This window comes from Balaenoptera physalus (assembly GCF_965194825.1).
Source record: "Balaenoptera physalus genome assembly, chromosome: 10".
NCBI lineage: Eukaryota > Metazoa > Chordata > Mammalia > Artiodactyla > Balaenopteridae > Balaenoptera > Balaenoptera physalus.
In genome coordinates, this window is record NC_138889.1 from 112,533,684 (window position 1) to 112,603,071 (window position 69,388).

A 69,388-nucleotide genomic window follows, 5' to 3' on the forward strand; every position below is an offset into this window, starting at 1 on the left:
GCTGTCAGCCCCCGGTTTGCCAGATGGGGCGACGTCACCACTGGCCTCTTCAGGAATTCTGACATCAGGTTTAAAAACATAGTTACAGTTTCTTTTTCTCTTTTTTAAATTTACCATCTTAACCATTTTAAAAAATTAATTAATTAATCTGGCTGTGTCAGGTCTTAGTTGCAGCACGCGGGCTCTTCGGTTTGGCGTGCGGGCTTCTCTCCAGTCGCGGTGCGCGGGCTCCAGAGCACATGGGCTCAGTAGCTGCAGCGCACGGGCTTCGCTGCCCCACGGCACGTGGGATCTTAGTTCCCCACCCAGGGATCGAACCCGCGTCCCCTGGATTGGAAGGCGGATTCTTAACCACTGGACCACCAGGGAAATCCTCCACTTGGAATCTCTTGCCTAGGAATCATCCCTGCTTCTGGCACTTGTAGTTGCAGATTTGGCCCTGTGACCACTGCAGCAATTAGGGGAAAAAAATTGAGGTGACGTGGGGAAGAAAGAAAAAAGTGCGCCCCCCACTGGCCCTGCAGGAACTGCACAGTCGTACCAGCGTCCTCCTCCAGCCCCGCTGCCCCAGCTCCACCAGAAAAACAGCAGCAACCGTCCGGTGGCATCACCCCCCCAGCCCACCCACGCGGAGAGCGCGCCCTCATGCTTTCATTTCCCTGTGCTTCAACGCCCGGCTGGTCCCCCTCCGCCCTCCAACCTGTGCTCTGAGGAGGGGAGCTCTGCCCGTGCTGGACATTCTGGGCCCTAGAGTGAGTTCCTCGTTCTGATGAAATGGCAGTTGGCCGCCCAGATTGGTGCAACATTTCTGCTCCGGTTTCTTGTGGCTCTGCGCGTCTACAGCTCAGATCAGATGGAGTCAGCCAGGCCCCATCCCGAGTGAGCGTCTGTTCCTGTCGGGACCCCTTTGCAGACCCAGGAGCCCAGCTGTGATCAGGGCCTTGCCCCCGGGAACGCCCACATGGTCACTGGCCGCCTCTGTCTCTTGTTGGTGGCAGAGCAGCTCTCCTTGGCATGTTGTGCATACCTGAACGCACCCCCCAGATTCCCATGGAGATTTCCATGGGACCACGTCTCGCGTGGGCATCCCTGTGATAGGCCAGTTCTCCTCGGTCCTCCTGCCTGACCATATGGCCGGGTCGTTGGCTGCTGCCCATGTGTCAGTAAAAACCCGAACGTGGGGACTTTTCCCACCATTCGGTCCTTCCCCCGCTGCTAGGCCAGCACGCGCAAGCCTGCAGGACGCCAGGCTGAGCTATCTGCACCCTCCTCGGCCTGCACCCTCCTCGGCCAGGCTGGAGGCCTTCCGCACTGGCTGCTGCTGCTGTCCGCACACCGAGCAGCTCTGGGTCGGTCAGTCGAGAGCTGTTTGCAGGGCGCTGTCCCAGTGACAGCCGAATCCAGCAGCTCCTTACTCGGTCCGTCCTGGGGGAGCCAGTCCTGGGCCAGCAGAGGGTCCCCGCCCGGGAGGGTCTCCCCTCACATTTCCCAGGCTGCACGACCCGGTATAAAGTGTTTCCATGTCATCATAGGGCTCTTCTAGGCAGCATCGCCCCCGTGAGAGCATTTCTCCCACATCATCCTGGACTTTATGGGTATTTCAGGATTCGTGATCATTTTACATCCTTCGACTACTGGGGTAGCTCCAGTGGGCGTCTGATAACAAGGTAATAAGTCCACCCAGATGGAAGTTCTCTCGTCCCAAGTGCCTGCGGTCATTACTGGGCGGTGCCCGCAGGCTTCTGCCCTGAGCCCCCATCTCGGCCTCACGCAGGACCATCGCACAAGGACCTGCCTGCCTAGCGCCCCAGCTTCTACTCCCCTCTGCGTGGCTCAGGTCGTCTTACTGGTTCCCATTTAGCATGTCTGGTGAACGCAGCTTGAAGGGTGGAGTCACATGCCTGTTTTACTGGCTCAGGCAGGAGAAACGCCCCCAGTCGGGCACCATGTCCATCCCCCCAGTGCCATCAGGTGGAAGAGGTGCAGTCGCATCCCATAAAGCCTCTTCAAACATTCCAATGCTCCTCCAAAGTCTGACCTTGCTTCCATCGACCCTGACATTCTTCGCGGTGGCCTGCACTGGGATTTCATCTACAGGATTTGGTTTCACAATACTAGGTGGGGGACACGTCCCCCACTATAACATAATATCCATGTCATAAAGCATTAGGTAAGGGAGGCACAACTTCTTTACCGAAAGCCTGTTCAAACGTCCCAGCTGCCATCATCCTACCATCTCTGGCGCCCCTGTACTCTCCCCATCCCATCGTTCCGATTGTTGGCTGCACCAGCTGGTTTTGGTACCACCACGCGCGGGGCTCCGGCATCAAGGAGTCCTGGACCATGTCTCTCCACCCCTGACCCTGGGGCCCACTCTGTGCACAAGGCTCTGGGTCCCCAGCAGGGGGTTGAGCCAAGGGACCCTTTTGTCAACTTTTATCTTTTTTTTTTTTTTTAATTGGAGTGCAGTCGATTTACAATGTTCTATTAGTTTCTGCTGTACAGTAAAGTGAATCAGTTATACATATACATATATCCACTCTTTTTTAGATTCTTTTCCCATATAGGACATTACAGAGTAGTGAGTAGAGTTCCCTGTGCTATACAGTAGGTCCTTGTTAGTTATCTATTTTATATATAGTAGTGTGTATGTGTCAATCCCAATCTCCCAGTTTATCCCTCCCTGCCTTTCCTCCCTGGTAACTATAAGTTTGTTTTCTGTATCTGTGACTCTATTTCTGTTTTGTAAATAAGTTCATTTTTACCATTTTTTTTTTAGATTCCACATATAAGTGATATCGTATGGTATTTGTCTTTCTCTTTCTGACTTACTTCACTTCGTATGATGATCCCATCCATGTTGCTGCAGATGGCATTATTTCATTCCTTTTTATAGCTGAGTAGTATTCCATTGTGTGTGTGTGTGTGTTTATACCACATCTTCTTTATCCATTCCTCTGTTGATGGACTTTTAGGTTGCTTCCATATCCTGGCTATTGTAAATAGTAGTGTCAACTTTTATCTTGATTAAGCTGCCCTATCATTGTCCCCGGGAGATTCCAGGTCTGCTTTCTCATTGTCACCTCTGCCTTCCTGCTTCTTGCACTCCTCCAAATTGGGGGAAACAGACCAGACTTGTTGGGAGCCCTTTAATGTTAGGGGTTCAGTAGGGGGTCCCTTTGTCCCACCCACCCTTGAGAGGGCTGTATGAAGACCTTTGTTTTGCTCCTATCAATGTCCCTTTTATTAATCCAGGTTTTAATAACGACCTAAAGATTTCCACCCTGCTAGGAGGAGTTCCTTGACTCTGCATGTCCCTTTCCCCATTTTTTTGTTAGTTACTTATGTTTTGAGTAGTGTCTGTAAGACAGGTTCAGGAAAGCTGAGACAGCAGATTCTCCCATCAGGCTTCCTGGAGGAGGGGTGAAGGGTGCATGGGAGCTCCCTGCACACTTCTTTGCAACTTCCTGTAAGCCTATAATTATTCCAAAATAGAGTGTCACAAAAAAGTTGTAGGCCATGAAATATGAAAACTTCAATGAAATGAAAACATTGATAGAAAATTATGAATGGACCAAGCTGACTCAAGAAGAAATAAAAGTAAGAATCTCCCAAGTTCTCAAGTAAGTCTCAGTTGATGAAGGAAAGTGTGTCTTTCCAAAGAAGAGCCATCTAAGGGACACAGAAGGAATGGCAAAATCAGCACATTAGCTATCTATGGCTGAGTAGCCGGTTAGCCCCAAGTGTAGTAGTTTAAAATAATAAACACTTATGGGAATTCCGTGGCGGTCCAGTGGTTACAACTCCACGCTTTCACTGCTGAGGGCCCAGGTTCAATCCCTGGATCAGGAAATAAGATCCCATGAGCCATGTGGCATGGCCAAAATAATAATAATAAAATAAAATAAAATAAAATAACAAACACTTATTATCTCAGTTTCTGTGGGTGGGGAGCCCAAGCATGGCTTAGTGCTGAGTCTTCTGGCCCAGGGTCTCTCACAGGATAAGTCTCAGGACGCACTGCATAGTGTCTCACAAGGTGGCCCTCAGTGGCTGGGCTGCAGTCTCATCTGAAGGCACAACTGGGCAGTGTCCCCGTCCAAACTCACTCACTGGTTGTGGGCAGGATTCATCCTTGCTGGCTGTTGGTTGGAGGCTGCCCTCCTTTATAGGACAGCCCTCAATACAGCTGCTACTCCCCGTAGAGCGAGCAAGAGAGGGTAAGAGGACGGAAGCTGGGTCTGGTCTCGGAAGACACCCCATCACTTTTACCTCATTCAGGTGTTGGAAGTAAGTCACTCACTAGATCAGCCCACACTCTAGACAAGGGGGTTGCACAGGGGGGCATGACTGTAGCAGGAGGAAGGGCTCTCTGGGGCTAATGTGTGTGTGTGTGTGTGTATTAAAAAATTAAACTTTAATAAGTGTTCATTAAGTCAAATGCAAGCTCTTATTTAATAGGAGAGAATGAATTTATCTTAAGCTCTAACTATTGAATTTTACTGGTCAGTAGTAAGTAATGAAGTTTTACACTAAAACATTATACTATGACGTTTGTATCTTATGTGAAAACAGTGCTGTAAGCCAGTGGTCAGCAAACTGGGACCCGCAAGTCAAATATAAATAAAGCTTTACTGAAACACACCCACAGCTACTCCTCTGTGTTATGATAGATGGCTCCTTTTGCAAACAGTCGCAGATTTGAGTAGTCAGACAGATACCGCAGAGTCTCGGGCTAATTTCAATGCCGACTCCCACAGTCAGCAACTTGCCGCCTTGCCACACCTGGTGAAATAATCGATTCAGACAAGGACGACCCACAGGTGCTACAACCAGGAGGAGGATGCTTGCTGGGGAACTGGTTACCACCAGGACGTCCAGAGCTACAACTTTACAGTGGAACTATCTGGTGTCCCCAGTGATCAAACTTAGCCTCACTCACGTGGGACAAGCAGGCACCATGCTCCCCGGGCATGGGCAGCAAGGAGCACCACGCCTCACCTGTGCAGGGTTCCTGCCAAAGTGGTGCAGCTGCCATACAACCAAGCCTTTAATGCTGACCTCCAGCTGCAGGAAGAACAGGGGAGAGAGGAACACATAAAATGGCACCGCGAGGATGTCACCTCCAGAACCTGGGACCTTCGGGCACCTGACCTGGGCTCCTGAAATGAGTTAGTGGCGTGGGGAAAAATACTGGGGGTGGGAGGAAACTGCTGTAAATTAGAAAAGACTGGAGACATATCCAAAGCAGGGGGTTTGACCGAATCTTGGAGTAAACAAACCAGCAATAAAAGCTAATGGGGGGCATGGTGGAAATGGAATATGGATTAGGTTTTGCAATGCTATTATGGAATTATTGTTAACTTAGCTCCATGATAATGGGATTGTGGGTCTGCTGGGGAATGTCTTCCATTTTTGGAGATGAATGCTGAACTGCTTATCTAGTCTATTTCTGGTTGAAGTGTCATGATGTATGGAATTGACTTTAAGAAACTTACATATATCAATACATACATCTTAAAGTAAATATATGTGTGTGTATATGTGTGCATGTCTATATATAAAGAGAGAGACAGAGACAGAGAGAGACAGACAGACAGAGGGAAAGAGAGAGAAAATGAGATATTTATTCTAAGGAATTGGTCCATGCAGTTGGGACGGGGGCACATCTGAACTCCATGGGCAGGTGGGCGGGCAGGAACCCAGGCAGGCTCTGTATGTTGCAGTCTTGAGGTTGAAATCCTGCTTTTCTAGGAAACCTCAGTCTTTGCTCTTAAGGCCTTTGACTGATTGGGCGAGGCCCATCCACTCGATGGCAGGTGACCTGCTTTACTCCAAGTCTTCTGATTTAAATGTTAATTTCATCTAAAAATACCTTTAGGGTAACAGTCAGCTGTTGGTTGGACCAAACAGCTGGACACCAAGGCCCTGCCGAGTTGACACATAAAATGAGCTGTCCCAGTGGATATATGTGCGTTCACTGCATTACCCTTTCTACTTCTTTTCTGTATTAAAGCTTTCATTAAAAGGTAAAAAACAAAGAAAGAACATTTGTTCACAGAAGTCACTATAAAGAAAGTGAAAGTCAAGTCACAAATATGAGACAGTATTCACAATACGTATAAGTAACACATGATTTCTACCCAGTAATACATAAAAACTTCCCCATGCATCAGAAGAAAGAGACATAGGATCCAATTTAAAAAGTGGGCAAAAGACATGAACAGACATTTGGCAGAATACGAAACAGAAATGGCCAATAATCATGAAAACAGGAAACAGGAACAGGAGATTAGAGCCATAATGTGATACCACTTAACACCTACTAGAAGGACAGAAGTTTTAAGTTTGTGGGCAAGAACACGTGTGCGGTGCTGCGAGCCCTGAGATTGGAGCGAGCAGTCAGAGGACCGCTGGGTGATGTCCCTGGGGGTGGGCCCGCGCACGCGCAGTGATTCAGCGTCCCCGCCTCTGGACGGAACCCTGGATCAAGTCGTCAGATTGTGAGCTGTGCCCCATTGGGGGCGGGGGCGGGGGCGGGGGGGCTCTTGAAATCAGGTGGTGACATAAGCGCAGCCGCAGCTTCAGGTGTTCTTAATCGGCGCAAATCGATGCACGGGGCCGCCCCCTGGCATGCGGCTCCTCGGCCAGTGAATCCCTGGTTTTGTTTTTGCATTTTTAGGTTTGTCCAGAGATGCAGAAAACCAGAGGCCGTTTGCTTTCACCTGGAAGCGCGGGAGTGCGGTCTTGCCTCGGGGCCACACGGACACTCGGGGTCTCAGCCACAGCTGAATCCACAAGGACCTTGACCACGTGTCCCCCGCACCCCCCGAGATCCTGTGCTGATGAGATCTGGAGGAGACATGTCTGGTCACTTCGGTGAAAACTGCACCTGGCAGAGTGAGAGTAAACCCTGTGAAAACACAAGTCCTCGCTGGGTCCAGTGGACACAAGCGTGTCCCCTCTGCAGCCTTGGTCACCTGTGCACAGGTGGAGGAAACCACGTTTGGGCGTCGGCTTTGCTTTCACCGGCATCCAGGCGGCGTGTTGGGCTGCTGGCTTTGAGCGAGGTGCAGAGCAGCGGAGGTGCCCTGGTGGCCACACAGCTTGGTCCTTGTGACCCGGGGACCCCGTGGCCCCAGCGGCTGCTGTGGAAGCTGAGATAGGGAATCTCAGCACCAGTCCCACACGGGCACACAACCACACTCTTTGCAAGGACCTCGCCTCCCTTTGCGACTCAGCATTTGGCTTCCCTCTGGGCCAGGGAAGAAGTTGACTCCTGTCCGTGGGACAACAGGGTGACCTGAACCACCCATCCTGAAGTGGGTGTCATCTGTCCACTGGGTCACGTAGCTGGGCAGGCCCAGCTGCTCCGCATCGCTCAGTGAGGTTGGGTGTCTGGACTCTTGTAAGGTTCTTGGAACCCCGTGGCGGGCAGGCAGCCTCTTCTCCAACCACCCCCGCGCTGCCCGGTGGCCTCGTGAAAAGCAGACAGAGGGTAGGAGTGGGAGCCGCCCGTGGTCCAGCCGCCGAGCCTCACCTGGACACCCCTACAGCCGGATGCTCAGCTTGTTACAGTAGCGTCCAGCTCTGGACTGCAATGCAGTATCTTCATGGGAGACCAGCCTGCCATCTGTAGCAGGTTCACTGATTTTGGACCCTGTATCGGTCAGGATTCTCCAGAGAAACTGCACCAGTGGGATATCTGTCTCTATATCCATCCATCCATCCACCCATCCACCCACCATCATCCATCTATTTACCTACCTACCTCTCTATAAAAAGAGATGATTATGAGGAATTGGCTCAGGTGGTCATGGGGGCTGGGAACGACCTGCCGTCTGCACACTGGCAGCCCAGGAAGGCCAGTTTGGTTTGGTCTCAGGTCTGGAGGCCTGAGACCCAGGGGAGAGGATGGTGTAAACCCCAGTCTGAGGGCAGGAGGAGGTGACAGGAGCTGTCCCAGCTCAAGGGGTGGGGCCAGAAAAGGGCACGTTCTCCCTCCCTTGCCTTGTGTTCTGTTCAGGCCTCGGGGACCAGATGGTGCCCTCCCACCTGCTCTCCTGCGTCCGCGATTCAATGCTGATCTCACCTGGAAACACCCCCCGAGACTCCCCCAGAAGTAATGTCCCACCTGGGCGCCCGTCACGTTGACACAACCGTAGACATCATGGGCCCCTCCCTTGTGGGGGAGGGTAGCGACTGTTCCCCCTGGACTTGGGCCTCGTTCTGGATTTGGATTTTCTCCCCTGCATGCACCGGCACTTTCCTTATTTACTTACTTAAAGCCTTATTTGCTGTCCCGGTTCCTCACGTATCATTGTTTCTGGCCATGGACCTGACTTTACAGTCAAAGAAACAAGGCAATGGGAGGTGCCCATGGGCTTCCCAAGGGCCACCATGTACCCTGCTCCTCAAAGGAGGCGACCCTGAGGGATGGCGGCCTAGTCTTGGGCATGGTTTAGGACCACGGCCGGGGGACAGTGCGGTGACACTGACGCTGTGTCCTGCAGGACACGCTAGTCAGCAGTGCCTTTTCCCCTGAATCAGGATGCATGTGGGGGGGGGTAGGTAGGGGTGGGGGGCGGCACCCTTCCTGTGATTAGAACGACTGAGCCACTCACAAACGTTTGCCTCTCGGCCCTGTTGGTCCCTGCTCTCCTGGTTTGGGCATTTTAGTAACCAACAGAGGAATGCTTTGAACAAAACAATAGTGTCCTTGAGTTGGAAGCTGGGTGGGGGGTTCCACCTGGCCCACTCGGGGCTCCTCTGCCACTGGGTTAAGAGGCCACGGGGATGGCTGGGTGATCGTATCAAGAGGAAACAAGGTGCTGCTACTGAGTGTGGGTGGGCTGAGGGGTTCTCCGCGTCTCTCCTCATCCTGCGCATCTGGTGATGAGAGTCGGTGGCAGAGGTGACCACAGGATGGAGACCTTCCTTCCCAGCTCCATCCCCGACGAAGAGTGGCCTCACCCAGCAGGAGAAGCGCTCGGACCCATGGGAGGATGTGGACGGGGTGGTGGAGTGGGGAAGCCCGAAGGTCGGTCACAGCCTCGCGGCCACTGCGGAAAGGAGCACCGTTTACAGCTCCCGGCAAAGCCCTTTGTCCTGCGGTGTCATGTACGTTTCTACAGAATTTAACTGCATTCCCTTTTCTTTCCACCACTGCTGTACACAGGAATTTAGCTGGTGCTTCTTTACAGTTTATTTTGTCTGATGAGAAGAACGGGACCAGGAGAGGCGCGCACATCCCCGGATGCCCTGGACAGTTACCAAATGCAGAACCATTGGACTTCCGGCACATTCCTTGGGGGCAAGGCCTGTGTGCCTTCAGCTGTAGGAGAGCTATTTGCTTTATCCTGGCTGAGCACCGTTTTGGTTTTGGAGGTGTAAGTGTGGGAAGAGAGTGTGTGTGTGTGTGTGTGTGTGTGTGTGTGTGTGTGTGATTGGAAACACAAGGGCTGGACTGCAGCGGGCATTGGTCACTTTGTCCCTTTTTGGTTGCCCATCACAGAGGGCTGCTTCTTACAGAGGAGGCACCCAACTTTGTTGGTTTTGGGGGGGGCAGGGCTGAGCTCCCTCTATGGAAGTTAAAAGGGCCCCACAGTCCCTTCTTCCTTGTCAGTTATGCTGGGGCCTCTGCCTAGGCTGGGCCAGTCTGGCGTCCCACCCAGGACTTTGGTTTTGAGCCAAGAATGCAAATCGTCAGGGACGGTTCGTTAGAGAGAAATCACCAGCGGGGTAGTTGGATGGCCACGGGGAGAGGTCGTGGCAGGTGGGATTTCTCAAATGTATTCCCCGGAACCCGTGAACACAGTATCACTACAAATGTGATTTCTCTGTATGGCAGGAAGTTTACCCGGGTGGCCCTCATCTACACACGTGAGCCTTTGAAAGCAGACTGTCCTCCAGCCTTGGGGACGGTCAGAGGAATTCCCAGCAGGAGAAGAAGCCCACCTGCCGTGCTGACTTGAGGATGGAGGGGAAGGGGTCTCGGGGAGCACAGCGGCCCCGCAGACAGCGGGCAAGGAAGGGACGTCAGTCCTACAGCCGCACAGAACCGAACTCTGGCAACAGCCTGACCCAGCCTGGAGCGGGTCCTCCCCAGAGCCTGCGGGCGGAGCCAAGCCCAGCCCAGCCCACCCCTGGGTTTGACCCTGTGAGACTCAAAGCAGAGCCCAGCCAAGTTACCCTCTGCTTCCTCTGTCCTGACTCACCTCCCAGCCTGTTCCCAGAGTCTGCAAATGACCCCTGGTCCCCCGTCTGCTTACATGGAGGCAGCTTGTCTGGTGGGGTCCCCTCCCTCCCCATCCCACCACCATGTGGAGGAAAATAGCTCATCCCGTCCTGGTAAGGAACGCGTGCGGGCCGAGGCCGGAGCGTCTCTGTTGCTCCTGTGTGTAGGCGGGTGGGTGTCCTGGAGCAGCGGGTGGGTGTCCTGGAGCAGCGGAGGGTGACCCGAGCGACTGCTTGGACCCCGACGGCCCCTGAGAGCATCTGCTTCAGACGGGTGGTGAGGGGCGGGCCCCTCCTGGCAGCGTCTGTAGAAGCAGGGCTCCTGGGGCTGGCAGCCACGGGCCCTGAGGGGCAGAGGGACCGTGAGGCCGTTGGAGGATGCAGAGGGGCCAGGCGGGATGCCTGGGCAGGGAGGGCGCCCGGGTGGCCAGGGAGGAGCGGCTGGGTCAGGGAGTGGAGGAGGTGGCGGACAGGGACGCTGTGAGCGCTGAGGGGTGGTGGGTGCTGCTCGGCTGCTGGGACCGGGTCCTCCCTGCTCCTTGCTCATGGGAGGTCCTGGCCGGGGGCCCCAGAAGCACCGTCTCTCGATGTCGGTGGAGTTGGCAGCTGTGAGGCCAGGTCTCGGCCAGGATGGGGGCCGCAGGGTGGGTTGCATGCTGCCCCTCCGTCAGTGGGCCCAGCCTCCCCCAAAGCATCTCCTCTGGAGAACTGGCCTGGCCCGTGGTCCAGGGGTCCCACTCGCTGGGCAGAGGCTGAGATCTTGGGAGTGGGGCGGGGGGGGCGCGTGCTCTCTGCCTGCCCGCCTCCAGCTACAGGGCTGTAGGACCCCTCTGGGGAGGTGGGGAGGGCCGGGCGGGCCTACCGTGGGCTCAGGGTGTATTTGCGCAAGCGAATGGCAGGGCTGTAGGACCCCTCTGGGGAGGTGGGGGGGGCGGGCGGGCCTACCGTGGGCTCAGGGTGTATTTGCCCGAGCGGATGGCAGACCAGAGGAAGGCACTGAGCAGCATCGCATACACCTGGGGGGAGGTGGAGGCACCTGCACCAGCAGCCCCAGGGGAGGGGGCTCATCGCCCCCCGAGGAGGTCACTGGGCTGTGCAGGGTTCCCAGCCGTCTAGGGAAGGGAATCAGGGAGGCCCTGTCACCCCGCAGGCCTGCTCCTCCCTGCTCCCTGCGCAGGGCAAGCCTTGCTGGTCCCCAAGACCCGCGATCGGACCTGGGGCTGCCCAGCCCTGCCCTTCCGTCTGAGGGGGGGGGAGGCGCACAGGCAGGTGGGGGAGGGGCGGGGGTGGGGGGGAGAGGGTACCGTGGAGGCGAGGCCGAGGCTGATCAGGGCGGAGACAACGTTCCTGTGCAACCTCAGGAAGCTCCTGATCCCCTGCAGGCAGTCCTGCGCAGAGGGCAGCACGCGTGGGCCCCTGAGCGCCCCTCCCAGCCCAGGCCAAGGCGCCTCCGCCAAGGCATGGAGCTGCAGCGCCCGCCTAGGACAAACGCTAGGGAGATGGAAAGTCGGGGTGCGGCACATCCCAGGGAAAACCGCCCCGAGCTCTGGGGACTGGCGTTGAAAACAGGCAAAAACAAGCAGGGTGGAGCCCACCTCTGCGGGGACCGTGGGGCCCCCGGGGTCCAGTGGGTGCCTTCCTCTGGGCGTCCCCTGAGCTGCCTGTGTTGGGGCCCCCCCAAACCCCATCCAGGGTGGGACACAGAGCCTGGGTGAGGAGAGGACACTGGCTAACAGGGTGGGGCGTGGGGGTCCCCGGGCTGTCCTGGCTCCACCCTGAACTTCCACGGCTTCTCCAGGTCGTGGCGTCCGCAGAGGCTCTCTGCCTCCAAGGAAACGGGAGGTGACGGTCTCAACTCCGAACCACTCTGATGGTGGCATTTGGTTTTGGGGAAGGACTTGGCATTTGGGGGCACGCTGGGGAAGGACGTGCAGTGGGACATGCAGGGTTCGGTTGTGAAGGCTGGGATGCCGGGGGGGAAAGGAGGCCGGCTTGGTGTCTGACTGTCCGTGCATCTGTCCATGAATTCCCTTGATCGGGTCTGGTCCCCCAGCGTGCTCCCACTTCCTCTTGGAAGGCAGCCCGGGGTCAGACCACCATCTAGGACAACGTCCCCGCCCTCCCGCCCCCTCCCCCAGGTGTCCCCACCCACAAGGCCTTTACAGTCTCCCCGTGGCCCCCACCACCCCAGAAGGTACAAGAAACCAGACTTTGCTCCCACTTTGCGGACGGGGACCTGAGGCCTCTCCCTGGGTGGCGTGAACAGGCCTCCCGACGCCCCCCTTCCCTGCATGCAGGGCCCTCCTCTGCCCTCGCCCCTCCCAGCGCGAGAGCCCAGGGCGCTGTGCTGGCTCCGTCCCTGGCTGGGCCTCCAGCCATTCGCATCCTCCTGTCCGTTTCTTGGAGGGTGGCCAGGAGCCTCTTGCCAGAGATAGGGGTGTTTGCTTCCCGGACAGCGGGGGAGGGGAGCTGAGGAGGCGGGGTGGGGGGAGGGGGGAGGCCGCCGTCATCCGGAAGAAGAGCGTCCCTGCCTCTGTCTCTCCGTCACTGAAGCCCTCGTGGCCAGACTTTGGCCTAGGCTGACCCTCTGGGAAACGCCCTTCTGGACTTCAGGGGCCCTCGAACACCTGCCCCCAGCCCAACGCAGGCAGAGCTGCCCACCGACCCCCCCGCCCTTCTAGAGGCTTCCGATGGGGGGTGGTCTCAGTGCCTGACACTGTGCCTGGCCACGGGGAGCCCCCAAGCTGGGAACTGTGTGAAGGGGTGAGGGAGTGATTGGGGCCTGGAGAGGACCCGGGCCCGCGTCGGTCATGTCCCCCCAGCCCAGCGCAGCCCCCAGGGTCGAGGCGTGGGAGTGGCCCTGCTCTGGGGCTGAGCCCCCCGGGGTCTCTGCAGGCCCTTCCCCCTCACCTGTCTGGCAGCCTCCTGCCCCCGACACAGGTCAGCCTCCGAGCCCTCCGGGAGGCCGAGGGGGGGGCTCTTACCACAGCACTGAAACTGCAGGGACAGAAGAGGGAGGCGGTTCGCTCTGAGAACCCCAGGATCCCTGTCAGACAGATGGGGAATCTGAGGCACGAAGGGCACCCCCCCTCCCCCCCAGAGGCCAGGACCGGGGCTCAGGGCGAGGTGGCTGGCTCTGCAGGGGGTGCCGGCTTCCGGGCAGCCGGGCCAGCAGTCACCGGGGCCCCACCGAATGCTGTGCCGTCGCCATCCTGCAATTCTTCATCACTTTTGGACAAGGGGTCTTGCATTCTGCTCTGGGCCCCGCAAATTCTGGAAGTAGCTGGCCCTTCCAGGGCAGACGGAGGACGGGAGCTCTCTGTCCCCGCCCCCTCCCCCCAAGGGGCACTGATAACCTGTGTCCTGGGACCTCCTGCTCAGCACCTGGCCCCCAGCCGGCTGGCTCTGGGGGGCTACCTCTGCCCATATTCTAGATCACTTCCACCTGGGGAGGCTGACCAGGCCAGGGCTGCCCAGGGAGGGGGCCTCCCCCACCATGCTCACCATGTCCTGGATGGCCACCAGCTCCTGCCGCCACATTCCCGACGAGCTCTTCACCGCCTGCTCGTACACCTGATCGTAGGCGTCCAACACGGCGTCCTCCACCTGTACCGAGAGCATCACGGGAAGGCCCCTGTGCTGGTGAAGCCCCTCCCCCGACGGAGCCCCCCGAAGGCGGGGCCTGGCCCTCGGGTGCTGAGTGATGTCCAACTGGCCCCCTCCTTCTCCTTCCACCGGGCAGAGCTCCCTGGAAGCGGAGACTGGGTCCCCTGGGTGGCTGGTCACAGGGGCCGGTCATACTTCAGTTGTGGGGACCTCGCCCCAGGAATGGCCGTTAATGCCGCTCCTGCCCCTGGGGGGTCCTGCAGGATAAACCAGAGGCCCGAGCTTGGCCACCCAACCCCAGCTTTTGTCTTACAGTGGGAGGAAGCCCTGGCCGAAGTGTCCACCTGCTTCTGTTGATCTGGAAACAGGCAGTGGGGAGGGAAAGCCAACGGTGGGCCCTGGGGGGAGACGGCCAGGAGTGGCCTCGTGCCAGGAGCTCAGCTCCCCGGTGATGCTCCAGGTCTTTGCCCAGAACCATCGGTAGGTTCTAAAAAGCCCAGGCAGCTACCCAGAGCTGGCCAAGGGCACCCGGGGCAGACGAGGCCCCTTGGGGGCAGACGAAGGAGAAGGAGGGTAGCAACAGAGGCCCGGCCGGCTCTGCCTTCACACCTCACCCAGACTTCATTGCCTCTGCCCAGCCAAGCATCCCCTTCTGTGCCTTTGCTCGTGCTGCCCCCAGACCAAAATGCCCTCCCCTTGCCAAGTGATTTCATCAGAGACAAACTGGAATCTTGCCTCCTCCAGGAAGGCTTCCGTGACTGCACTGGGGTCGCTGGCCTCTGGCATGGGCAAGGTCTCTGAGCTCCCTTGCCCTCTGATGCCTCTTTTCCCACCTCAGAGACCCTGCGCCCTGCCTCCCTTCCCTTCCCATCCCCATGCTGTGCTGACAGCGGGGACAGGCTGACAGGCGCTCAGGGGTGCCCTGCTCTGGCCACTCACCCCCACCCTCCAGAAAGGAAGGGCGGCTTCCCCACTCCCAGCCTGGAGGACTTGGGGGCAGGTGGGCAGGGGACGGTCTCGCCCAGTGCTGTCCAGTAGGAACCAGACCAATTTCCACCCTGAACATCGCTCCAGGGCTCATTAACCCTCCCGGCTGAGACCTTGCCCCCAGAGTCAGCCAGCTGCTTTGTTCCCCACCCAGTGGGAGGTGGGCAGCGTCCTGGGCTGGGGGCCAGGCGCCAGGCCGGCCACCACTGCAGGAGGCCTGGCTAGGGGCCCTCTCTTGGCCTTCGTTTCCTCAAGTGACGTGGGGGTGCAGACCTGCCAGGCTGTACTGTGTCCTTGTGGGAGGGGGTCCTGGTGAGGCCTGGGGGGCTAGCAGAGCGGGCCTGGGGTCGGTGGTGCAGGAGGCCGGGACAAGCAGGCCAGCTCAGACCACCACCCCCAACGCCCACGAGGGCCCAGGGAGGCCCCGTCCCCTCTGGAGGTGTTGTTACTGAAACATGAGCGGGAGGAAGAGACCCGCTGGTGGCTGAGCTGCGTGTCTCTCCCCGTGACCCCCGCGGTGGGGCGCAAGTTTCTCCTTCAGCTGAAGAAGCAGATCTGGCAAAGCCACGCCCCTGCCCAAGACCCCTGGGCCTGGCATCAGGGGGCCAGGCTGACTCTCCCGAGGCCTGGGTGCCTGGGTGGTGCTCTACCGTCTGCCCCCCCGCCCCTGTCACCAGGTCCAGGGACTGTGTTTCTCCAGGAGAAAACCAGGGGTGGGCTGGGAGGTCTCAGCGGCCCTTGGGCCCTGATACCTGGGTGCTCTCTGCCAGGGTGCCCCGATCTTTAAGCCCCATCTTCCAGGGCTCCAGGGGGCACCCCTCAGGACGGGGGTTCCTGGGCTGCTGAATACAAACCAGGTGCCTGGGGCGTCCCCGCCAGCCCAGCTCCCCACCCTGCCATCGACCTCTGCCTCCCCATCGTCTGCTAAACCTGCGGGGGGGCGGGGCGGGGCGGGGGGGGAATAGCTGGGGAGGGGGTGGCCCGTGGGAGCTGCAGGTGGTCTGCAGACCAGGGCCTTGTGCCCCAGGGCTGGTTCTGGTGGCCGCTGGACTATGGGGGAGGGGAGTGGCCTCGAGGGGCGGGGCCCAGACCTGGGAGCCAGAGGACAGACAGCCTTCCTCTGGGGCTCCCGGCACTGCTGTACTTAATCCGGGCATGAATTATTCAGTGGAGCCGGGCAATTCATTGCCCCGCAGCCCGTCTGGGGACACAGCGCTGTGGCAGAGCGGCTCTCAGGCTCCCGCAGGAACGTAATTAACAGCCCTCATGCTCTGTATTCATAGCACGACCACGGAGTCCCTGCATTGCCGGCCCTCCCAGCTTCAGGGCGCCTACCAGGGCCCCCAGGGAGTGAGAGCCCGGGGTGGGGGGAGGGAGTGGCGGGGGAAGCGGGGAGGGTGCCCCCCCCCAGGATCTGCGGCCTGGCTTCTGGGCCACCAGAAGTCGTGGCCGGTCCCCGTCCTCTCCTTGTCCTCAGGTTTCCCATTTGTAGGGTTGCCCTAGATGGGCCATCTTGACCCCGTGTTTCAGGATATCTTAGTGGGTCACTCAGGGGAGGTGCAGGGGGAGAAATGGGGGTGAACAGATCCCCCAGAGCAAACAGCTTGGCCCTTTGTGCTTCTCTGCTCCCTGGGCCTCCAGGAGGACCTCGTGGAAGGAAGGAGCGGGGCTGGGATCTGTCTGGTCCAGGTTGGCCCTGATGCCAAGGCACCTGCCCAGGTTCCCGGGGTTGGGGGGCACAGGACGGGTGGCTCGTCCTGCCCCTGCTGTTTGGGGCCCGTGCCCTGGCCAGCGCCCGGCTCTGCACTGGCCCCAGTGATGGAGGACAGACCCGGGCTCAGGGGGTGCAGGTGGGTCCCACTGGTTCATTCCCACCACTCAGCAGCCCCTCATCGGGGTTCCCATGCTCCTTTCACAGATGAGGAAACCGAGGCCCAGGAAGGCTAGCTGATCCCCAGGGCACCGGGTAAGAGGCTGACCCCAGGCTTTGAAGCCAGAGCTGCCCCACCCAGGCCTCCTCTGGGCCCACGTGGGCCCGGACACAGAGGAAGCCCCAACCCCGACTGGGGTCAGGCAGGACCCCGAGAGCTGGACCCTGAAGGCCAGCTGGAGCGCGGACCAGACAGGAAGATTTCTGTCGGGGATGGCGGCAGGGGTTGGGACAGGGAAGAGGCCCAGCTGGGAGCCATCCGCTTTTGCCCCCTCCCCTTCCCGGAGCGGGGACCCCAGCCAGATGATGGCCTGTGGCCCCTGCACGGCCCCTCCCCTGCAGAAGTGCAAATCCTGGGCTCAGAGCTGTAAACACACAGTGTCAGAGCAGAAAAGATGGGCTGCAGCCGCCCCCCAGGAGAGCTGCACGCGGGGCCCAGGGCACCCTGGCAGCTGTCTTGGCTGGGACCACCCACGAGGTGACCCAGACCTAGCACGGGCTTCTCGGTGGATGGGAAATGTGAGGCCAAAACACCAGCCGGGCCCAGCGCTCCCTGGTCACCGAGAACCGAGGCTGCCTTGCCAGGCTCCGACCCCTCCAGAGCCAGAGGAAATGCCCTTTTTCCATCTGGCATTCCATCTGGGTGACCCCAGATGATGCCAAGGTGGTGGTGAACAGTTTGGGGTGACCCTTGGGCAGGGAAGGGTAGAAAGGCATTGAGTCAGGGCGAAGAGCCCTGGATGGTGGACCCCTCCTGCCCTGCCTCTGCCAGGGCAATCTTGCCCCCCCCCACACCCCCGTGGGCCTGAGTCCCTCCATCTGCAGACCAAGGGGATGGCCACCACCCTGGAAGGTCTGGTGACGGCCTCATCAACTCCAAGGAGCACTGGGGCGGGCAGAGGGCAGGGGGGAGAAACTAGGCCCATTACTGCAGGTAAGACCAGAGTGGGTAATCACACACCTAAAAGCACACAGCACGAGCTCGGCCTCCAACCTGGCTGCTCTCTGTGTCTTGCGTGAACATCTGGGGGGGCCTGGGCAACAAGGGGGTCGGGGCCGCTGGGACTCCTGATACACAGGCAAAAAATCATTGCCGGTCACCTGCTTGCACAGGGTTTTGCCCAGAAACCGGGTATACTCCAGCTGGACTGGCTTTGGTTTCCCTGGGCTTGTCCTTACAGAGTGCATGGGGAAACTGAGTCCCAGTGAGAGGAGAAAGGATTGATCCGGGTCTCAGAGAGTCCAGCCGGATGGGGCCTGTGGGGCTGGACTCTCCCGTCCCTCTCTGTGGCCCTGCCCGCTGGCCCCGCAGCTTCTTAGGGGGCTGCCTCGGGGTCTCGCCTGGGGCTGGGCTCTCACAGGTGAAGGCTGGGGCCTGAGTTCTGCTGCCTGGGTCATGTCCATTGCTGCGGACGGGGGGAGGCTGCTTCCCGGCCCCTCTGCAGGCTGTGGCCTCTCAGCCGGGGAGCAGCAGGGGCCTGAGGCCTGGGGCAGATGCTGAGAAGCAGACGCGGGGGGTGGGGGGGTGGCGAGAGGGCCCTTTGGGAAGGGCGCCCCGGGGGCTGCCCTGCAGGCTCGCAGCTCAGCTGCGGAGAGAAGTCTGATCCTGTTGGGGGGCCATGGGCACAGGGTGCTGGAGGGCAGTGACGTTGGCCAGCCTTGCTCTGTGCCCTGGCCTGGTACTGGCCAACTGGAGCCACCGGTGTCCCCTCCTCAGCCAACTGTGGACCCTCCTGGCCCCCACTAGTCCCCGGACCCTACACGTGAGCCCGTCTGGGGTCGCTGCCCCTCTCTCTGAGCCTCTTGGGCACTCATTTCCTCTGCCCGGCCAGAGGGGGTCTGGCCTTGACCCCCAGCCCTGGTCTGGGAGGGGTCAGCTCTGCTCATGAACTTGGCCAGCCCCATTTCCCAGGCAGGCTCTCAGCTCCCTCTCAGGACCCAGAGTTCAGACAGAATTTCTGGAGGGCCAGGCTGCCCCAGCCCCCTGTGTCCCTTGGGAGCGGTCCCTCCCAAGCTGTGGTCCTGCCCTGCTCCCTGGGGTCAGCGCCCACCCGAGACCCGTGGCCTGCAGTCTTCGAGCCCTGCTCTCTGGGGGCCGGGGCCCTGCGTGACCGTGTTATCCCAGAGCTGGGGCCTCCCTGCCTCCCAGCCCTGAGCCGCCCCGGAGCCCCGCTGAACCAGCGGCACCCAGAGGACAGAGGGATGGATGAACGGACGAAGGAAGGAAGAAACAAAGGAGCCCCCTGCTATGGGGACCCACACCCACCATTACCACGGTCACCACCGACGTGCACGTCCCTGGGAAAAGCCCACAGTGAACATGGAAGGAGTAGGGTCACCTGGAGAGTGCCACCTCCAGGCAGCTCGAGTCCGGGACTGCAGCGCCGCGGTCGTCCTGCGGATGAGGCCTGGCCTTCCCTCCACTGTCCTGCAGCGCCCACGCCCCGACAAGCCTCTCCCCGCCTGGCCTGACCCCCGTCAGGAGAGCAGCCCCCAGTGCATTTTCTGGAACCGACCCCACTAATCAATCTCTCAGGCCAGCTGGGGGGCCTCCCTCCAACCCCCCAGGTCCCATCTTCTGGGCCCAGGGGGGCCTTAGTGAGAAGGGGGTGTCCGAGACCTGTACCTGCTTCCCCTCCTTCTCTGGGGATCCGCTGTCCCCAGCCCAGGAGAGGACCGGCCCTCTGGTCTCTGCGTCCCCACCTCACCCCCAAGCAGAGAATGTCCCCACAGTGGTCCCGCCACACCCGCCCTGTCTCCCCTGGTGACCGGCAGGTAAGAGGAAACATGGAACCGACTTTCTCATACCTGAGGGACCCTCCCCTGCAGGATGGGGGTGGGCTGGGGCGCTCACCTGAGTGGGGTTGTGGAACCTCCAGAAGGCCACCTGCACCAGGGCGCAGAACACCAGGGCAAAGCACAGGAAGGCCTGGGGCAGAGGAGGACCGTTAGTCCGGGCGCCGTGGTGGTGGCCTGGCGGCTCCCCACTGCCCAAGGGGGAGACCTTGGGCGGCGGGCACACTGGTCCCCATCCCTTCTTTTGGCCCTTCTCGGGAGACCCCCTATTGCTGGTTTTGGCTCCCGAGGGCCTTGATAGCAGTGCCACAGCCCCTGCCCCAGGGACGCAGGCAGGCAGTACCTGGGATCAGGGAGACCCCTGCCCTCTGCGGCTGCTGCCGGGAAGGGCACTGACCCTGGGCAGGGCACTGACCCCGGAAGGGCCAGGAAGGGCCTTCCCGAGCCTGAGATCCGGATCCCGGAGAAGAAACGAACCCCTTTTAAGTCTGGGCAGGAGGGGTGGCTCAGGGGCTGCCGGCTCCCCTTGGACAGGGAGGGCCTTTTGGAGAAGGGACTGCTGGTTTTGTTTTGTTTTCTGAAACATGCTTCCCAGGGGTTCAGAGCCTGCGTTCCGGCCGAGAGTGTGGCCAGGGGGACACCCCGAGACGGGGTGACTCCTGAGGAGAAGCCCCACCGCTTCTTCCCACCCTACTCTGTCCCCGTGGCCCAGCCAACCCCGTCCCCACCTCCTGCCACCCCCTGGGCCCCAGGGCTTTGGTGGCGCGTCTGTCTCTCACGGGGGTTCTGAAGCTGATGAACTTTACGGCCCCTCCTCCCAAAATGCACACATGCCCCCAAAGCTCTTTTGTGGGTCGTTTCAGAGGGTCATCCCAGACTAGGAACGCTGGCCCACGTGCTGCCTTGGGGACATCCCCCCACCCATAGTCTGACTTGTCACTTTGTGCCGGTGACCCTCTGATTCGGGTCTCGGGCTGAGGCTCCTTCTGGAGCCCTGGACAGTCAATCCGCCTGCTGACCACACGGCCCAGGGGTCCGGAGGCCTGGTGTCACCGTCCCACCTCAGTCACCCCGGACTGTCCGTGGCCGGGGGCAGGCTGTGGCCAGGCTCTCCCAACCTAGGGGCCGCACTCAGGGTGGCACCTGGAATGGAATGGAGGGACACCCCAGATGCAGATGGACATGTACACTGCCCGGGCTGGATGGGGTTGAAGAAGCCGTCTACACGGGGGTAGGGGGTGCCCACCAGGCTCCAGGAAAGAGTGGGTCACCCCGCCAGCGCCCAGACTCAGTGCAGGCACGGGGACCTCCGGCTCTTCTCAGGGGCGGGCGGTCCACCGGCCTTCACCCCATGTTCCCTCCTGCCTGCCCAGGGGTCTGCAAGGCCTCAGTCTCGGGACAGCCCTGAGATGCCGCCGCCTCCTCCTCCTCCCTCTCCCTCCTCCCCCCCTTCCCCCCGGGCTGGCCGAGGGCCGCCTTCCCCATCTGGAAGCCATTGCTCAGCACTGCCTAGCAGGCTGGAGGCCCAGCGCCAGCTCAGGGGACCAGCATTTTCCAGGAACCGGCTTATTCCTCGGGAGAGCCAGCACCTCTCCCTGCCCTCCCGCCGGCCAGCCTGCCTGCACGGAGGGTCCTGGGCCCTGGCTCCCCTGGCCCTCTGCGGGGCTGAGGCGCTGGGGGCGGCCGGGCCCAATCCCCACCGATTTCTTTCTCCCGATTCTAAACAAAAACACATAAATAAATCAAAATGGCTTCCTCGGCGCTGCTGCCAGCCCTGCTCTGAGCCTGCGAGCCTCTCATTTCCTGTGTGTGAGGCTGGTCCGGGAGGAGGCTGGGGGCGGGGGCAGGAAGCGGCGGGGGAGCGTCGGGATGGGAAAGATCTCCGCTCCCTGGCCCTCCACGTGGGCTTACACACGCCAGACACGCCAGACACATGCCAGACACAACACACACACTGAGATGCACACACACGGCCGTGGCTCAGCCGGGCAGTAGGGGAGTGAGGCCTCCCAGACCCCGCGGGCCCGTGCTGGGCTTGCCATCCAGGCTGGGGGCCCAGGGCGCGAGGTTGGGGTGCAGCAGGCGGGCGGCCGTGGGGCCCGACCCAAGTAACGGGGAGGGATGCGGAACCGAGACCCTGGTGCTCCCCGCCCCCTGTCCCCGGATCAGGGTGCAGAGCTGGGGCGGCCGGGAGCTGGGGAAGGCCGCGGTGACCGGCTGGGCCAAGAACGGGCGAGCGAGGAACCTTGGGAACAGGAGCCTTTGGCATCTTCCCGCCTCGGCTCTGAGCCCAGCACCATGGCGCCCCCTGGTGGCCAATGCTGCAGCCTCGGCGCTGGCCTCTCCGGTCCGCCCTCTCCAGGACCCCTGGGTCTGGCCCCGTCGGCAGCCTTGACCTCCAGCCCTGAGCCCCTCTGGCAAGCCCCACGCCTCAGGGCTCCCCTTTGGGAGGACAGTGCACCTGCCTGGTCAGCTGCCATTGGGGCCTCCTTCCCTCCGCCCATCCCCCAGCCAGACTGCACAGGCCCGGGTCTTAGTGCGCCCACGCTGCACTGCCCTGCCCACGCTCCTGCGGGGTCCTGGTGAGGGCTCAAGCTGCCGGACGCCCCTCTACTCCCCAAGCACACCCAGGAGCCGAGGCCCCAGTTCAGGTGAGAGGAGGGGCTTGAGCCCAGAGCGGGCAGGCCCGTGGTCCCTGGGGAGACAGGGCTGGCAGGTGGGACAGCAGGACAGGCCGGTGGGGACCAAGATAGGGCCACATGGAGGGACAGGTGTGGGGGCAACAAAGGGCCGCTGCTGTGGGGCGAGGTCAGAAGCTTGTGGGACCGCGAGGGGTGGGGAGACCCCACCGCTGGTCGCTGCAAAGGAGGGTGTGCCGCTCAGGAGGAGCCCGGGCTGCAGGCCGCCTCGGGGCCACTGCCCAGTCCCAACCTACAGGTGATCGACTGGGCCTGGCCTCCTGGTAAGGGGATGGAATTCACCCAAACCACGTACGCAGAGACTCCAGTGTCACAGAACCAGACCCTCCCTGGGCCTTTGAAACAGTGCCCAGGCCTGGGAGGGTCAGCTCTGCCTTTCAAGGCCCCCATGGATGATGGGGGTGAGATAGGCACCTGGTGGAGGGGCCCTGGCTGTCCCGGGTGGAGGGGTCCTGGCTGTCCCGGGTGGAGGGGTCCTGGCTGTCCCGGGTGGAGGGGCCCTGGCTGTCCCTGGTGAAGGGGCTCCTGGCTGTCCCGGGTGGAGGGGCCCTGGCTGTCCCGGGTGGAGGGGCCCTGGCTGTCCCGGGTGGAGGGGTCCTGGCTGTCCCGGGTGGAGGGGTCCTGGCTGTCCCGGGTGGAGGGGTCCTGGCTGTCCCACATCCCTGGAGCCTCAGTTTCCGTTGGGACACAGGGGAGAGGCAGGCTCCGTGGGCTCACAGCCCTGCCAGATCCCATCTGGGGGAGCTGGGGACACAGGGAACTCACCCCAGCCATGAGGCCCCCCGCCTCTCTCACAGTGGCTGCAGCACTCAGCACAGCCCCCAGGGTCAGGACCCCGGCCAGGATGATTCCTGCGGAGAAGGCTGAGAGTGGAGAGAGAGGGGTGTCAGGGTGCCCAGGGCAGGGGTCCCATGTGCACAGAGCCAAGGTCTGAAATCCAACCTGAGAGTCAACTTGGGGTGCTGGACTTCGGGGAGCTCTGAATGGGCCTTGTCTGGTCAGGCAGGGGTGTACCTCCCACCACTCACCCGCCTCCATGCGGCCCTGCCCCTCCCTCCTTGCTTCCTGTCTGCCCTGTCCCCCCATCCCCGGGGCTATCTTAGAACCCACATCCCTGCCCCCAGGCCCTACTGACAGGTGGCTGTAATCTTATCAGTCCAGGCCCGGCCCCAGGCTTCCTGCTCTAGGGAGTCTGGGGTTCAGGGCTCAGGGTAAAAACATGGGGCCTGCGGCCACCAGGAGGCCTGGGGTTGGGACCACGAGCCCCAATCCCCTGAGCCTCGGCTTGCCCCACAGCCGCCCTCCTCGGCCTCCAGTACTCTCTCCGGAGGCCAAGCCCCCCGGGGGGCAGGGTAGGGGGACAGGATGCCGTCTCTGTGACGCTCAAGGCCTCAGCATGAGTGAGTACCCGTTCCTGGACACAGAGGACAGGGTCCGGATACCACCCGACACGCCCACGCTGGCCCCAGGGTCCCAGGGCGGGAGACCTGGGCAGATCCCAGGCTCTGCCCAGTGGAGCTGGGACTTCCAGGTGGCCCTTTCTGCCTCTGACCCCACTGCCTGCCCCAGCCCGGCTCCACTCGGGAGACCTCACGCCAGCCTGGGGGTCCTCCCCCGCCACCTGTGCTCCTGAAGGCCCCTCCCCAACAGTGGCTGCCCCGCCCAGAGCCTCGCTTACCCCAGAGGTGCAAAACTTCGTAGGGGGTCCTCTCTGAGGACGCGTGGCCGATGACAGCAAAGTGGGGTCCGTAGTAGGTGAGCACTGCCGTGGTGGCCATAGCGAGGCCCAGCAGCTGGGGGTGGGGCAGAGCCAGCGTGTGGGGCAGGGCTGGGCACTGACCCGTCCCCCCTGCCAGCCTTCCTCAGCTTCCGGATCTCACAGGAGACAGGCTCGGCTGCGGGGCCTCTGGTTGTTTCTGGGGGTGGTCTCAGGGAGACCTTTGCCCCAGACACTCCCCGACACAGACACACCCCCCCCCCCCCCCGCACACAGATACACTCACACTCACAAGACACCCAGCACACACACCCACACTCACATCCCCCCTCCCCTGCCACACGCACACCCGCTGTCCATCTTCTCCAAGGGCCTGGAACCTTGCATCATTCCGTTTGCAGAGCAGGGAACGGACCCACCCCAGCCCTTCTCAGCCCACCTCTCTCCCCCGGCCACGAGAGCACCTTCCAGAGCGGGAGGCCAGCCCCTGCCCCGCTCCCCCAGGGAAAGCCCCTCCGAGCCCGGTTCACCAGCCACCCGAGGCCCTCAGGCCTTCTCTAGGGCCCGTGCCGCCCGGCAGGACAGGCACTGCCCACGGGGCATCCTTCTGCTGCCAGGACTCCGCCGCCAGAACCCCAGGTGCATGTCCACCGGGGCTGCAGGGCTGGTGTGGTTGGGGCGGGGACCGCAGTTCCGGAGGTCCAGGAACGCAGCTCAGCATCCCTCCTCCCCCCCCGCCCCCCCCGCCTCCTGCCCCTGCCCAGCCTGCCTGTTACCAAGACAAAGAGGCTGGTGACCAGCATCTGGCATTTGGCCACCCTGACTCGACTCCAAGGCCCCATGGAGGTCTCCTCTGCTCTCCTCTCCTCTCCTCTGCTCTCCCCTCCCCTCCTCTTCCTTCCCCTCCCCTCCCATTGTGGTTTCCAACTGGGCGGGGGCCTCAGACCGCAGCTGCCCGCCCAGGAGCTGGGTTACGTTGGTCGCCCGTCTGTCTGTTTGCCAGCACACCAGGAACTGAGCCTCTGGGGACCCCAGAAGAAGGGCAGGCCGGAAGGCGAGGGGTGGCGAGGCCAGCTTCTGCCCCCCTGCTGCCCCCGCCCCTGGCCCAAGACCCCAGGATGCTTGCAGATAAACAAGGCCTCTCCGACGGGGTGCTCCTGGCGTGGCTGCAGAGGACCCTGGGTGGAGGTGGGCAAGTGGGAGAGGGCACATGGGCGGGGGGGACAGAGCTTCCTGTCTCTGGAGTGTGCGAGCAGAGGCTGGACCCCCCGTTAAGTCCTGCCTGGGGCCATCGTCCTTGGTGGACTTGGGGAGAGAGGGTCTGATCCGGACGTCCTTATTGAAGCATTGTCTTACGAAACATCTTTTGAAATGTTCTGTGACATCAAAAGTTTTGAAAAAGCAACTTGATTTTTGATGCCTCAGCGGCACAAATGAGTAATTTAGGGCCGAGCCATCTGGAGGGTGCGGGGGTTGGGGGATGCTGGGGCCCTCACCGGTACTCACACGGAGGCTTTGTCAAAACCCGAATCCATAATCAAACTAAACCACGTGAACCTGGGGATGGGGCACGGCTGCAAACTCAAATGAACGTGGGGCTGTGCTACCTGGGCCACTGGGCCCAGCGTGGGCCTGGAGGGGACACGCGGTGAAGGCACTCGCTGGGTCCCGCCTGGGCCAGCTGGAACCACTAGGGCCCCTGCTGCGGTCCTCCAGGGCTGGCCGCCTGTGCACGGCTCACCTCTCACGCTGGAGTTTCCCCCCTTCGGTGTCTCGTAATGCAGGTCCTCTGGACACTGGGGGACCTCAGCCGGGGAGGATGAGTGCCCCAGATAGCCGTGGGCGTGGTGATGCCTTGGCCTTCTAGAAACCAGCAGAATGGGGCTCTGTGCTGGCTGTCAGCTCCGCCACCTCCTTCCTCTCCTTGCCCAGAGCAGGGGCCAGCCAGGACCCCTCATCTATCCCAGTGCCCCCCGTGTGCCCCCTGGCCCCCAGGAATCCCTGCCCTGGGTCTGCAGGGGCAGGAGGGGGTCCCCGATGTCACCACGTGTGGGTCGCTCCGGTGGAGCCCAGGTGTGGCCCAAGGGGGCGCAGCGAGTGTGAAAGTCCGGGATCCAGAGGCAGCAGGGCCGTGGGCTGGGGAGCTGGCCACCTGGACCCTCCCTCCTGCAGAGGTGAGCCACAGGCCACTATGCCTGCCTCACTTCTGGCACTGTCTTTCTCTGACTTTGGGGAAAATCTTTTGGAGCAGGGCCAGGCCTGGCTTCTTGACCTAGCCCTGTGGAGCACCTACCCTGTGCCAGGCACCTGGCACAGATGACCTCGCTGTGTTTTCCCAAAGTGGCACCAGACCCCTCTGTGGGCAGGAAATGAGGCTTCCTTGGTGACTGGCCTTGTGGACTGAGCCCGGGTCAGACCCCCTAAAGACCAGGCTTCTGACCGCGGCCCCCGACCGCGGCGCCCTTGCCCCGTGCCCACCGCCTGGGCAGGGAGCCTGGCCTATGTGGGGCGCCATCCACACTTGCCCCAGGGAACCCCTTTCCGTGGCTGAACCTCACCTTCCCACTTCGACAGCCTGTCTGCGAGAGGAAGTGGCATCTGGAAGGGAAGCCGCTGGCCCTGCCCGGCTGCCTGACCCTCAGCCACTCGCCCATCCCCTCTGGCACCTGGGGTGGCCACCCCCTCGTGAGGGCAGAGCTGCCCAAAGGGGGCCTGAAGCGGCGACTTCTGTCTGGAGGAGCTGGGCCAGGGGACAGACCCCCACCCCGCACGGACCCTGTGCTGAGGGCCAGGCCCCGCTGTGAGCCGCCTAGGCTGCCTCCTGTCTCTGTGTCCACGGAAGACGTGTGTGCACGTGTGTGCCTGTGCATTTGTGTGCACCCACGTGTGTTTGTGTAGCATTCGTTGCTGGCCAGTGACCTCCTTTTTCTCCCTCTTCTCCGCCCTCATTTAATAATTACTTGGTTAATAGAAAACTGTTTTGTCAGGGGAACCAACTGACAGAGCTCCCAGTGGCCAAAGCTGGGACGGTTTGAGCAACAGAATAAATAACATATTGGATGACAACCTGCGATAGTAAGCCAACATCCCTGAATCCATGCCGGCCCAAAGAAAGGAGTGAATAGACCACCGGGGGAGGAGAGAAATCGTCCGTGCAGAAGAATTCCAAATAGTGTGTGCGGACCCTCCCCCGTCAGGGATGGGGTCCTCACTCCCAGCCGCCAGATGCGGCCGCACGTAGCAGCCTCCTTCTGGCCCCCCTTCCGGTTCCGGCAAGCACACCTCAGCCAGGTGAGCGCGGACGGCATCGCAGAGATAAGCCGTGCTGAGGGCGTGTGCCCTGATGGGGTGGGATGGGTGGGCCCTTCACCCCTGATGTCTTCCTGCCCAAACCCACAGCCCTAGTCTAATCGTGACACAAACACCAGACAAACCCCGTCAGAGGGCCGTCCTGCTGTACACCCGGCAGTCCTCCTTGACACTGTCAAGGTCATCAAAACTGTCACAGCCCAGGGGCTTCCCTGGTGGCACAGTGGTTAAGAACCCGCTTGCCAATGCAGGGGACACGGGTTCGAGCCCTGGTCCGGGAAGATCCCACATGCCACGGAGCAACTAAGCCCGTGTGCCACAACTACTGAGCCTGAGCTCTAGAGCCCGCGTACCACAGCTACTGAAGCCTGTGCACCTAGAGCCTGTGCTCCACAACAAGAGAAGCCACCGCAATGAGAAGCCCGCTCACTGCAACTACAGAAAGCCCACGCACAGCAACAAAGACCCAAGGCAACCAAAAATAAATAATAAATAAATTAATTAAAAAAACCCAAAAAAACAAAAAAACAAAAAAAACAAACTGTCACAGCCCAGAGGAGGCGAAGGAGACGTGATGACCAGATGTGTGTGCGATCCTGGATGGGGTCCCAGAACAGAAAAAGCGAAGCAGGTACAGACTAAAGAAACCTGAATAAAGTATGAGCTTCGGTCAATAATAATGGATCCATATTAATTGAATCGTTGTGACAAATGTCCCACACTCACGTCAGACGTTGATATTAGGGGACACTGTGGGTCGGGTAGTATAGGTGAACTCGCTGTACTATCTTTGCAACTCTCTTCTGTAAACCCCAAAATGTTCTCAGATGAGTTTTATTTAAAACCATGGTTTTGGCTGCCACCCCAGTGTCACGGCACAGAGGGCGCAGGCAGTATGGTGTTGCCTCTGCCCGTCTACTCACTGGGTCGTGAACTCTTGGCCCCATGCTTGCCCGAGCTCCACTCCATCAACTGCTTGTCTCCAAGATGTTCGCTTACTCAGTGATGTCACCTGTCCCCTGCCCACCTGCCCACCTGCCCACCTGCCCACCTGCCCCCTGCTCTCCTGCCCACCTGCTCCTTCCCCCATCCACCCTTCGTTCACTCTTCACTTGCTCCCTTGCTCCAGCCTGCTCTCTGCCGGCCACCTCAGTTCACCTGGGCAGTGACCTCTGGGGATCCGGGAGCGGGTGTTGGCGCTCAGGCGGGCCCCTCCTACAGCGAGGCTAGTTCCCCTGGGCTAGGAGGTGGCAGCCTCCGCCCTGCTTCCTAACAGCCGCCCAGAGGGGGGCCAGGGACAGGTCCCCCCTTCTCTTCCATCAGAGGAGACCCTGCAGGCCTCACGGGGGCGGTGACACGGCCCCTCCCAGCCAGGGAGGAGCGCCTGGGCCGCCAGTGAGCGCATCACCACACCGCAGCCCTTTGGGTGGGGCTCTGCCGGCTGGGTCACCCTCCTCAGGTGGGGCTCAGGGCCGGGAGGAGACCCTGAGTTCAGTCTCTGGCTTCCTCTCTGCCCTTTGCCCTGATTCTGACATTGTCCCAGCCGCCCAGACATGTCCGCCCTGGGCAGCGTCTCCTGAGCCCTGGGCGAGTGGGGAGGTTTCTCTTCCCAGTTGTCTTATGTCTGGTCAACTGTGTGAGCTCTGGTGTTCTTGACCAGCTTTCCCGTCCACAGGACATCATGCTGGTCCATTGCCTTGACGACATCGTGCTGGTTGGGCCCGGTGAGCAGGAAGTGGCGATTATTCAGACACCGTGTTACCACCACTGTGCCGGAGATGGGAAACCAATCCCACAGAACTGGGCGCCTGCTACCTTGGTGACACTCTAGGGGTCCTGTGGTCTGGGGCGTGTCTGGGTCGTGCCGAGATCCACATCCGGCCCTTCCTACTGCTTAAGAAGACGCGTGATGCCCAGTGGACCTCTTCGGGTTCTGGAGGCGGCGCAGACGTGAGGCCCGTTAATCGAACGACCTGGAAAGCTGTCTGTGTTGAGCGTGGCTCAGAGCGAGAGAAGCCTCTGCAGCAGATCCAGGCTGCTGTGCCAGCCGAGGTACCCCAAGGGCCTTACACGAATAACTAGCAGATCCAGGGAGCTTGAGGGCTCTGCGGCAGGCGGGGACGCCCTTTGCAGGCATCAGCAGCTCCTGTCGGTAGATCGCAGCCCAGCGCCCTCAGGATTGGAGCAAAGCCCCACCATCCTCTGAGGGCAAGTCTCCTTTGGAGAAACGGATCCTGGCTTGCTTCTGGGCCTCAGTGGAGACTGAACGTGTGACCATGGGCCACCAAGTTACCATGAGACCTGAATTGTCCATCAGGATGGGTGTCGTCTGACCCACCAAGGAGACCAGACCAGACCAGACCAGACCATGCAGCTGGGCTTACACGGTTTTACACCATGAAGTTGGGCATGCGCAGTTGTATTACACCATCAGAGAAGGGGTGCATACAATATGGGCTCAGAGCAGGTCCTGCGGGCACAAGTAGGTCATGTGAAGAAGTGGCTGGAAAGCCTGTTGTGGCCACCCCCTGTTGTGTCGCCTCTGGCTTCATGGGATCTTCCCTATGACCTGGTGATCGAGGAAGGAAGAGCCTGGGCCTGCCTTTCCTGTGGTTCTGAGCCATGTAGGGGCGTCACCCGAAGGTGGAAGGCCCCGGAGCTCCCACCCCGCTGAGGACAGGGCTGAGGGGAAGTGCTCCCGCTGGGCCAGGAATTCCAACAGTGCCTCTTCATTTGATTTTGCCTGGAACGATAGGTCGGAGTTACAGGTCTACACCGATCATAGCTGCTAACAGTTTGGCTAGATGGTCAGGGACTTGGAAGGGGCACAGTTGGAAAACTGGTGGCAGGAGGTCTGGGAACAAGGGGTGTGGTTAGACCTCCCCACAGGGCACGGAGTGTGGAGGCGTTTGGGGCCTGTGTGAACGCTGAGCTGCCCCCACGGCCCGGGAGACTCTCACTTACCAGGCAGACCGCCGGCCCTTCTGTGGACCCCAACCAGCCTCCTCCCCCATCTCCATCACCGCCCAAAGGGCTCGTTGTGGCCACGGCGATGGAGGTGATGGGTGGGCTCAGCACACAGACTCCACTCCCCAGGGCCGTCCGCGAGCTGGGGATGAGACACCGACACTGACAGCCAAGTATGGTCCAGGGGGCGAGGGTGAGGCAGGCTGCTTCCACTTCGGGAGGGGTTCCGCTTGGCTTCCCTAGAAGAGATGCTCTGAGTATAGATCCCCTTTCCTGTCCACACGGGTCTGCTGACACCACGCCTGACCCACCATCATGGGTCTCACGGAATGTTTCTTCCAGCAAAGGAGCCCATTTCCCAGCCGGTGGAGGGCTGGGGGCAGTGGGCCCAGGCTCACAGACTCACAGGCCTCACCATGTGCCCTGTCACCCTGAAGCAGCTGGCCTGACGGGACAGTGCGATGGCCTTTTGAAGACGTGGCTATGGCACCTGCTGGGTGGCAACAGTGTGTGAGGCTGGGACGCTCTGAATCAGCGTTTTCCCTCTTAGCTCAGATTTGTGGTTCTGGGGCTCTCGAGGGAGAAACGGCAATGACCTCTCTCACCCTAATGAAACGCCCCCAGTGCAGTCTTTGCCTCCTGTCCCCACAATTCTAGCTTTTCTTGGTCTAGACGTTCGAGTTCCCGAGGGAGGAGGGTTTCCACCAAGGACACATGAGGAGTCCATTAACCCAGGCCACCTTGGGGTCCTCGTGCCAGAGGATCAACAGGAAAAGAGGGGTGACTGTACGGCTGGAGTGACCTGTCGCTTCAGGTGGGAACCGGTGGTTACCCCACGGTGGGGATGAGGCGGAGCCCGTCTGGAAAGCAGGCAGTCCCCTGGAGCATGAGATTCTGGTCCTGTGATGGAAATCAATGGAGGGTTCATTGCAGCCCAGCCATTGGCCCAGACCCCTCAGGAAAGAGGCCTGAATGACCCACAAGGCGAGGCGCCACCGTCGGCCAAGGTGCCTGTGGAGGCAAAGAGGATGGGGAGCGGGGCGTGGAGGAAGGTGGTTGTAGGGACCAGCTGCGGCCACGTGACCAGCCACAGAGCTTGGGGGATGGCCCGTCACTCTGCCTCAGCAGGTAGATCCTGGGACGTCAGGGTGGGAATGTGACTTGGCTGGAAGAGGAGAGGACACCACCCCAGGGTGGATAAAGGGACCTCCTCTCCCTGCGGGCGAGGGGAGCATGCTTTTGGTTGTGCAGATATAGTCACACCTCGTTAGCTAGAAGCATGATTTTACTTTTTCTTTATTTGGAAGTTAAGAACAATCCAAAAAGGTGCATGGGGTTTTGTACGACTTCATTCGTATGAAAAATCCAGAACAGGCAAATCCAGAAACAGAAAGTGGAGTCTTGGCTGCACGGGCTGGGAGGGGGATGGGGAGTGACTTCTGAGGAGACAGGGTTTCCTTTTGGGGGGGTGACAAAGTTCTAGCCGTAGATGGTGCTGGTAGTTGCAGGACCCTGCGAAGACGCTGACAGCCATTGACTGGTAACTAAAAGAGTGAATTTCATGGTGTGTGAGTTACATCTCAATAACACTGAGTTTTTGTAAGAGAAGGGTTGCCTGGGGATGCCAAGGGGAGGGGCACCACGGTGGATTGGCAGGGTGTCACCTTAGCTGAACTGGAAGTGAATTTCCCAGAACTACCCTCCCTGCTGGGTTCCAGGTTGGTCTGGGTCATGTGACCCATGCGAGCTGTGGAAGGTGAAAGGGGATGTGTGACCATTTTCTCCATATGCTCAGAGATTTGCTCAGGGAGCCACCATGCTCTCTGGCCCGGTTGGGCCCCTCCCTCAGCTCCAGGCCAGGCTGCCCAGCCCCCTCGTGGCAGAGGCAAGGGCTGCTCGGGCTCTGATTAAGCACACCACGATCGTAGGGGGTCACACCCAGATTCCAGGTCAGTCCCGGGGTCCTGTTGGCGCGAGGATGCAGTTGGGAGCCCGCCGTCGTGCTGCTGCCCCCCCAGTGACCTGTGAGCTCCCAAACCCAGAGACCCGGTTCCGTCCTCCCTGGGGTCCTCTTAGGGCAGCCCAGCCCGTGGCGCTGCGGACCCCGGGAGTCCTTGTCTCTCAGCATCGCTGACACTCCTCTCTCGCACTGAAGTCAGTGCCCCTTCTCAGTCTCCTGCGACCCCTCCACTCTCCCGCTGGCTGAAATCTTGGGGTTCCTTGCGGCTGGATCCCTTTCTCTTCTCCCGCTGGCTCCCTGGGTGGTGTCATCAGCTCCTGGGGATTAAATGTCACTGAATGCAGGGGACTCTCCAGCCACGCCCCCCCCTTTGTGTCCCACGCTGGCATTTCAATGGCCCGCCTCCCGTTTCTGTGTGGATACTTCTCAGATATCCCAGACTCCGCGTGTCCAAGAGGGAGCCGCACCTTCCCCTGAGTCTTCCCCCCACCCCTGTGGCCAGCCTTCTGCCCCACCCCAGGCAGAAACCCTGAATCAGCTGTGACTCCCCCTCCCCCCGTCCATGAGCGCCACGTGCCAGGCCTTCTTCCTTTTTAAGATTGTGGTGCCATACACGTAACATAAAATTTACCACCATAACCCTAAGTGCACAGTTCAGCGGCATTAAGTGCACTCACATTGTTGTGCAACCATCACCACCATCCGCCTCCAGAACTTTCTCATCTTCCCAAACTGAAGCTCTGTCCCCATGAAACACTCACGCCTCTCCCCTCCCCCAGCCCCAGGCCCCCACCATCCCACCTTCCGTCTATGGATGTGACTCTTTCAGGGACTTCCTGGGAGTGGAATCAGATAGGATATGGTCCTCTCATATGACATCCGACATATTTGATGAATCGTACAGGACGTGTCCTTTTGTGTCTGGCTTCTTTGCAGAACGTCCAGAATATTTCATACGACTGTGCTTCTCTCCTTCACGGCCGTCGGCCTACGACCTTGCTCATCTGACTGCAACATCCGTCAGCTGGACTCACCGGTCCTGCCCGCCCCATCCACTCTCCTTTCCAGAGAGAGGTTGGAGTGACCATCGCAACGTCAGAATTGGCCGCTAGATGGGGACACGCAGAATCAACCCCTAGAGCCTGGAGGGAGGGACGGATCTGAGGAAAGATCAGCAAGGGTGATAAACTTCCGGGAACACTAAAGGCCGTGGTGATCCAGTGTGTGTGTGTGTGTGTGTGTGTGTGTGTGTGTGTGTGTGTGTGTGTGTGTGTGTGTATGCGATGTGTCTCTCTCCTTCCCTCCCTGCACGGATCTGCCTGCAAATTCTACTTGCCTCAGCCTCCCTGAACTCTGATCTCCGCTCCCCCAAGTTCATGAGACCTTGGGCTCAGCTGGAGAGTCACGGGGTTCCCCTGGGTTGTTTCTCTTCTTTCACGGATGCTTCACTCCCCGTTGTCTGTGTTTGAACGCCACTGTGCCACATGTCGTGTCCTGTTCTCTGGGCGCTGACAGTAGGTAAATGTGGTCCTGGTTACTCCATCATGGCCAAGAGAGAACAACCTGGAGATATTAACTTTGAACACTTGCTGGACGTCGTAAGTGGCAGGTTTGCCGTTACAGGGTAAAGTTAATATTTTGCCCTCTGTAATTTATATTTTGTGGGAAGGAACTTTGAAACTGTGTAAATATCCTGTTGCTCCTCAAACTTACTCGTTGCTTTAGAATCATTTGGTGGTTTGCGCCTACATAAATCATCAGTCATGATGCTGTGAAATGGAATATCAGGTGGAGGAATTCAGGACGGTTCTATTACATATATTGGGTTAACTTTGCTCCTCTTTTTCTAATTACTTAAGGAAGCTGAAGTCAGGGATTTGAGGCCTTTATTCAACTTTAATACATGTTGGCATTTAAAATTTTCCTCTAAGTACTGCATTCCACAAATTTTGAAGTATTATGTTTATATTTTTATTCAGTTCAAAGTAGTGTCTAATTTTTCTTTTGATTTATTTTTGAATCATGGACTATTTAGATCTATTTTTTACTTCCAAGTGTTTGGAGATTTTCCAGATATAATAAGATATATTATTAGTCTAATTATTAGTCCAATTTAATTCTATTATGGCTAGCAAGTATACTTTGTATAACTTGAATCCTTTTACGTTTTTCAAGACTTGTTTTATGGCCCATAAGATAGTTTAATTTGGTAACTATTTCATGTGCATTTTATTTTATTTTTTTTTATTTTTTATTTTTATTTTTTTAATATATTTATTTATTTATTTTTAGCTGTGTTGGGTCTTCGTTTCTGTGCGAGGGCTTTCTCTAGTTGTGGCAAGCGGGGGCCACTCTTCATTGCTGTGCGCGGGCCTCTCACTATCGCGGCCTCTCTTGCTGCAGAGCACAAGCTCCAGACGCGCAGGCTCAGTAGCTGTGGCTCATGGGCCCAGTTGCTCCACGGCATGTGGGACCTTCCCAGACCAGGGCTCGAACCCGTGTCCCCTGCATTGGCAGGCATATTCTCAACCACTGTGCCACCAGGGAAGCCCTCATGTGCATTTTAATAGAACGTATATTTTTCTGTTATTGGGTGGAATTTTCTATCAATGTCAATTAGGTCAAGTTGGTTGATAGTGTTATTTACCTTTTCTATATTTTTTGGATTTTCTGTCTATATGTTCTACCAGGTACGAAGGAAGGAGTATTGAAGTCTCCAACTATGTAAGTCTCCAACTATAATAGCAGATTTACCTGTTTCTCCTGTGGATCAATCAGGTTTTGCTTATGCATTAACATTTAGGACTCTTATCTTCTTAACTGACCCCTTAGTTATTGTGAAATGAACTTCTTTATCCCTGGTAATATTCTTTACTCTGAAATATACTTTTTCTGATATTAAAATGGCTACTCCAGCTTTCTTTCTTCTTTTATCCCCAGCTTTATTGAGATATAATTGACCTATAACATTGGGTAAGTATAGGTGCACATGATGATTTGATATCCTTATATGCTGCAAAATGATTACCATGATCAGGTTAGTTAATTCATCCATCAACTCACATATTTACCGTTTTTGTGGTGAGAACTTTTAAGACCTACTCTCTTAACAGCTTTCAAGTGTATAGTACAGTCTTGTTAAGTTCAGTCATCATGCTGTACATCAGCTCCCCAGAACTTATTCTATTTCCTCTAACCAACATCTTTCCATTTTCCCCAACCCCCAGCCCCTGACAACAGCCATTCAACTCTGTTTTTATGAGTTTGTTTCCTTTAGATTCCTCTTATAAATAATATTATACAGTATTACACTTTCTCTGCCTGACTTATTTCACTTAATATAATGCCCTCAAGTTCCATCTACAATGCAAATGGCAGGATTTCCTTCTTTCTCATGGCTGAATAATATTCCATTAATTCTAGTAGTATACCACATCTTCTTTATCCATTCATTCACTGTTAGACACTTAGGCTGTTCCCATGTCTTGGTTATTGTAAATAATGCTGCAGTGAACATGGGTGTACAGATATCTCTTCAAGAGAGTGATTTTATTTCCTTCAGATATATACCCAGAAATGGGATTGCTGGATCATATAGTAAATCTATTTTTAATTTCTTGAGGAACCTCCATACTGTTTTCCACAGTGGCTGTACCAATTTACAATCCCACCAACAATGAACAAGGGCTCCCTTTTTCCCACATACTCACCAGAATTTGCTATCTCTTGTCTTTTTGATGATAGCCATTCTAACAGGTGTGAGGTCATATCTCATTATCGTTTTGATTTGCATTTCCCTGATGATTAGCGATGTCGGGCATCTTTTCAACATCTGCTGACCATCAGTATGTCTTCCTTGGAAAGATGTCTATGCAGGCCCTTGGCCCATTTTTTAATTGGATTGTTTGGGGTTTTTCTGCTATTGAGTTTTATGAGTTCTTTATATCTTTTGTATGTTAACCCCTTACCAGATATATGGTTTGCAAATATTTTCTCCCATTCTGTAAGTTGTATTTTCATTTTGTTGATTGTTTCTTTTGCTATGCAGAAGCCTTTTAGTTTGATGTGGTCTCACTTGTTTACTTTTCCTTTTGTTGCTTATGACTTTGGTGTCATTCGCAAAGAATCATTTTGAAGACCAGTGTTAAGGAGCTTACCATCTTTGTCTTCTAGGAGTTTTATGGTTTCAAATCTTACATATAAGCCTTTAATCCGTTTTGAGTTAATTTTTGTGAATGATATTAAGTAGGGTTCCAGTTTCATTCTTTTGCATGTGGCTGTCCAGTTTTCTCAGCACCATTTATTGAAGAGATTATCTTTTCTCCACTGAGCATTCTTGGCTCCTTTGTTAAATATTACATATACACATGAGTTTATTTGGGGTTCTTGATTCTGTTCCATTAGTCATTGTGCCCATTTTTATGCTAATACCATACTGTTTTAATTACTATAGCTTTGTAGTATAGTTTGAAACCAGGAAGTGTGATGCCTCCATTCTCAAGATTGCTTTGGCTATTCAGGATCTTTTGTGGTTCCCTAAGAATTTTAGGATTTTTTCTATTTCTGTAAAAATGCCATCAGAATTTTGATAGGGATTGCATAGAATCTATAGATGGCTTTGGGTAGTATAGACATTTTCACAATATTAATTTTTCCTATACATGAACATGGGATAGCTTTCCATTTATTTGCATCTTCTTCAATTTTTTTCATTAATGTCTTATAGTTTTCACTGTACAGGTCTTTGGTTAAACTTATTCCTAAGTATTTTCTTGTTTTTGATGCTACTGTAAATGGGATTGTTCGCTTCATTTCTTTTTCAGATAGCTTGTTATTTGTGTGTAGAAACATACTGATTTTTGTATGTTGATTTTGTATCCTGCAATTTTACTGAATGTGTTGATTAGTAGTAACAGGTTTTTTCTTTTTTTTTTTGTGGAATCTTTGGGGTTTTCTATATATAAGATCATGTCATCTTCAAAAAGAGGCAATTTTACTTCTTCCTTTCTGATTTGTATGTCCTTTATTTCTTTTTCTTGCCCGATTGCTCTGGCTAGGACTTTCAGTGCTTTGTTGAATAGGAGTGGCAACAGTGAGCACACTTGTCTTTTTCCTGATCTTAGAGGAAAAGCTCTCAGCTTTTCACCACTGAATATGTTAGCCATGGGCTTGTCATATATGGTCTCTATTATGTTGAGGTTTGTTCCTTCTATACCCACTTAGTTAAGAGTTCTTATCATGGAAAGATGTTGCATTTTGTCAAGTGCTTTTTCTGCATCTATTGAGATGAGCATATGATTTTTATCTTTCATTCTATTAATATGATGTATCACATTGATCGATTTGTGTATGTTGAGCCATCCTTGCATTCCAGGGATGAATCCCACTTGATCATAGCGTATGATCTTTTTTAATGTGCTGTTGAATTTGGTTTGCTAGTATTTTGCTGAGAATTTTTGTCTGTATATTCATCAGAGATATTGGTCTGTAGTTTTCTTTTCTTGTAGTGTTCTTATCTGGTTTCGGTGTCAGAGTAATGTTGATCTTGTAAAATGAGTTTGGGAGTATTCCCTCCTCTTCAATTTTGGAAGAATTTGAGACGTATTGGCATTAATTTTTCTTTAAAAGTTTAGTAGAATCCATCAGTGAAACCATCTGGTCCTCTGTTGAGAGGTTTTTGATTCAATCTCTTTACTCACTTGTCTGTTAAGATTTTCCATTTCTTCATGATTTAGTCTCAGTAAGTTGAATGTTTTTAGGAATATATCCATTTCTTCTAGGTTGTCCAATTTGTTGGTGAATAACTGTTCATAGTAGTCTCTTATGATCCTTTGTATTTCTGTGGTATTAGCTGTAGTGTCTCCTCTTTTGTTTATAATTTTATTTATTTGAATTCTGTCTCTTTTTTTCTTTGTTAATCTAGCTAAATTTTTGTCAATTTCTTTATGTTTTCAAAGAATAAATGCTTAGTTTTGTTAATCTTTTCTACTGTTTTCCTATTCCCTATTTCATTTATTTCTGCTCTAATCTTTACTATCCCATTCCTTTTGCTAACTTGGGGCTTAGTTTTTCTTCTTCTAGTTCCTTGAGGTGTAATGTTAGTTTTTTTTTTTTTTTTTGAGATCTTTCTTTTTTCTTAATGTATGTGACTCCAGGTTTCTTTTGATTAGTTTTGACACAGAATAGCTTTTGAAATCTGTACTAATTATTTATTGTTGTATAACAAATACCCCCAAACTTATTGGCTTAAAACAATAAAAAATATTTTATCTTACAGTTTTCTGTGGGCCAGAAAACTGGTGATTTAGCTGGGTGCCTCTGGGTCAAGGATTCCCACAGGGCTAATTTTTTCCCTTTGCCTCAGACCCCAGTAGGGCTTGGCATGGCATGGTACCATTATTAATCCTGTATTTAAAACTTATATTTTGGTTTTCATGGAATATTTTTATATAAATTTGTATTTAAAAAATACTGCATTAAGATATTATTTGTTTTGATTGATGAGTTTTTTTGGGGGGGTGCATTCTTAAATTTACTGACTGAGGCAAGTGCCTCACTCATCTCACCTTAGACTCAGCCTTGGATGTGATTACCAGGATAATCAGGGCTTCCTTAGCCACTGCCTGTCAGAGTATTGTCTTACTTTTAACATATTTGTGTCTTTATATTTGATGTGTGTTTCTAAAAGGCAGCCAAGAGTTAGATCTTGTTTTTTTTCCAATATGACAGTATCTGACTTTTAATTGGTGTATTTAGACCATTTACATTTAATGTGATTATTGATTTGGTTAGGTCTGTCATCTTACTCTTTGTTTCCTATTTACCCATCTTCTCTTTGCTCCTTTTTATTATTTTTTTCTGGATTTAAAAAGTTAATTGAATATTGTAATTTTTAATGACCCCATTAGTTCCCTAATTGGCTTATTAACTATAACCCTTAGTTTTCTTATTTTGGTGGTTGCTTTGGGGTTTGTAGTTTACATCTTAAATTTATAGTCTGCCTTCAAGTGATATTATACAACTTCACATGTAGTATAAGAACTTTACAAAAGTTACTTTCATTCCTCCCTCCTGGCCTTTGTACTATTGTTGTCATGCAATTTACTTCTACATATGCTCACAACCCCACACTAAGTTGTTATTATTTTGTTTAAACAATGACTTATCTTTTTAAAATATTTAAGCAACAACAACAATTTAAATATATTTACTCATACAGTTACCATTTCTCATCCTCTTCATTCTTTTGTGTACATCTACAATTCCATCTCATATAATTTTCCTTCTTCCTGAAAGACCTTCTTTAATATTTTTGTAGTGCAGGTCTGCTGGTGATGAATTCTTTCAGATTCTGAATGCCTGAAAAAAATCTTTATATCTCTTAGCTTTTGCAAGATACTTTCACTGGGTATAGAATCCTAGGTTGACAGACTTTTTTCTCTCAGTACGTTAAAAGTTATGCTTCACTGTCTTCTCCTTGCATTGCTACTGATGAGAAATCTGTATTGTCCTTATTTTAATACCTTTGTACATACCTTATTCCTCTGTACATATGTAATGTGTCTTTTTCCTCTGGCTGCTTAAAATTTATTTTTTCTTTACTATAATTTTGAACCATTGATTAAGTTGTGTCTTAGTGTTGTTTTCTTCATGTTCCTTGTTCTTAGGGTTTGTTGGGCTTCTTGGATTTGTGGGTTTGTAATTTTCATGAAATTTGGAAAAGCTTTAGCCATCTTTCTGTCTCCTCCTTTATCTCCTTTTATTCAGGGACTTCAGTTACTTGTGTATTAGACCACTTGGAGTTGTCCAATGCTCTTTGGTGCACTTTATAGTCTTAAACAAATCTCTTTTCTCTTTATGCTTAATTTTAGGTATCATATATTTCTATGTCTTCAAGTTCATTATTTTTTTCTTTTGTAATATGTAATTTTCTGTTAATCCAGTGCAGTGCATTTTTCATCTCAGACACTGTAGAAGTTCAATTTGGGTCTTTTTTCATATCTCAACTTTTCAGCTTATGAAATACAGTCATAATTACTGTTTTAATATCCTGGTCTGTTCATTTCCTTGCCCTTGTTAATATCTTTATCAGTTCTGGGTATTTATTTATTTATCTATCTCTTCATTATGTGTCATATTTTCCTGATCTTTTTCATGCTTGGCATTTGTGATCAGATATTAGACATTGTAACTTTTATCTTTTTCTTTGCTAGGTATTTTTGTTTTCCTATTTTTTAGCTTTGTACTGGGACAGAGTTGAGGTACTTGGAAACACTTTGAGTCTTCCGGGTCAGCCAGGACTGGGGCTGTGCTCAGTTTAGGGAAAATTGTCCCCACTGGTAAGGCAAGAGACTACTGTGAACTCTACTGCATGCCCCATGAGTTACGAGGTTTCCCACCCTGGCTGACAGAGAAGCCTTATTCCAACCTGAGGGAGAGTGGGCACCACTCTCTACTCTTTTAGGGCAATTCGTGCCCCACCTCTGGTAGTTTCCTCACCTGTGTGCTCTGGGCAGTTCTCTGCTGGCTCGAGGGGGCTTTCTGCAGACCTCTGGGGAACCCTCTCCTCTCTGGGTCTCTGGCATGAGCCCTCCAGCTGCTTCAGCCTTCTAGGGCTCTGTGCTCTGTCTCCTCAACCAAAACTCCACTGGGCTCTGCCTGGTACCTCTTCTGCATCTCAGCCTGGATGCCCTGCCAGGGCAGCAGCAGGGCAGCTGCAGCCCCTCCCCCAACATGTGTCTCATCTCTCGAGGGCCACTGTTATCTGTTGCCTGCTGTCCAGCGCCTTGAATTTGGCCCTTTTTTATTGTTTAGGGGGAGGGGGAGGGTAAAGTGAGTTCGTCTTACTCCATTTTGGTCAGAAATGGAAGTCTTTAATTTTTAATCTTTTTCATATGTGTGCTTATGTCACCTTTCATATTTCTGTTATTTTAAGAAATGTATCTTCTATTTATTTTAATTAGATTTGCCTACTTTGTTGGTCTTTTAAAAAATCAGTTTTTCATTTTATTGACTAAGTTATTGATTATTTTCTGTCTTGTTAATTTCTTCCCTTATCACCATTAATTAGCCTTGTTCCTTCTTTTATTTGTTTTGGATTTTTCTTTTCCTGATGTTCCTGAGTTGAATGCTTTGTCCAGTCTCACCCAATCTCTCTGGTTTTCTAGGAAATCCACCAAAAGCTATATGATTGTTCTTAGAAAGCTTAGATTGTTATTAGAAATTGTTCTCGTGAGTATTTTCAAAAAGCCTATGCTTGCTGGGTTTTTAAAAATTTTTATTATTTATTTGTTAATTTTGGCTGTGCTGGGTCTTAGTTGCAGCATGTAGGATCTTCATTGCGGCATGTGGGATCTTTAGCTGTGGCACACAGACTTCTTAGTTGCAGCATGCAGACTCTTAGTTGCAGCATGCATGCGGGATCTAGTTCCCTGACCAGGGATCGAACCTGGGCCCACTGTATTGGGAGCTCGGAGTCTCATCCACTGGACCACCACGGAAGTCCCTATGCTTGCTGTTTAGATTTCTTCTTTATGCTGAGATTTATTTAGAGGCCTTCTCTTTTTGTTTTGCCCTGCTAGTGACTATACTTGGGATGTTTTCTTTCTAGCTTTACTGCACTGTGGTTAGAAAGTGTGGCCTGAAGGATTTGTCTTATGACTGCATTGCACTTTCCTCTTGGTCTAATATCCACCTGGTTTTCTGTTCATGGAAGCACGAGGTGGACTTGGTGGAGGGGAGGCCTCTCCCCTACCGGTGGGCTGGGTGGCTGCTTTCCAAGTGGGCTTGACCGGTCCTCAGGGTCACACCCACAGGAGCCCTCTCAGCTTCAGGGGGGTGGAGGGGTGTTTAGGAGGCCAAATCAAAGGGACTCAGCAATGGGACGGCTGAGTCTCTCCTCCCACTGGCTGGCCTGCCTTTGGCAAGAGGCCTCAGTTTGCTTGTCTGTCATGTGAGGCAACGGGTGTTTTAAAATGTAGGTTTTGTTATTATTCAGGTACTGCAAGACCAGCAGAGCAGAAGACGAATGTCATTGAAAAGACAGTTACAGTTTCCGAGAGGAGGGGGCAGGTGATGGGATGCACTGCGCTGGGTCAGGAGGCAGAAGGAGAATGGGGAAGGGGGGAAACGTGGGCAGGAACTTTTATCGTGGTTTCTGTGGGAAGGAACAGGCAAGGCTGGGTGGGCAAGCTTAGCATTGGCTGGTTTTAATCATTTCAAGGGGCTCTGGGGCACAGGGTCTGTCCCTGGCTTTCTGGCACCTGGTCTGGGATGACGAGGGCAGGGGATGGCAGTTCTGAGCCTGAGAGGCCAGCGGAGGAGGTGGTGGGGGTGAGCTCTGCATGGGGTGGTTTGCATATGAAAGGAGCACTGCAGCCTGGCCTTTATCTCTAGGAATTGGCCAGTCCTGGAAAGGGCAGTCTCTTCAGGGTCCCCGCAGCCCCAAGATGTCAAGGCACCAAATACAGACTAGAAAATGTAGTATTACAATGAGGCGTGACGATCCCTCTGTCCAGATCTGTGTGGCCCAACGTGGTAATCATGAGCCACACGTGGCTTTTCAGCATTTGAAATGTGGTCAGTCCTAATTGAGATGCACTGTTAAGGATAAAAAAATACACGTCTGATTTCAAAAACTTAGTATGAAAAGAAATTGTGAACTATCTCCTTAATGATTTCTATATCAATTACAAGTTGAAATGCTATTAATTTGGATATATCATGAAAATGCATTTCTTTTGTTCCTCTTTAGTTTTTTTTTTTTAACATGGCTATTAGATAATTCAGTTACATTTAAGGTTCACATTCTATTCCTCCCGGGAGGCCTGGGGCTCTTCCAACATGTGTTCCCATGGGGACTTCACAGCCCTGGAGGTGGGAAGGGCCTAGCAACACCCCTTCCACGTGGGGACCCCGTGCTCTTCTCTCCAGAGCAGGCTTTGAATCTGTTCTCTCAGCTGGCATAGTTAATTTTGAGTCGACGTGACTGACCACCGGGTGCCCAGGTTAAACACGATTCTGGGGTGTCTGGGAGGAGGTTTCCAGGTGAGATTAGCATTGAATCATGGACGCAGTAGAGCAGGTGGCCTCCCCGTGTGGATGGTGAGTCCAGCGAGGCCCGACAGAACACAAGGTGGAGGAAGTAGGAATTCCCTGCTTCCTGCCTGGTTGCTCGAGCTGGACATTGACCTTCTGTCCTTGGCGGTCCAAGGCCTTTGGACTTGGACTGAATCGCACCACCAGCTTTCCTGGGTGGCCCTCTTGCAGACGGCAGATGGTGGGACTTCTCAGCCCCCATAATTGCATGAGCCAAGTTACAAAGACAAATCTCTATCTCTTAGTGGTTCTCTTACTCCGGAGAACCCCAACTAACACAGATTTTGGTACTGAGCATGGTTCCAGAGGGTAAAGAATGTTAAGACTGAATTTTCTGAATTGGTTCCGGGTTTCCGGAATCAGCTTTCTAATTTGATGGGATTTAAAGACGCCAATGACTCTATTTCCGGCCAGAGAGGAAGCACTGACAGCCCACGGCGGGGTCTGGCGAGAGAGACGCCCGAAGTACCTGCACCCTCTCCGTAATGCGCTCATACGAAGCCGGGAGCTGCATTACTCTGGATAGGATACTTCTGAACATCCTTGGAAAACTGAAGAATATGATGACATTGGCTGGTGGCTCCTGGTTTTTGCTGGACAAAGTGGTTTAAGAAAAGGGTGAGTTCAGGGTTTTGAACTCCCAGCTCAAGTGCCCCATAAATAACCTAAGAGCACTTCTGTGTGTGGCCCAAGGAAAGCCTTATCTCCTACCACTGCAAGGTTGAGATTACTGACAACCAAATGCAGAATCTCATCCTGACTCACAATGTAAATTGAACTCCCAGTCTCGCAGGGTGTCTACGGTTAAAGCAGAAAGACTGAAAGACTGTGTGTTGGGGTGAGGGTGTGTGGGAAGACCCTGAAGGAGCGGGGGATACTGAGCCCTTAAATTCTGATGAGCTCCCTTTGCCAGTGGAAGAGGTCTCCCCACTCCTAACGGGTAGGGAGCCTTCCCACCTCCATTTGGAGGGGTTAACCGTGCGTTGCCTGGGGAGATGCTAACAGCCCCCCAGAGGCGGTTGCCATGGGAGACGCTGTTGCATCTCGTCAGGACCCACCCTCACCATCCCTTTACTCCTAGACCCATAACTAGACTCAAGTCCCGGCAGGTCCTCAGAGGTGATGTACAAAGCGTGACTCATGACGAGGTGTGCTGCGTTCCAGAAGAACGAGTTGAGTTTCCTAATTTATACAGACAGAAGCCGAGGGAATGTGTGAGATGGAAACTGAAGGTATGGGATACAGGAGGAAGGAAGATGAAGTTTGCCGGACCGAATTTATTGACATGAACCCTCTGAGCACGGATTCTGGATCTCATGTTGCAGCTCTGTGGGTGAGGGAGGGCTCTCACAGTTGGTTTAGCTGCTTGGCTGAAACAGGGACCAAAAGATGGCCCATAACGGGTGAACTGGAGATGGCCTACCTCCCTTGGTCAAAGGCTCAGGGATATAGGATGTCGGAGTGGATTTGTCGTGTAAGATCTGCCCACCCTCCCGGGAGGGTCCAGAAGACCCTCTCACCACGACTGCGGGGAGCACGTCCATGCAGAGCCCCAGCATCCCCTCAGACCGCATCCTCAGACGGCTCCGTTCTCCGCTGTCCAGACCTCACAGTGGGACCTGCAGTCACCCAACTAGGAAACCTAAGTGAGTGGGGTCCCTGGATCCCAGGGTGCAGGGGCCAAGTGGGGGCACTCACTGCCAAAGGCGAGGTGGGCGTGGTGACCGGCACGGACGGCAGAGCAGAGGCAGAGGTCAGAATAGTCAGACTCGTGCTGACCCGTGGCCTTGGCTGGTTGACCCCGGTTTTCCTAGACGTGAACTGGGCAGGAAGCCTGCTGGATTCTCACCGCATCTGGATAAGGAAGAAGTCCTAGGTCCAGTGAACAAACATCTATCCCGAATTGTAAAAACAGAGGGTCGTGGCCACTCAGTCAATCCCCAGACGTGAGCCAGTTTTCAGCCCCAGAACGCTTGCAGGAAGGGGAGGCGGGGTCCCCTTGAGGAAGGACCCAGGAAGGGGAGGCGGGGTCCCCTTGAGGAAGGACCCAGGACACCCTTGGAAACGGATGCTGTCAGTCTTTCGCCCAGCCTTGCCCAGAGGACCTGCAGACACAGGGCGACTGTGCTCTGGGGAAGGGGAAATAATGAGGCTTTCCAGGGACTCCGGGACACTGGCTCTGAACTGATACCGATTCCAGGAGACCCCAAACTTCCCCGTGGTCCCCCAGACAGATAGGGGCCCCTGGAGGTCAGGGGGTCAGGGCAGCTCCAGCTCAGGTCCACCCACAGCAGTCCCACTAGAAGGCATAACTGGAATAGAAATCCTCGGCAGCTGGCAGAATCCACACATCGGTTCCCTGACCCACGGAGTGAGGGCGATTAACGGTGGGAAAGGCCAAGTGGAAGCCCCTAGAACTGCCTCTACCAAGGAAGATGGTAAAACAACCAGCGTTTCTGATTGGATTGCAGAGATTAGTGCCTCCATCTAGGACTTGAAGGGTGAAGGGGCGGTGATCCCACCACATCCCCATTCTATTTGGCCTGTGCAGAAGACAGGTGGGTCTTGGAGAGTGACAGTGGATTCTCATAAGCTTAATGAAGTGGTGACTCCAACTGTAGCTGCTGTACCAGATGTGGTTTCATTGCTTGAGCAAATTCACACATCCCCTGGTACCCAGCATGCAACTTTTGATTTGACAGATGCCTTTTTCTCCATCCCTGTCCATGAAGCCCAGCAGAATCAGTTTCCTTTTACCTGGCAAGGCCAGCAGTATACTTCACTGTCCTACCCCAGGCGTAAGTCAGATCTCCAGCCCTGGGTCACAGTTGAATTCACAGCGATCTTGGTCACCTTTCCCTTCCACAAGACACCACACTGGTCCACTTTATTGATGACATTATACCGATTGGACCTACTGAGCAAGAAGCCGCAACTACTCCAGACTTATTGGTATGACATTTGCATGTCAGAGGGGTAGGAAATAAATTCAACAAAAATTCAGGGGCCTTCTATCTCAGTGAAATTTCTAGGGGGTCCAGTAAAGCGGCAAGATATCCCTTCTAAGGTGAAGGATAGATTGTTGCATCTGGCTCCTCCGGCAACCAAGAAATGGGGCCAATACCAATGGGACTTTTTGGATTCTGGAGACAACGTAGTCCTCATTTGGGTGTGTTACTCCGGCCCATTGACGGACTGACCTGGACAACTGCTCGTTTGGGGCGGGGCCCACACAGGAGAAGGCTCTGCACTGGGTCCAGGTTGTGCTGCCCTGGGGCCACATGATCCAGCAGCTCCAGTGGCACCTGAAGTGTCAGGGCAGAGAGGGATGCTCTTTGAGTCTTTGGCAGTCCCTAGAGGGGAAGCACAGGGCAAGCCCTTAGGATTTTGGAGCAAGACCCTGCCATCCACCTCGGATAACTACTGTCTTCTTGAGAACCAGCTCCGGGCCTGCTACGAGCCTTAGCAGAAACTGAACACTTAACCATGGGTCACCGAGTTACCACGTGACCTGCCCATCATGAACTGGGTGTTATCTTTATCTGACCCACTGAGCTATAAAGCTGGGCATGTAGAGAAAAAAACACTCCACCATCCAATGCAAGTGGCGTATAGGTGAGCCTGCCTGAGCAGGCCCTGAAGGCACAAGTAGGTTACCTGCAGAAGTGGCCCAAATGCCCACGGCCCCCACCCCTGCTACACTGCCTTCTCTCTCCCAGCCTTAACTTATGGCCTCAGGGGTGTTTCCTAGGATCCACTGACAGAGGAAGAGGTGACTAGGTCTAGTTATAGGTGGTCCTGATTGATATGCAGGCTCCACCCACCAGTGGTGGGACATCCCTCAAGGACACAGTGAAGGGTGATCCAGTGGGCAGAGCTTTGGGCAGCGCACCTGGTCCTGCACTTTGACTGGAAGGAGAAATGGCCAGATGAGTGATCATAACCAGATCCATGGGCTGTGGCCAGTGGTTTGGCTGGGTGGTCAGGGACTTAGAAGTAACATGATTAGAAAATTGGTGACAAGGAAATTTGGGGAAGAGGTGTGTGGATTGGCAAGAACCCTGAAAATATTCGTGTCCCATGTGAATGCTCACCAAAGAGTGACCTCAGCAGAAGATTTTAATAATAGAGTGGACAGGAGAACCGTCCTGTGGGTCCTGGTCAGCCTCTTTCCCAGCCACTCTGTCATCACCCAGTGGGCTTATCAGCAAAGTGGCCATGGTGGCAGGGATGGAGGTGACGCATGGGCCCAGCAACATGGGCTCCACTCACCAAGGCTGAGTATCCCGTCTGCCAGCAGCAGAGACCAACACTGAACCCCCGATATGGGACCATCCCCCGGGGTAACCAGCCAGCTACCCGGTGGCTGGTTAATTACACCAGAGTGTAACCGAGCAGGACCTTATGGGGCCTTCCCAGAAGAGACCCCCCCACCGTGTCCTTCACCTGCCTCTTCTCTGTAGAGAAACTTTAGCCTCCTAGACCTTCCCCGAGTTCCAAAGACTAGATTTAATCAGAGAAGTGAGAAAATGCAGTAAGAAAGGAAAACAGTCAGATAAGAAAAAATAATACTACTTTAGCCATTAAACAAAGTCCAGGACCTTTAGTTCCTCCTCAAGGTCTATAGATCATATTCTGAGCCATGTCCTTGAGCTGTTTTGCAGATACTGAAACCCCCACCAGGTGGAAGAAGTTAACTCTATGCTGACCACCAGCACGTAGACCCCAGACCAGCTGGAACCAGGAGGCTGGTGATGTTGACTCCTTGTTACCTCACCACCAACCAATCAGAAGAGTGTCCACGAGCTGATCACACACCCCACAACCTCCCCTCCCTCACCCTGTCTTTAAAAACCTTTGAAAATCCTTCCCCTGAAAGTTTCTGGGGAGTTTGGGTCTTTTAAGCTCTAGCTCCCTGGACTTCTTGCTTGACGCCTGCAATAAATGCTGCACTTTCTGCACTTTCCTTCACCACAACCTGGTGTCAGTAGATTGGCTTTACTGTGCACAGGCAAGGGGACCCAAGTTTGGTTCAGTGACAGGACAGGACTGCTTCCATCATGGAAGGGGCAGTGTTTTGTTCTTACTGGAATAGTCACTTACTCTGGATATGGATTTGCCTTCTTTGCATGCAATACTTGTGCCAAAACTACCATCCGTGGACTTACAGAATGCCTTATCCACCCTCCTGGCATTCCACACGGCACTGCTTCTGATCAGGGAACCCTCTTCACAGCAAAGGGAGAGTGGCAGGGGCCCCTGGTTGTGGAATTCGCTGGTCTCACCATGTCCCCACCATCCTGAAGCAGCTGGCTTGAAAGAATGTTGGAACAGCCGTTTGAAGACTCAGTTATGGCACTAGCGAGGTGGCAATACCCTGCGGGGCGGGGGCAGGGTTCTCCAGGAGGTTGTATATGCTCTGAATCCGTGTCCACTATATGGCGCTGTTTCCCAGCCGAGACTCCTGGGTCCAGGAATCGATGGGTGGAAAAGGCAGTGGCACCCCTGACTATTACCCTAGTGACCCACCAGGAGAACTGTTACTTCCTGTTCCTGAGACTTTGTGCTCTTAGAGGTCTTAGTTCCAGAGGGAGGGATGCCTCGACCAGGAAACGCAGCAATGATTCCTCTGAACTGGAAGTTAAGACTCACCGACCACTTTGAGCTCCTCATGTCTCAGCAGGCAAAGAAGGGACTTACCATGCTGGCCGGCGTGACTGATCCTGACCACCAGGGGGAAACCGGGCTCCTGCTCCCTCCACACTGGAGGTAAGAAAGGGCACGCGGGACGCAGGAGATCCCTTAGGGCATCTCTTACTGTTACCGTGCCCTGGGATTGAGGCCAAGGGAACATGACGACAGCCCAATCCCGGCAGGACCACTGATGACCCAGACCCTTTAGGGACGAAGGTTTGGGTTGACTACCAGGTACAGAACCACAACCAGCTGAGGTGCTTACTGAAGGGACAGGGATATGCAGGGGGTGGTGGGAGAGGATAGTTATATATGTGAGTTACAACCTCGAGACCAGTTACAGAAATGAAGACTGTAATTGTCGTACTTATTTCCTTCTTTTGCTGTAAGTATTACGGAACCAAACTTGGGTCTGCTCATCCATGCGCAGTAAAGCCAATCTATTGACACCGGGTCATAGTGAAGGAAAGTGCAGCATTTATTGCAGGTGCCAAGCAAGGGTCCAGGCAGCCAGTGTTTAAAAGGCCCGAACTCCCCAAAGGCTTTCATGGAAAGGTTTTTAAAGACAGGGTGAGGGAGGTGGGTTGCGGGGTGTGTGATCAGCTGGTGGACATTCTTCTGATTGGTTGGTGGTGAGGTAATCAGGAGTCAACGTTATCAACCTTCTGGTTCCAACCGGTCTGGGGTCTACGTGCTGGTGGTCAGCATGTAGTTAACTTCTTCCACCTGGTGGGGGTTTCAGTATCTGCAAAACAGCTCAAGGATGTGGCTCAGAATATGATCTATAGCCCTGGAGGAGGAACTAAACGTCCTTGACTTTGTTTAATGGCTAAACTATTATTAGTTTGTCTTGCTGGACTGTTTCCTTTCTGCATTTTCTCATTTCTCTGATTAAATTTATTCTTTGACTGAAGTTTTTCTACAGACAAAAGGCAAGCAGAGGACACGGAGAGGGTCTGTTCTGGGAAGCCCCCATAGGGTCCTGCTCGGTTACGTGTGTGTGTATCTTTGTTTCTTTCCTCTCTTCTCCCCTTGCCATGTCACATAAGATATACTGACTTTGCAACACAGCATTTAGTCCTGGGAATTTACACCCTAGCGTTTAAGCTGCAGGACGTCAGCTCTGGGGGGAGGGGGGACTTCACCTCCTTTTCTGAGGAAGGGGTTTGTGCATTTTTGGTTGCAGGCAGGACAGTTTGAGGCAGAATTATGACTTCTGTGTTGTCTTTGTTTGGGGATCAGGTATGGTTTAAGGAGGCGGGTACAGGTGCTGAGGTGGCAAGGGGTGGATGTGTGTTGGTCAGTTTTATGTATCAGCTGGACCAGGCCACGGGTGTTCACATTAAATTTTATTTCTGGGTGTGTCGGGGGCGGGTGTTTCTGGATGAGGTTAGCATTAGAACTGGTGGACCCAGTAAAATAGAGGCTCTTCCCAGGGTGGGTGGGCATCACCCAGTTCACTGAGGGCTTGCATAGAACAAAAGATGCAGGAGGGAGGAATCTGCCTTTTCTCTTCCTGCCCACCTGCTTGAGCTGGGACAGCCCACCTCAGCATTTCCGGCCCCTGGATTGGGATTTACACCACCAGCTCCCCAGGTTCTCAGGCCTCCAGGCTTGGACCGGATTCCACCAGCAAATAGGCTTTCTGGGTCTGTAGCTTGCAGGCAGTAGACGTGGGGCTTCCCAGCCTTCACGATCATGTGAGCTGGTTCCTCATAATAAATCTCTTTCTATGTATTCTGTCTGTCTGTCTCTCTGGAGAACCCTATCAGCAGTGGGTCTGAAGCTTGATGTCTGGAAACACTTCATTTCCCATGGCTCCTGCCTCTCCACAGCTGGATTCCAGAAGCCTCCGGGCTCCCAAGTGACCTGGGCACACAGGTGGGACTCCCGCACGAGGGTTGCAGCACGACCTGCGGGCTTGGAGAAGGTGTCGGCCCGGCCCAGCTGGGCTCTCCACCTGCCACCTGTGACCCGACCCAGAGAACGCAATTAGGAAGCCAGTGAGGAAGGCCCTGGAGGGGGCGGAGAGGGAGGTAGGCAGAGGCCCTGGGCTACAGGCAGAGAGAGTGAAGAGCCCAGGCCAAGCCAGCCGGCAGCTGGCGCCCCTCACCTGGGCATGGAGCTCGCCCGGCCTCTGCCTGGTCCAGTCCGCCATGGGGGAGGCCCCAGAGGGTCCAGACAACTCCCATCGCTCCAAGAAGGGGACCCAGAGCCTCTCTGAGGAGCACGTTCTGGACCTTGTGTGTCCCCAGGGCACCCCACGCTTCCGGGGCCTGCACCCCAGTCCCACAGAGCCCGAGGTGATTTCAGAGCTGACAAGTGCTCAGCCGTGGTCACCCCTGGAGCAGGGGCTGGCATACCCCTATTGGGCAGCAGGACGCTGGGCTACGGGACCCCTCAGGGTCAGTGGCAGAGCTGGGCCTGGATGCTGCGGGCTCCTCCGTCCCTCGGCCACCTCCCAACCCCCGAATGGCTGGCTCCAGTGCCGCCGCCTCCTGAACTTCTGTGCTGGATGTGAGGTCCCCTTAGCGAAGCAGCGTCATGCACGGCTTGGCACGGGCGGTGTCCTGTGGACACAGAGAAGGGCACATTTCTGCCTGTGCAGAGCCCTCCGATGGACGCCCGGGTGTGATGAGTGACATGCCGTGTGGAGCACAGGGCAGAGGGGTCAGGGCAGGCTTCCAGCTGATGTGGCGTCAAAGCTGAGCAGGAGGCCAGCGGGGCAGCAGAGGGCAGAGGGGCCAGGGCTTAATCCCCGGGGCCAAGGCATGAGCCAACTCGCCTCCATAACGTCCCTCCTGCTTCGAGGCAGTGGACGGGCGGGAGGAAGCAAAGCCAGAGCCCAGGAGATGGGGTAGGAGGAGAGGCAGCCCCCAAGGCTGTCCAGGGCCTGGAGGCCCAGCGCAAGTCCAGGCAGGGCCCTGTTTGCAGGACTCCGGGATTTTTCCTGGCACCCTTGGCACGGGCAGGGAAGGAAGGACAAGCATCTGGCTGGGGTTTGCCAAATAACCCTCAGGGAAGGAGGGGGTGGGCTCTGACCAGAGAGGATGCAGAGGTGAGCCAGGCCTTCCGCTCTGAAAGGGATAAAGATCGGGCCACCTGGGCTCTGTCAGGGACCCGATTCCTACCTGATTGCTCCACTGGCCAGAGGTGTGACTGTGGACACATTCCATGTCCTTTCTGAGTCAGCTTCCTCCTAAGACAAACAGGGCCCCTTGCTCCTGGCAAGTGCTGGCCTCCAGGTAACTTCCTAAAGCAGGAAAGCCAAGCCGATTTGCCAGGAGAATCCGGCAGGGTAACGGGAGCCGGTGGGCGCCATGAGGTGGGCAGTAAATCCTCGCCCGTGTGCCCTGCGGACTCCCTGGGTCCCCCCACCTGCCCCCAGAACAGTAAGTCGGCTCCGGGAAGCTGGGCCCGCCCGCCCCCACCTCCATTCCCAGAGGTCCTGGCCCAGGAGAGTCAGGTCACTTTTCGGGAAAAACCTGCTGGGTATGGCCTCCTGAGGGCACAGCCACTTGACTGGCCTTCCCAGGCCGCGGGGCAGGACAACACTCTCCCAGTAACGGCGCATTCTGCATACTTCCAAAGTCCCTGCCCCCTCAGACCCCAAAATGTACCCCCATCGGTCAGGGAGGAAGTCTCTTGACGCCTCACGTCCCCTGGGAGACTCTGGAAAGGCTGCGGCCCCAGCGACCTCCCCCCACTGGCCAATCTCAGTGCGGGGGTAGGTGGATGGTGCTGGAGGCATGGCAGTGAGGAAGAGGGGCCACGAAGGCGGGTACACATCGACGGGTGAGCGGCCGGAGGGAACTGGACCAGGAAGGGAGGAAGCTTTGGGGGGAACGTGGAAAGCGGAGGAAGCTGCGGGGGCGGGGGGAGGGCGGAGGGGAGAGGCAGGCCGACAGCCACGCGGGTCTGAAGCGGTCTGTGCAAACCTCCAGGCGCTCCGCTTCAAGGCTCCCCAAAGCCCGGGGCGCACGGCAACCACCCGCAGAGAGTGGGCGTGGGGGGATGTTGGCGAAAAGCGCCCCAGGAACCTGAACCCCCTACCCAAGCGCGCCAAGTCTTCACCACCTCTCAAGCCCCGCCCCGGCCGGAGGGCTGCGTTCCCCTCTCGCAGGCCCGGTGGAGTCATAAACAGGTGGGCGCCCGGCCAGGAACAGGCGCGCGTGGGAGTGCGCGCCCACCCTGGTCGCCGGGAGGGGCCGGGCGGGGCCGCGCAGGCGCCGAGCTTTGTTAGAGACGCTCCCGGGAGCCACGCGCCGGGCATACAGGCTTCCTCCCAGGGGCCGGGCGTGGGGCGGTGCCCGCCGCGATTGGCCAAACGGGCGGCCCGCCACCGGCTGAAACCCCGGCCCCCGCCCCTCGGCCGCAGGGGGCGGGGCGCGGGTGCAGGTTGGTCGGCGCGTGCTGCCCCCCGGGGTCTCACGCGCCCCAGGGATGCGTGCTCTGTGGCCTTAGACCTGCCCTACCCCCAAAGGCGAGCGCGGCAGGGGTCGCACCAGGGACCTGCGGACAGCAGCTTGGGGGTCGGTGCGCACACGGGACCTGCGCACTGCATCTTGGGGGGCGCACTGGACACCTGCTGGAAGCCGGGACCCCCTGGGGACCTGCGGACTGTGCCCGGGGGACGGGGTGCGGTCGCGCTCACGGCTTGGTCTTTGCAGGCTGTGTGCGCCAGGGGTTGGACGAAGCGTGGCGGGAGGGCGAGGCAAGGGAAGGAGGGCGTGAGAAAGGAGGCGGCGGCGGCGCGGAGGAGGGTTATCTATACATTTAAAAACGAGCCGCCTGCGCCGCTCGGGGAAGACCTGGGGAGCGTCCGACAGCACGCGCGAGTCACGAGCGCCCCACGTTCCCCGGTGCGCACTGCCCGCCACCTCTCGGCCTCCCGCGCCTCGTTGTCTCCGGACCCCAGACGACCTGGCACCACGTACCCTGTGTAGTCGTTTGGCAGCACGGTGCCAGATCGTCGTTGAGGCTTGACCGTCGTTCCTCCGCCCTCGGTTCCTCGCCCCATACCTTCCTGCGGCGCGCAGGGACTCAGAGGAGGCGCGGGGCGAGTGGATGCGGGCGCGATGGACAGCGGCGCGCTGCCCCGGCCCGCGCCCCCTGCGCCTGGTGTCTCGGGCTGCTGCGCCGCTCGGCGGCGACCGGAGTCCCCAGAGCTGCTGCGCTGCAGCCGGCGGCGGCGGCCAGGCGCGGTGGAGACCGGGAGTGGAGCGGCGGCCGTGGCGCGGCGCAACGAGCGGGAGCGCAACCGAGTGAAGCTGGTGAACTTAGGATTCCAGGCGCTGCGGCAGCACGTGCCTCAGGGCGGCGCCAGCAAGAAGCTGAGCAAGGTGGAGACGCTGCGCTCGGCGGTGGAGTACATTCGCGCGCTGCAGCGCCTGCTGGCCGAGCACGATGCCGTGCGCGCCGCGCTGGCCCGGGGGCTGCTGGCGCCAGCCGCGCGCCACCCACTGCCCCGCGGGCCACCCGGGGCCGCCGCCGCCTCGCCCTCCTGCGCCTTGTCGTCCCCGGGCCGCGAGCACAGCTCGGAGCCCGGGTCCCCGCGCTCCGCCTACTCGTCGGACGACAGCGCCTGCGAGGGCGCGCTGAGCCCCGCGGAGCGCGAGCTTCTCGATTTCTCCAGCTGGTTAGGGGGCTACTGAGCTCTCGTCCCAGCAAGGTGAGCGCCGAGAGGGGGAAGAGGGAGGGTCGGAGGCAGGGCTGCCGGGCGCGGTGGAGCAAACGGCCTCGCAGCTCGCGCCCCCGAGAGCCCGCGGAGCCCAGCGTCAGGCCCGGGCGATGGCCTGGATTTCGCTCACTCTTCATTTCCCCCAAACTTTTTCAAGCCTGTGCAAGACCAGCGTTTGTTTGTCCGGGATTGCAAAACTTCCTCTCGCTGCTCCGCCGCCGAAGTGGAAGCGGGGAGACGGAGGGGGGCGGCCCTCGGGCGGGTGAGGCCCCGAGGGCTTGCGGATCCGGGGCAGATTCGGGCGCTTGGAGGCGGAGTGACTTTGCATTGCAAATTGCGCGCCGGGCCCGGTGGCAGAAATGAGTCGGCGGGGTGCGGATCCCTGACTCACTGCGGATCCGAGCGCTCGCCCCGCCCCGCCCCGCGCCCTGGCTCGGGCCGTACTCTGAAGCCGAGGCACCCACGGACCCGAGCTCCAAAATCCACCGAGCAAACGAAACTGCCGGCTCCGCTTGTGGGAGGTGGGGGCAGGGCCGGGCTGGGCGGGGTCTCCCGGGCCGGATCCCGCACTGACGCGCGTGCCTATTCCCTCTTCCCTCCTAGCGGCCGCGAGCGGGCTCACCACTTGGGAGCCAGCGCGTTGGAACGGCTCACGTTTCCGTCCCCGCCATTCCCGCGGGCCAAGCCGCCACCGAGCCGGGGATCCCGCCAACTTTCCCCGGCCGTCCAGCCTGACATCATCCGGGCGGCAGCTTCCTCGGACCCCAGCCACTCTGTCCCCAGAGACCTTCCACTGGAACGGGTCTGCGGCACCAACACTTGGAGGTTTGAAGGGGAGAGGATTTTATGCCGACACAGATCATCTATTTTTTACGCATGAACTTGAACTGCCCAGGGACACTGACAGTGTGAACACTCGTTTTTGTGCAAAGAATCCTTAGATTTGGAAACAATAAAGATTGTCTACTGCCGCCCACTCCCTCTTCCTGGAAGTTTTGAACCTGGCCGAGATCTGGACATGCTGCAGCCCTTGAGGGGCAGGGTCCCTGGTGGGTGTCCCCTTGCAGCGCTGCCAGCTGGGGAGAGACCTGTGTCAGAAAACCTGTTTTAGGGAGGGTGGATCTCATAAATAAATCGGTGCTGTGTATCCGTGCTGTTGGGGGTGCCCACTCCATACCCCCGAGTCCCCCCATTTCCCAGGTGAGGGCCCGGTATGGGTGGGAGGTTGGCGGCTTAGATCCTGTACCCAGCAGGCCCCACCTCTGTGGTCGCATCTCCTTGGACTCCGCTCCCTCCTCTGTAGGGTGGGCGGGCAGAGACAAGTGAGGTCTGGGAGTCCAACCTGGTCGCCACTGTGCCAAAGCAATTCACAGGTGCCCTGTGGAGCTGGGAGCTCCTGGCAGGTGGCAGCAGGCTGGCGGGTGGTCTAGGCAGGGCTACTTCACTGTTGGGAGGCTGAGGTCCGCACGCTGCTGACTGGCTCGGGGATCTAGGGCAAGTGCCCAGTGTAGCGCTGGGCCTGAGGGGGTCTGACCCGGGCCATCCTCTGTCTCAGGGTCCAGGCTGCTGGGTTCAGATCTCCGCTGCCTACCACCAGCTGGGTGACCCCGGGCAAGTTGCTCAACCTGCAAATGCGGGTGACCTACAGTTGCGGGAGGACTTAAGGAGAGGTGTCCGGCAGTGTCCAGCATCCCGTACTCGGCCCTCAGCTGCTGCGCCTGTGGCTTCCAGGCCACTTGTGCCCTGCGGGCTGCAGAGGCCTAGGCCTCTCTGCCTGCCTATTTGTGGGCGGGGGCTGTGAGGGCCTCCCTTGAGGGGAACAAGGAGGGCCCCCCAGGCTCCCTGAGCCCAGAGGGCCTGCAGGTGATTACTCAGCTCTACCTTTGACCAGGGCCTCGGCAGCTTTGAAGTCTCGCTGTGCCCAAAGCTCTCTTTTATTGCAGGGATGGGTGTGAGGCTGACAGGGATCCCCTGTGCTGCTTTAGGATGCTGAAAGCAACCCTTCCTCAGGCAGGGAGTGGTTGGGTCAAAGCCGTTGGAACCCTGGGAGGTGGGGCGCCGGGTGCTGGCAGAGCAGATGTCTCCTGGGTAACCATGGCGACAGGGTTGGTGGGTCTGATGAGGCTCAGCCTTGGGGGGGGGGGTCAGCAGAGCAGCTGTGGCTGGGGGCTGCAGGACCGAGTGACCCAGCCGCATGCAAGGGACAGAAGGAGGCATGTGACATGGCCACCCAGCAAGCGCCGCCCCTCAGCCTTCTCCCAGGGATCCACTCCACAGTCAGTGACCTCGCTGAGCCACTGGCTCTGGGCTCTCCTGAGACTCCTTACCTTGACCCCAGGGAAGGGCCTGCAGCCCCCAGGACACACAGTGGTACCAAGTGGGCAGGGTGGGACCACACCTGGTTGTGGGGGAGGAAAGCATGGGAGGAGCCGGCGGAGGGGAGCTGGGGCCGCGATGAAGCTCGGCGAAGGATAAGAGCTGCCATTTGTGTGTTCCTGTTTTTTATTATGGAAAATTCCAAACACATGCAGAAGTTCCAGAACTTTTATTGGACATCTTCTCTGTACCAGGCACGGAGGATGCACCGGTGCCCTCATGGAGCCTACGTTCTAACAGGGCATACAGGCCCTAACCCACAGTGGCATCGTTGAGTCAGATGTGTGGTCCTGTCGACGATGGACGTGCCGGACCCTGGAGAAGCCTCTGAGAAGCCCCCATCACCAGCACCAAAAACTATTAACACCAGGCCTCTCCCACCCATCCACCCCACCACTCCCACCCCCACGTGGTTCTGAAGCAGATCCCAGGCATCATGTGGTTTCACCTGTAAATCCTCCATGTGTGCCTCCAAGGGAAGACCCAATACCACGGTCCCCCCCAAAATGAACAACAGCTCTTTCATTTCATTGACCGCCCAGCGGTGGCACAGCCCTCTGATCGCCTCCGTTTTCACAGCTGGTTTTACAGAATGAGAATCTGGTGCAGATCCGCACTGGAATCAAAGGCTCTTGTGAGCGTACCTTCCCCAGTCCCCTTACTGAGAAAACGAGGTAATCCGTGTTCTGGGTGTTGCTGACGGCACCACCCTAGGTGTTAATATTATTGAGTGTCTGTCCCTGTATGTTCTGTAATTGGAAGGGGGTGGGTCAGAAGCAGATGCGTGATCAGATTCTGGTTTGGTTTTTGGTTCCTGCACTTCAGAGGTGGTGCCGTGTCCCTGACACTGCATCCCATGAGGATGCACGTATGGTGACCGGATCAGAGTGTCTGAGCGGGTTCATTTTTGAGAGAAGAAAGGGCTGTGTTTGATCAGGCAGGATGACAGGTGTGTCACCTGGGCACACTGGCCTGCCTGCTCACTCTAGTTAGAAAGTGCCCCCCCTCTGCCACCAGCTGTCATTTACTGGGTGCCATTCGCTGTGCCATTTTACATAATTGGAAAGGGCAGCTCTGAAAGATTAGGTGCCTGAGGTCACAGAGCTTGAAGGTGATGGGACTTGGGATTCCAACCTGGGTTGGCTTCATTCCTAAGTCCTTGCAGTGGTCCCCTTCCAGGAGGGTGGGGCTGCCTGGGGCTGTCCTGGGGAGGACACCTTAGCAGTTCCGTGTTCTAGATCAGCACATGTGCACGGATCCCCACCGGGCCAGGTGGCCAGCCAGCCGTCGGCTCTGCAGTGGGGTCAGCAGGGCTCTCCTGGGAGCCTGTGGTCCAGCCTTGCCCCCATCTGGAGGTTGGAAGCCAATTGCAGACGAAAAGTGACCAGGGGCTGAGCGGTGAGGTTGGGTCGGGGACCCCTGGGGACCCCATCTGTGGTGCGAGGGGAATGGTGCTTCAGCCTTGGGGTAAAGCTGGGTGGGACCAGGGGGATCTTTACAACAACTCTGAATCAGGCAGGGCTGGGGTGGATGGGCGGTGGGGTAGCACAGTCTGGATGACTAGAGCCCCGGGGGGCCCTCTGGGGGTACTTTGCTACTGGGGGTCCGTACGTCGTCTTGTCTATTCATTACAGCAGGCGCCCCAAGGAACCCTGCTTTGTAGTCCCGGGAGTGTCTCTGTGGCTGAAACTCACCCACTCAGAGAATGATGTGTCCCCGGTGGCCACCCACATGGGGGCCCTGCTGACACAGGACCGCCCTCTCGGAGGCTAGGGCCCAGCACGGGTCCCTGTGTCCAGGTCCGCCTTATCTGGTCTGCTGGGGTCCCACACCCGCTCATTATGAAACCTTTATCGGACTCCTTCTCTGTATTCCAGGTGCATCAGCGCCCGAGGGAAACCCTGCCTTCAAGGAGCTTGTGTTCTAGGGGGGACACTGGTACCATCGGGCCCTTGGTAGACACACCGGTTCGGGGGGGAAACAGCAGGGGTCCTGGGGTGTTGTCCAGGTCACTCAGCATCTCCGAGCCATGTCCCTGAAATAGAGGCTGCAGTGCTGACCTCACAGGGCTGTCGCCTGTCCTGTGTGCTGGAACCAGTGGGACGTGGGTCCCGAGAGGGGCAGTCAAAACCTCAGTGGTTCCTGCCTGTTTCAGGGCAGCCTCACTGCCTCTGGGACGCACCCGTAGCCCCTACTGGGAAGATGACGTCTATCTGCTCCTTCTGGCTTTGGTTTTGGTGGCAAGTGGCGGGTGGTGGGCGGGGCTTGCAGCTGGCCTGTCAGTCCGCCTCTGAAGCCTCTCCGGCACTTGGAAGCAAATGAATCAACTTGGCAGCTCCTCCCCGCCCAGGGCCCGCTTCCGCATCTGCGCAACCACCTGCGGGGCCAGATGACGATGGCCAGGCAGCCTTGCTCAAAATTGGGAAAAGGTGATGTAAAAGGTGCTGTGATAGAAAGCTTTTTCCTTTTTTCCATGGTCTATGTCTTGACTTACGGTGTTTTAAACTTGCTATTTAATGCCGTTCTAAGTAAAGAAAAATTAACAGTTTAAGTTATTAGCATGAATTTTTATACCGTGCGATGCCAGTCTTAAACGCAGAGATAAGAGCGTTAACTGCTATGCAGAATCACCGAAATTACGCCATTCGTATTTTGCAGTTTGCACTTGTACGTTATTTTATTTATGTTATTGGGATAGGCGAAACGCCACACAAAACTAGCACCAATTATTTTATTTTATCATTTTATTTTATTTTACTTTATTTCACTTTATTTTATTATTAATTTTTTTCACCACTGTTTTTATTTCCCTCCTTGGTACGCACGTTCTACCTGCACCCGCTCCCTTCAGCTTATGTCTGAGGAAGAGCTGAAAGGAAGGAACTCTGGACTCACCCATCTCCCCTTTTCCTTCTGTGGTTATTTTCCCCGTTAAGTGGTGGCCGGTGCAGGAAGTCACTCGAGGAAGGAGGGACGATGGTTCCCGTGGGCGTGCACATGGTACGTCTTTCTGCACTTCGAGCAGGTTCCGGTCGGAGTGAGAACATGGCCCTGGGGGCTGTGGGCGCCCCGATTGCTGGGTGGAGGACACAGTACACACGCCTCGGGTCTCCCTGGGCTCCCACGTTGCCGGTCCGCGCGACCGCTGGTTCCTGCGAGGGGGCGGACTCACAAGGGGTGCGCATCTCCTCTGCGCACGCGCTTCCCCCGCTGTCGCGTTAACCTTCACCGGCAAACACAGGGCCTGTGTGTCTGCCGAGCTCCAACGGCTGGGAAGGCGGCCGTGGTGCAGCACCCCTCCCAAGCTGGGGTGGGGGGCCACGTGGGGAGGCGGCCAGCACGAAGCGCATCACCAGACCCTGCTCCACGAAAAGGATCCCCGGAACGGGAGCGAGCCCGGCCCGCTCCACCGCGGAAGGGACAGGGCATCAGCTGCGGGGTCCGTGCGCTCACCTTGCCTTCCTGCAGAGTCTGGGGGATAGACGGGCATTGAGGGCAGGGGAGGGGCCACGCAGACCCCTCCTCAGTGACACTGACACTGTGTCCTCACCATAAGGCAGGGAGTAGTCCCGTACGGCCTAGAGGGCTCGGGAGGGGGGCAGGCAGGTGGCTGGCTCCCTGGGGGGCTGGCGTGGCGTAGCCTGAATAAGGTCAGGGGGCTGTGTCTGCTCCCACACTCATCTCCCGGGCCAGCCCTGCCTTCCTTCCCTGCCCTAGTTCCCTCCAGGTCCCTAAATCCCCGTGGGGTGGGACCTTGGGGAGAGGGCCAGCCACTGTGCTGCCAGGAAGCAGGGAGGGTCCCGCGGCTCTGAGGCCACGGACCAGAAGACCAGTAGAGGACCCTTCGTGGAAAGAAGAGGTGGAGCCTCAAACGCACGTTGAGAGGCTGCGGCTCTGCTGGTCGGGGAGGGGCATGGGGGGATTCCAGGCGAGGCTCGGGTCCCCCCACCCCCGCTGTTGGGTGGGGAGAGGGAGCCCGTGGGGAGTCTAGGGGGAGAGCAGGAGGAGGCTGGAGTCAACGTGGGGGGGACGGGAGAAGGGTCCCAACCACAGCGATGGCATTGGGGGGTGCTGGTTGGGGGGGGGCCCTGAGAGGCTTTGGAGGTGGGGCAGAGCGGCTGCTCGTGGGTGAGGAAGAAGGGGTCCAAGAGGGCTCGTGGACCCGTTCCCAGCAGTGACAGTCGGGGTGGGTGGCTGTCTCTGGGGGCTGCACCAGGGCGGGTGGCTGGAAGACAAGGTCACACCCTGTGTCTTTGCTGCATGAAAATGGGGAGTGGGCCTGGGGCCTGCCCAGCGCCTGCCCACTGCCGTCCCGAGCCTGTGGGCTGTGAGTCAGCCTTGAGCTCTTCGGAGTGATGGTGCGGCCAGGTCTCCTGGGAGCCCCTCGTTCTCCCAGCCCCCTAGAGGGGTCTCATCCCCCGATAGGCCCAGGGAGGTCCAGTGACCTGCCCGAGGCCCACAGGTACCCAGAGGTGCTGGGGTTCTGAGCCGGCAGTGCCTCTGAAGCCTCCATCACAGCTCCCCCTGCCGCCTCCCCTGGGCCTGGAGGGGCACCGTTTTGCTGTGCTTCCGCTGGGAACACTGTGAGAGAGGGTCTCGCCAGCGGGCGGGGACAGAGAGAGGATGCAGGGTGCCAGCTCAGGCCTCCGGACACGCCCGCCCTCCAACTGGGGGGACCTGGGGAGGTGCACGTGATGAAGGGGGTGGCAGAGGCCTGGGTGGGCTCTGGGGGCTCCTGAGGAGCTGGACTGGGAGCCAAGCGCTCTGCCCCCTCCTCCGCCTTCCCCTCGGCCTGGGCTGGTGCAGAAGGATGGGGGAGCGTCTGTGAGCTGTGACCTTCCCGCCTCCCGCCTCCCAGGACCCCCTCCGGCCCCACCCTAACCCCCACCCCAGCTGCTGCGGCAAATTTATCGGCTGGGGGGTGGGCCAGGCAAGGCATCTGTCTCCGACGCCACAGGGAACTGCCGTCACCCTGGCGACCTTGCCCCCAGCAGTGCCCCTTGCTGAGCCTGGCACCGCTGCCCCCTCTTACAAGTTGAAGTGGGCCTTTGTCACCGGAGCTCTGAACTCCAGCTTCTCAGAGGCAGGGAGGGGCCTGCTGAGGGGCTCCCCCGGTCAGCACCCCCAGAGCAACCCCTGCCCAAGGCCACACACCAAACGGAGGGAGAAGCCGGGGTGGGTGCCAGCTCTGTGCACCCTGCCGCGAACCGGGGGCACGGTGGGGTTTCCGAGCCAGGCCCTGTCTGCCCGCCTGCCATCAGCAAGGCCCTTTCTCCACAGTGATGGGGAAAACCAGGCCCCAGAGCTAAGGCACCCAGGGTGGGCTTGGCAAAGCTGCAGCAAGAACCCAGGGGCCCTGACAGCCGGGGGGGCAGTGCATGTGTCCGCCAGGGCCGCTGTGACCGACACCACAGCCGGGACGACTCAAACAGCAGACATTCACTGTCCCCAGTCCTGGAGGCTGGAATCCCAGATCCAGGTGTGGGCAGGGCTGGTCCTCCTGAGGCCTCTCTCCTCGGCGTGTAGACAGCCGTCTCCTCCCTGTGTCCTCACGGGGTCATCCCTCCATGTGTGTCTGTGTCCTGACCCCCTCTTCTTATAAGGACCCCAGTCACACTGGACCAGGGCCCACCCTAGTGGCCTCATGTTACCTTCATCACCTCTGTAAAGGCCCAGCTCCAATACAACCACATTCTGATGTCCTGGGGGTTAAGGCTTCAACATAGGGATTCGGGGACACAATTCAGCCCATCACAGGCTGGGCTTTCCAGTAACCCCGGCCTCCAGGGGCACTGCCCCCCCCCTCCCCCAGGACCCCACGGGCACATTCTCCACTGCCATGCCCTCATCCCTTGGGTTAAGCACTGTCCTCTCCGGGCCCCTGATGCAGAGTGGAGCCGGCCGGGTGAGAGGCACGGGCCACTAGGGGCCATAGGCACCGCTGAGGACAGAGAGGCCTGGGTGGCCTTGGACAAGCTGCCTCTCCTCCTGGGGCCCCAACGAGCCCTGAGAAGGGTGGGACAGGCTCCAGGCCTTCCCAGGGAAGGTCCCTGAGTGTCCACTACCTGTGACATCGGTCCTGACAGCTGTGCCCTCGGTGGGGTGATGTAGCCCGGGTCAGGGGGTGCTTGGCGTCATCGGGACCCTCTCTTCCCCTCGCTTGTCCCACTGGGCTTCTGTATGGCGTACCTGGCCCCAGGTTCCAAGTTCCGCAGCACAGCCCAGGCCCCACGTGGGTGGCCTCCCCCCAGTTCAGGTTTGGTACCCGATATTACTGAGGAGGTGCTGGCCGCCACCCAGGGCTCCTGAGTCCTTCCCCCCACTGCCCGCCTGGCATTTGCCTACAAGCCCTGGGGCCCCGTCCAAGCCTGGCACCCAGTGGCTGGCCATTGCCCGCATTGATAAACATGCAAATTTCTAAACGAAGTCCAATTAATACCCAAATGAGGGCCTGGGAGCAGCTCGGGCTGCCTGAAGAGGGAGGCTGGGCTGGGCTTTATCTTCAGTCTCAAATATTTGTCTCTCGTTTGAATGCCTTTTGTGGGCTTGAAAGGGGGCGGGGCTCCAGCAGGCAAAGCCTGGCTCTGGCACGCTAGGTTTAGGGAGATCTGAGCTGTGCCGAGTTCACCTTCCTTCACCCATCCTACCCGCACCCCCTGCGAGGCCTCCCAGGCCCCATGGCCTCTCCCTGACCATCCCCTCCCAACCCACAGCCCTGACAGTCCCCTCCCCCAGTGGGTCTCTGTGCTGCCCACACCCTCCTGCAGGGGCCAGGGGAGGGACGGAGTCCTGGGTCCTTCTGCCCCAGGCCAGAGCCTGGGTTCTGTGGGAGCAGCTGGCAGGCTGGGGGTCACTTCCCCGTCGGCACTGGGGTTGGGACGTGCAGGAGCTCGGGCGTGATGGGCCCAGCTCCACAGGCGGTGTTGTGGAGTGGTCCCTCAGCGGAGGGCGTGCATCTTTCTCTGGGTGGGTGTGAGCCCGTGGCCGAGGTGGACGGCTGGGCATGCGTGGCTGTGTGTGCGCTAGTGTGGTTAGCACGTGCCTCACCCCTCCAGCCCCGTCTGACTGCCCCTGGTGACAGAGCCCGGCCCTGGGCTGTGTCCCAGCATTGCTCAGCTCATCCTGGTGTGTTGTGCCCATTTTACAGGTATGGAAACTGAGACTCTCGGATGTGGGATAAGCTTCCAGGGCTGGGAATCCAGCCAGGGCTGTCTCGGTCCAGAGCTCTTACCAAGAAGAGGACACACATGGACGGCTTTGCTCAGGGGAGTGGGGCTGGCTAGGGTGGAATGTCCTTCCCACAGCCCCTGGCAGTCACCCCCTTACCCTCAATTGCCCCTCAGCTTGCGCACGACCTCTCCTCCAGAGCCCTCTCCTCCCAGACACTGGCTCTCCTCCAGGAAGCCTTCCAGGCCTGCCTCACCTGTCTCAGTGGGCAGGGCCAGCAAGGGCCTCCTTTCAGCTCCCTCTGGGAGATGGGAACAGAGGTGGGTGGGATGGGAGCAGGCAGCCAAGAGGGGGAAGCCCAGCGGGCCCCCACTCACCCCGGGCCCTGTGTGTGCTCCCTGCCCCTGTAGCGACACCGCTTGGCTCCTGGCCCGCCCTCCCTGGGGTGCGGGGAGCCCTAGGGCTTGGCCAGAAACTTAGGAGGGCAGAGGTGGGGGGATTTCAGAGAAGAGAGGGCAGTGGGTGTTCAGCATCTGAGGGCTCGGAGTTAGGACCTTAGTCTTTTGAGCAAACCCCGGCAGCAGGATTCTGCGCCCACACGGCTGCCCTGCAGGGGCTCCTTGGGCCTCCTCACCTGGGGAACAGGGAGTGACAGGGCCACGAGGCCAGAGGGCACCTGGGGAGCCCGCGGGAGGGGGCCAAGAAGCTGTGGCAGAGGCTGGGTGGGTCCTGGGGGGAGAGTGGGGTGGACGGGAGGGGCGAGCCCCTAACCAGGGAACGTGGAGGGGCGGGTCGCAGACCCGTATCTCCCATTCCAGCTGGGCTGCCCAGGGCACTGGTGACCCAGCCCTGCCCAGCTCCCTGTAGCACAGCCCGCACTTTCCTGGCTGCCTCTCTGGACAGAAGGAGGAGGTGGGGTCGGGAAGGGGCACACAGCCTGGAGGTGGGTGCTGGGCTGGAGGGACAAGCCCTGGGGACTAGCCTTGGAGCCCCCGCGCAGGGATGCCCCACCCCCGGCTCCCAGCCTCTTCACCCGGGGGCTGTCTGGGGTGGGGGCCTGCTCTGGATCCAGTGGACACCCTGTGCCCGGGGCCCCTGGCCCCTTCTCCTCCGCCTCCCAGGACGCCGATGGAGGGTCTGCGGGTCGCGGGGCACTGCACGAGCAGCGCTGTCCTCTCCTAACTGGGGTACAATTTACCTAAAATGCACCAACCTGCAGTGTCTGCTCACTAACTTTGCATGTGTGTAGACGTGTGTAACCTCCACCCAGGTCGCCACGAGGAATGTTCCCGGCCCAGCAGGTGGTCCCCAGACCCCTGCCCTCCACCCCTGCCCTGCCCTCGATCACCGGGCACCAGCTTGTCCCTGAACTTCACGTCAGCCTAACCACACAGCACAGACCCTGGGTGTCCAGCTTTATCCGGGCTCCTTTTGGCGGTGGTCAGCACACTGGGACTTTTGTGGGCCTGTGTCTTGGCACATGTGAGCTCTCGTGTGTCCTGTGCTCGTGCCAGGAGGGGACAGGCCAGGCCTCAGCGTCACCTGCATCTGTGTCATGTGGCTGCCCAAGGCCCCGTGGGCTGCACTGACCGAGAGCCACAGGCCTTGCCCTCCATCTGCGGGGCTGGCAGCTAGGGCCGAGGTCCGCGTGCCTGTGTGCTGGGGGGACACTGGGCTTCTCTCCGCGCCCCGCGGGGTCACCATCCTCATCTCTGTCCTGCAGGATGTTCAGGGAGGCCCCTTTCCGCTTCTTCTCCTCACACCCCTTTTGGAAGGAGGCAGAGTGTCATTAAAATTAATAGATGCACCAATTTTAAATGAAAAAGAAAACGAAACCAGCCCACTGCCTGAGGTCTGACCCCCTGCATGGTGCTGGTCCTGGGCTGGGCTGGCTCGGGTTGGGGAGTGAGGGGGAGATGAGGACCCTTCCTTCTTAGGCAGGCCCACCCCCTGGTCCTCAGTCCCTGGCTGTGGGGACCTGGAAGGAAGGTGCGTGGACGAGTGTCTCTGGGACCCTCTCCTCTTGGATACCTGGGTCCCCAGCCTCTCCGAAGCCCTTGTGGGTGCTAGGAGGTGATCTGACATGGGCGTCAAAGGTCGGCCAAGGGGACGGCCCTGTGGGCGGGGTGGGCAGCGAGGGCTTCCCGGAGGTGGGAACTGTAGGACGGGGAACCTTCAGGCAGGTGGGGCGGCCAGGATCGGGCTCCCTCGGGGGAGGGACGCAGCCAGACCTGGGCCCCCACTGCCACCACCCCTGCTTCCCCTCCCAGCCCCAGCCCCCAGGGCAGCCGGGCAGTGCTCGGTCAGGTCCAACCTGTTCTGGGCAGTGCCGCGCTGCCGCCGGGGATGGAGTCCAGCTTTCTCTTCCTGTTCCACTTCATCTGAAGGCTCGTAACCACAGCCTCCGCCCAGCCCAGCCTCAGCCCTCCCTCCCCCCTACACACACACACACACACACACACACACACACACACACACACACACCCGAACATGTACACACACACACAGAGGGACACACAAAGATACACACATCGCAAACATAGGCACACAGACACATACTTGTATACACACACACAGACGTACACTCAGACACATACATATGTACACCCAGTGACACACAAACACTCTGACACAGAATATACATATACACACAGAGACACACATACATATACACACACACTCAGACACACATACATATACACACACAGTCAGACACACATACATATACACACACAGACATTACACACACAGACACACACACATACATTACACACACAGACACACACTCAGAGACACACGTATCCATACACACACACACTCAGACACAGACACACACATGTGCACACCCAGAGACATACATGTACACAGACACACTCATAGAGACATATACACTACACATATACACACACAGACACACACAGAGACAGACACATACATACATACACACACACAGACACACACTCATAGAGACAAATACATATACAAACAGACACACACCTGGAGGAGGTGTGGCCTTGCTGCTCTCAGGCTGTGACAACAGGGCCCTAGCCTCCCTGGGCTGGGTGAGGAAGCCGGGCGCCCCGAGGCTGCCTCTGCTCTCCCAGCGCTCCCCACCCGGCCTTCCTAGCCCCTCCAGCCGTGCAGAAGGCCCCCCGCTGCCCAGAAGCACAGATGCGCCGCCCCAGCACCGCCTTGCCCCCCTCCAGCAATGTGAGGTCGCCACCCACTCCACCCTCGCCGGCACTGGGACTGTCCTTTCTGTTTCTATTGTTTGGTTTTATTCTTGGCCTTTGCAATAGGCGTATCCCAATGTCCTCGTGGCTTTCATTTGCATTTCCCCAATGACTGATGGTGTTGAGCACCTTTGCATGTGCTTTTTTGCCATTCCGTATCTGCATTGCTGATTTTTAAATTGGTTTGTTTTCTTATTACTGAGGTTTGAGAATTCTTTGTATATATATGTGTATCTTTGTATATTCTCAAACCTTGTATACTCTGGGTACAAGTTCTGTATCTGAGATGTGATTTGCAAGTATTTGCTCCCAGTCTGCCATTTACCTTTTAATGTCTTCACATTGCCTTTTACAGAGGAAAAGTTTTAAATTTAACGAAATCCAATGTATACTTTTTTTTTTTTTTTTTTTTATGGTGTCATGTCTGAGAGCTCTTTGCCTAACCTACTGGTTCTCAACCAGGGGCCCTTTTGCCCCCTGGGGGGTATTTGGCAATGTCTGGAGAGACATTTTTCATTGTCACATTGTCGAATATTTGGCTAAATATTCGACAGTACACAGGACAAGTGCCACCAACAAAGAATTATCTGGCCTCAAATGTCAGTAGTGCTGTCAGTAGTGCTGAGGCTGGAGGCCCTGGCTATCCAGGTCACAAGGATTTTCTCCCATGTTTTCTTCTAGATGTTTTATAGCTTTATATTTTACATAAAAGCATGTGATTTATTTTGAGTTAATTTTTTTTTTTTTTTTTTTTTGAAGATTTTAGTACCTGGCTGTGTGATTTCTAGATTGCTCAAACGTGAACATATGAAGGGTGGTGGGAAATGGTGAGTCTTGTTGTTATCAAGAACTCTTTTTTTTTTTTTAAAGAAATTCACGTTCTTTTATTTATTTATTTATTTTATGACTGTGTTGAGTCTTCGTTTCTGTGCGAGGGCTTTCTCTAGTTGCGGCAAGTGGGGACCACTCTTCATCGCGGTGCGCGGGCCTCTCACCATCGCGGCCTCTCTTGTTGCGGAGCACAGGCTCCAGACGCGCAGGCTCAGTAATTGTGGCTCACGGGCCCAGTTGCTCCGTGGCATGTGGGCTCTTCCCAGACCAGGGCTCGAACCCGTGTCCCCTGCATTGGCAGGCAGATTCTCAACCACTGCGCCACCAGGGAAGCCCTGAGTTAATTTTCATATAAGGTGTGAGATGTGTGTGCCAAGTTTCATTTTTTTGCACCTGGATGTGCAGTTGATCCAGTATCATTTATCGAAAAGACTATACTTCATTGAATTGCCTTTGCACTTTGGCCAAAGCTCAATCGACTACATTTGTGTGGATCTATTTCTGGACTTTCTATTCTGTCCCATTGATCTATGAGTCTTTCCCTTCATTGTAACACACTGTCTTGATTACTGTAGCTTTTAGTAAAGTCAGTAAATAATAAATATATAGTAAAGTGAAGTGCAATCAGGTAGAGTGAGTCCTCCAACTTTGTTCTTCTTTTTATAAATTATTTTAACTATCCTAGCTTATTTGCATTTCCATATGAATTTTAGAATCAACTTATTGCCATCTACAAAAAAATTTGCTGGGGTAACGCTTGGATGTGTGAATCTTTAGATCAATCTGGGGAGAGTTGACCTCTTAATAATACTGAATCATCCAATCCATGAACATAGAATATCTTTCTGTTTATTTAGGCATTTGATTTCTTTCATCAGTGTTTTATAGTTTTCAGCATAAAGTATTTACATATTTTTAGTTATATATTTATACCCAAGTATTTCATTTTGGGGATGCTATTGTAAGTGGAGCTACATTTTAAAATTTAGAATTTGAATTGTTTATTGCTAATATACAGAAGTAAATTAGTTTTGTATATTGTATTTATACTGAGATCTTGCTAAACTCTCTTACTAGTTCTAGTTTCCTGAAGTTTTGGGGAG

At 56.4% G+C, this 69,388-nt stretch overlaps 2 protein-coding genes across 4 annotated transcripts; one reads left to right on the plus strand and one right to left on the minus strand.

Annotated features, from left to right (window-relative positions):
* Positions 1-8,987: 8,987 nt before the first annotated feature.
* On the minus strand, positions 8,988-24,842 carry TSPAN32 (tetraspanin 32). 3 transcript variants are annotated; one of them, XM_082409695.1, is made up of 9 exons: positions 24,748-24,842; positions 23,933-24,047; positions 23,020-23,117; positions 19,614-19,688; positions 13,741-13,842; positions 13,147-13,233; positions 11,541-11,624; positions 11,182-11,252; positions 9,188-10,580 (listed from the first exon to the last, which is right to left on the minus strand). In XM_082409695.1, the coding sequence occupies exons 1-9, from the start codon at positions 24,811-24,813 to the stop codon at positions 10,268-10,270; spliced, it is 1,011 nt and encodes a 336-aa protein (XP_082265821.1). In that variant the 5' UTR covers positions 24,814-24,842; the 3' UTR covers positions 9,188-10,267. The 3 variants fall into 3 exon arrangements, 2 of the variants coding, with proteins under 2 accessions (XP_082265821.1, XP_082265820.1); XR_014250045.1 differs by lacking the exons at positions 23,933-24,047; positions 24,748-24,842 and adding an exon at positions 8,988-9,062 and having other exon boundaries at positions 9,958-10,580; positions 23,020-23,608; XM_082409694.1 differs by lacking the exons at positions 23,933-24,047; positions 24,748-24,842 and having other exon boundaries at positions 23,020-23,608.
* A 28,897-nt stretch (positions 24,843-53,739) lies between these two features.
* ASCL2 (achaete-scute family bHLH transcription factor 2) lies at positions 53,740-55,409 on the plus strand. Its single transcript, XM_082409696.1, has 2 exons — positions 53,740-54,669; positions 55,282-55,409. Exon 1 carries the CDS (start codon positions 54,077-54,079, stop codon positions 54,650-54,652), a length of 576 nt encoding a protein of 191 aa, XP_082265822.1. The 5' UTR covers positions 53,740-54,076; the 3' UTR covers positions 54,653-54,669; positions 55,282-55,409.
* The last annotated feature ends 13,979 nt before the right edge of the window (positions 55,410-69,388 follow it).

What these genes read in the sequence shown, in the direction of transcription:
- TSPAN32 (XM_082409694.1), bottom strand. Translation starts at nt 23,340, where the DNA reads ATGGGGGGACAGGGCAGACAGGAAGCAAGGAGGGAGGGGCAGGGCCGC. An exon ending in GCCTCGGCCTCGCCTCCACG is followed by an intron (nt 11,253 to 11,540) that starts GTACCCTCTCCC and finishes ACCTCCCCCCAG; the next exon opens with GTGTATGCGATGCTGCTCAG. An exon ending in AAATACACCCTGAGCCCACG is followed by an intron (nt 10,581 to 11,181) that starts GTAGGCCCGCCC and finishes TCTGCCCCTCAG; the next exon opens with GGCCCGTGGCTGCCAGCCCC.
- ASCL2 (XM_082409696.1), top strand. Translation starts at nt 54,077, where the DNA reads ATGGACAGCGGCGCGCTGCCCCGGCCCGCGCCCCCTGCGCCTGGTGTC.